Below are 72,089 nucleotides of genomic sequence, written 5' to 3' on the forward strand. Positions count from 1 at the left end.
ATATTATCAACAAGCAAATTGGTAAATTAATAGCTAAGGTGTGATAGCTGTTCATGCTTTCTTTGATTACAGATTGCACTTAGGATTAATTAAATCGAATTTTAATTTATTTCAGATTGGAGTTTTCAACTTTCAAACATAGAATATACAGCTAATTAATTACTCTAATAATCATGAAATTAACAACATGGCTTTTTTATACTTCTCTTGTAATTTAATAAGATTTCCACAGGGTTGAGGTTGGAGATTCAATTAATCACCTAATATAAGGGAGTAAATTGCATGAATAAGAGGAGAGAAGAAAGGATACATCATATTTTGAGTTACACAATTCTTTTTCTAAGAAAAGACAGATGTTGCAGCTGTTAGAACGGTGTGATAAATTACACCTAAGCATGGTTTACACACGTGCATTTGGCATGAAGAACTTGCTGCTACTGCAACAAATTAATTAATTGCAATTGCATTCCAGTAACTTTCCTATTGATTTTTGATAACGATTGTTGAATGCCAAATTTTCGCAGCGGGTGTTTAAATCAAAGCTGGTCAATTTGTTGGGAGAACAGTTTGATTTGGATTCTCTGATAGGTTTCTTTTTCCAATAGAAGCATGCTAAACACATTTTGAAGCCGAAATCAACACCCCCCAACATGTAGCAAATTGCTTAATCGAAAAGGAAAGAATAGAAAACATCAGAATGGAGTCGTTTTGGCCTAACCTTTTCCTCATATCTGACAAAACAAAGGGGAAGGGGGGGACCAGATGTAGTCTTCAGATTGAAAGTTACATGTATTGACATGGACATTAAATAAATTAGGGTTCAAACACAAATTTCACATACCCGAAAATAAAAATTTCATCAGCCACTATCTCGTTTTAATTAGGGTTGAGATCTCTCTATTACTTTTTAATACATTTTTATATATCATGGTTCACATATGTAAGATAATTCAATCATGATTATTCACATATAAATGATAATTGAAAAATAACAAACAAAAAAGTAACCGTCAAAAAATCATGATGTCTTGTTATTATATATTTGGATGTTGCAGTATAGTTGATATGAATTTCATAGATGAAATAAAAAGTAATTAAGATTCCTCCTAGGCCCTGAACCGGAATGTTTTCAGACTTCCCAATGCTATAAAAGTGGGGACCGTATTTCAATCTGATATGGGGAATTAAAATAGGGTTGAAACACAAATTGATGGAGCCGATAAGTTGGACTTGGTCTAGATGGGGCTGAATTTTACAGCAAACTTTTGTTTTGTTTGGACTTTCATTTGTATCCACACATCGACTGCCTGCCCAGGAGGTCGGTTTTTGATTCGAAAGAGTTTGTGGATAAAACAACTTGCTTTAGAGTAACATGCTGGCTAAGCCATTGGCTAGACGGTGTTATTTGGCATGGTTTGTACGAGGCACAGACCCATGCAAACAAAATTCGACTTACCTAGAGTTCAAAAATTTTGAATCCTTCTACCAAGATTTTTGCTTTTGTGTCTTAATTTCCTCTTCTAGTGTACACTTTTATATATCCAAGTGTTTCATCACTTGATATCCTTGTTCTTTAGTGTGGTCATTTGTTGTTTGGGGTACACACTTTCTTGTGCGTAAGTTTGGTGGGTAGAAAGATGTGGAATTGATACCTTCTTTTTCAAGATAAAAAATGCTAATTAAATTCCATCTACAATATTCCTTCTTTAATATGCACATTAAGTTATTAATGAAAGGTTATATGGTTAGTTTTTGCAAGGGTACTAATCTAGGATAAAACCCTTGACCATATGGAACCAACAATCCTAATGTTTCAGGTAATACATATATATACATATATATAGATGTATTGGATAGACGTTTCATTTTCAATAAAATTAGTAGAACTACGGATTGCTCTCAAGAACGATACAGCTCAATTAGTAACTCAAATTTAATCTTAATTGAGTTGAATGGGTTCTCTACGTGCGAGAATGCAAAAAAGAAATAATGTATTGTTGTTTCACCAATAATAATTGGCTTCTCCATCATCAGAAACATTATTGAAACTCGAAGTTGATGAAATTATACATTAAAAGCTTTAAGTTGTGAAATTCATGGAGTAGGGTTTAACTTGAACGTGGTAATTCCTTTGTCCAAAAATAAAAAGAACTTGACTATTCATTCATAATTGTGCGAATACTGAAATCATGAAACTATACAGGTGTAGATTCATTTGCTTCCTCAATGCACCAACCACCAAATTTCAGCTGACACCAACTAATTCCATCCAAAAGAATATTGTAATTAAATTGGATTAAAGAATTGTTTAAAATCTCAACTCATCACCCCCTCTGACCACTGCCCGATTACTCTATGCAGCATCTAAATGTTTAAATCAGGGCAACCCATCTACACCCTTTAAACGGAAAAAAGAAAAATGTAAATTAATCATTTAATCTATTGATAGCGAAAACGAACAAAAGACTACTAACAGTTTCCCGAGGCAATGCCAAATTGCCGACGTCTAATTGTCTATGACATGCTCAAAAGCAAACATCTCCTTTACACTCAGAATCAAAATCAGAGATAAGCATTCGCTAACACTTTTGATAATAAAATATTAATAAAAACTATATGCAAGATGCCACGTGCCTCTTTTTGCCTCTACCTGTCTGGCCTGCCCAGAAATGGTTCGTGAAATCAATTTCCCATTCATCAGAAGGCGTGCATGGGCTCTAATCAGATGGGTCCCATCAGATCAAAAAACTATAATGGTACCATATTTTTTTACTTCTTGGAAATGTACCCGACCAGATCAGTGACCTGACCTCAGTTTCGGCCCGAACCTTTATTATTGCTACCTGCTGCCATGCTTTCTTTTTACCTTGCTGTGGAGGAAACAAAATGAGAGGTGATGATGATGGTAGGAATGATGCAACTGCGTTAATGACACGTGGCATGAGAGGTGCACAAGAAGAGCTGGGAGTGTGAGTGAGGGACCAGATAGAGAAGGGCTAGTGGCATGGTCCCACGTGTATGGGCCCATCGACCAGCAATTTGTTAACAGAGTGGACAAAATTTCCCCTGGTTTCCGAAAGGATCCCATTGACTAGGCCCTTCCAGGCTCCAGGCTCTCTTTTGGCACATCGCCACTGTGACAGCACGCTTTAAGGAACTTTGTAAACATTTGTCACTTCTCTAGCAGCTTTTTAACGTAACTGAATTACTGATCCTACCCGAAGAAAAAAAATTTGTTTGTATGTGAGAAAACTTGAGTTAATTAAGCTTGGTGTGGAAGTGACTGTGATAATAACCCTTTTAAAGTTAAGTATTAAAAGTTAATAACTATTAGAATTTTTCATATTATGTGGGTTACTATTAATTAGTAATTTTAATATAATAAAATAGATTGATAATTTAATCTTATTATGAAATCAAACATGAGAGTCCAATTAATATTACCGTGATCTGTTAATTATAGGCTTTACATTTCTTATTCGATCAATGTGGTTTGACATTGTACAAGCCTTAACCTAGTAAACCTTTAATAAGAGGCTTCTATTATGGTATTATTTATATATTTGGTTAAGTCCCTGCATCAATTCTAACAAACTGCTCATTGTGTGTTGTAAAAAAGAAAAGAGCGAAAAGGAAGATCTATCCTCTACCAACAGTTCTCTAGACAACAAGAAATGACAACCTTAACAAATCAAATAAGTTCGCAATTATAATTATATGACTCTTGTTGTTCTAATCTTTACACATGGATTTAAGGATTAAAAACTTACATATGGTATCAGAGCTAGGGGTGAGCAAATAGAAATCGAACCGAACCGAAATGAGTTCGATTTTTCGGTTCAATTATTCAGTTATTTCAATTAAAATAGTTCAGTTAGTAAAATTATTTCGGTTCGATTTTGGTTAGGAAAAATTCTAACCAAACTAACTGAACCTAAATAATGGTGTTATAGACATTTTACATGAAAAAAAAATCTTAAACCTAGATGCCTAATTTCATCTCTTTGGTTCCTCTTTGGCTCTTTGGCTCTTTGCCTCTTTCTGCCGTCTCTCATCTCCAGCTTCCATACTCTCCCCTCTCCAAACTCTCCAATCTCTAATTCTCCATCGTATTCTCTTCCCCTTCTCTCATCCGACCCATCAGACCATCTCCATTCTCCATAGTCTCCTCTAGTGTTCGCCCTCTTCTCTTTCCCTTCTCTCATCTTTAGCAAGTTGTTGTCCTGTCATCCTTCACCCTTTGTCCCTTCCCATATCAAGTAAGTTTTTATGGGTTTTTTGTTCCTTTTCTCTTCCTTTTGTTCTATGTTCTCTTAGCTTGAAATTTTGTGGATTTGGTCAATGAATTTTTTATGTTGGTTTTTCACTTTTTACTGCTTAAATTTTTTTGGATGGTGGTTTGTTGCTGCTGCTATTATTTTGTGTAAATTTGGCTTATTTTTTTGGTTTGTTGTTGGCAGCAAATTGCTGCTTTATTTATTGCTACATAATCACTTTTCGGATAACTAATTTTTTAAGAAAACGGAGGAAAAAGAAACAGATGGGTGGGTTTTGAACCTTTAAAGCCTAATTTCCTACCAGCAACAAATGCCTATTGTCATTCATATGGTTTAGACACATCTTGACATAAGCTTGCAGCTAGAGAATGGTCATTGTCAGCTTGTCTCATTGCGCTTTCTTTTACTGTGACCTATACGAAAAAGCTACTGCTAGTATCTAACAATACGGAATATCTTACTTTTTGAGTATTTTAGTATTACTTCTATAGTATCCCATGGTCTTTTTCTTGTGTAAAATATGCAACCCTGGTTGGTTTGTATCCCTTATTTTTTCCAACTTAAGGGCTGAACTTAAGATATTTTGTATGAGGTCAGTAAAGTTTAGAAATCACCTGAAAACCCATGTTCTTAGATTATCTTGATATAAAGAGGAGACCGAGCAAAGTCAATGCACATCATTGACGGGCAATAAAGCTTTGGGTGTAATTAAAAGGGGTTTTAATATGTAATTTAAGATTTTGATTTCTGATAGACATGATTTATCTAGTTCTAGATAATTATTGATTTATGTCAATTGCTTGGTAATTTGCTACTTTAATCATCAAGCATGCCAATCCTTAAGAAATATTGTATATTATTTTGTTGAATTTTGACCGAAAGAGAAGGGATCGATGAGCTAAGATCAGTGCTCATATGCGTTTGATTTGTTCTCTAACTCAAGCTTTTATGGTTGAATTTAAAAATGGAAAAACAAAGAAGAAAGGAAGATAAAACTAGGCTTTCTAAAAGCATCCAAAACAATATTAATAAAGTAATGAGCAAGGCATCTTATTCAACACCAAAGGGAAGCTCAAACTCATACTGCTTAATAAGATTCTGTTTTGCATTTGTTTTTTCTTTTGGAAATTTATAGAAAAATGGGAAGCGAGAGAGAGAGCAAAAGACACGAACAGAACATGCGGATTTTTAATTTTATATTTTGTAATCTTTTTTGTAGACAATTAATTTTGATTCATACATGGGGAAGTCATTTATTTTATTTTATTTTCATAATTGAAATGATTAAGTCTTTTCAATTTTGAGACCATATTGATTTTTAGTCTTTGATATTTCAAAAGAGATAGTGACTAGTAGATGGATAAGAGGAAATGGAAGAATAGAGGCAAAGATGTCATTGATTATATTTACTCATTTTTTTTATATGTGCTATTAGTGATAGATTCTTTAATAGATTCTTCATTCTTGAATAATATATTTGCTAATTAATTAATTCTTTTTGAGTGATAGGTTGAAGATTTCAATGATAAGTGAAAGCGAGAATCCAGCTCTTGCTCCTAGTGATGCTACTACGCAGCCTACGCCTATTGGCATGCCGTCATCGTCACCAACACCAACTACACAACAAACCATAATTTTTACCAATGAAAGTGATGCTGTCAATTCTAAGAAACGGAAAGCACTTCCACCGAGGTCTGAAGTTTGAAAACATTTCACCAGATTCGTCAATATTAAGGTGAACAAAAAGGTAGATATAATAATTTTGATAGGGTACTTTCTGCTAATACTAAATATAATGGCACAACTTCATTAAAGAATCACATGAATTATTGAAAAAAGTTTCCTAGTTCTACTAATGATTCTACTCAAATTGAGTTAGCTTTTCAATCGGACGACGGGTCAATAGGAACTTGAAAATTTAGTCAAGAAGCCATTAGAAAGTCTCTAGCTAAAATGATCATCAGAGATGAGTTACCTTTCAGATTTGTAGAAGGGGAAGGATTTAAGGAATTTGTGTCAACTTCATGTCCTAGATTTATTGTGCTATCACGATAGACTATTGCTAGAGATTGCTATAACTTTTTTGTTGATGGAAAGAACCATTTCAATCATATATTGAGAACATCTTCTTTTAGAGTTTCTCTGACCACAAACACATGGACATCAATTCAAAGAGAGAATTATATGTGTCTTACGGCTCACTTTATAGACAATGATTGGAAATTGCACAAAAAAATTTTAAACTTTTGTCCCATTTATAGTCACAAAGGTAAAGCCATTGAGAAAATGATTGATAAATGTTTGTGTGATTGGGGGATTAGTAAGGTTTTCACTATTACTATTGATAATGCTAGCTCCAATGATGTTGCAATGGCATATATGAAGAAAAAATTGAACTTATCATGACAGTTTTTTAGAAAGCAAATTTCTACATATAAGATGCATTCCACATATCATTAATCTCATTGTCACTGATGGATTGAAGGAAATGAATGATTCAATTGCTTGTATTAGAGGGGCAATTAGATACATGAGACAGTTACGTACTAGGTTAGCAAAGTTTAAAGAATGTGTTGAGTCTGCAAATATACAATCAAAAAATTTATTGTGTTTGGATGTTAGTACTCGATGGAATTCTATTTACTTGATGTTAGAAACAGCTCAAAAGTTTAAAAAAGCCTTTAATTTATTAAAGGAAGCCAATTCTCAATATAGAACTGATTTGTTGATGGGAGATGGGATACCTGAGCATGAGGATTGGGAAAATGTTAAGAGGTTGAATCTTTTCTTGAAACATTTTTACACATTCACAGTAAAAGTTTCAGGTACCTCTTATGCCACTATTAATACTTTTCTAGATGATATTTGTGGTGTTTATTGCATTTTGAGAGATAGACAAAGAATCTTGATGTTGAGTTACAAATAATGGCAAAGAAAATAAAAGAGAAATTTAATAAGTATTGGGGAAATATAGAAAAAAATGAATAAGTTGCTTTATATTGCCTCTATTCTTGATCCAGGGAAGAAACTTGTATTTGTAGAGTTTTGTTTAAAGAAAATGTATTTGAATGAGCAGGCTTCATCAATTTGTGTGAGTTTGAAAAAAACAATGGAAGAGTTGCTTGTTGAATACCAAAATAACGTACAACCTCCTCTTGAGAAAGTTGGTGACAGTAGCCAATCCCAAGTGAGCCAAATTTCAGAATTTGATGATGATATTGACTTCAGTGCTAGTGTTGCACTTTTGAATGAATTTAAAAGATACAAGATTGCACTTGGTAGGGAAGAGGATAAATCAAAATTAGAAAAGTATTTGAGTTTAAATGAGCCTGATGCAACCGATAGCGATGACTTTGATGTTCTCATTTAGTGGAAACTCAATAGTCATAGATATCCTACTCTTGCCCTACTGGCGTGTGATGTATTAGCGATTCCTCCATCCACAGTTGCTTCGGAATCAGCTTTTAGCCCTGGTGGTCGTGTGCTTAATGCATATAGGAGTTTTTTAATGCCTAAGATGGTGCAAGCCCTTATTTGTGCTCAAGATTGGCTATATGGACCTTCCTATTATCTTCATGACATTGAGAATGATTTGACAGAGCTTGAGAAAGTTGATGAAGGTTAGTATTTTATTTATATCATCATTTCATTTTTGTTGTTTTAATTGTTACTATATTATTGCTTTATTTCTTACTTTCTTGTTTATGTATTTTAAAGTTGTCAAAGATTGCAGTGGACAATGTACTTGATAATCTTTAAGGTAATCAAGTAATGTACTATTGTTATCTATTGCCTGTTTGAATTTATAAAATATTAAACATGTTCTAACTTATTTTTTTTTAATCTATTTGAAACTAACGGTTTTTTATTTATTTTTTTCAACTTTTAAGGGTACAACCTATATTTATGCTAAGTTGTTCATAGCATCAAGAGGCATTTGGGGAAGAAGTAATCTTTAGAGGCACTTGGAAATGATTTACTGCTATTTGTTGAAGACTATTAGTTGTTGTTTTTATCTATTGTTAAATACTGTTAATGATTTGTTGTTATTTGCTGCACATTTTACTATTAGAAACCTAGAAGTGTCTATTTCGCATTAACTGGTTGTATATTTTGTCATAACACTCTTGTCTATGTCAGCATAAACTGTATTTGATTGTAATTGTCTAATTTATTTCCTTAATTATTGTTTACAGTTTGTTGGGTTGCTTAGGAATGGATTGTATATAATTAGTTTTATAAATACATTCCATATTTGAAACACTAAAAAATAAACTATGAAATTAATTTAACTCAAATTTATTACGAGCTCAAGTCAATTTCTATTAATTGGGTTTGACTCTTTTTTTTGAAAAATAAATTTTATTTGAACTAGAGTTTATGCCAACTGAAGTCTTTATACAAATACTTCTTTTAGCATATAATAACTGGTCCGTGTTTGATCATAAATCATACAATTATAAAATAACTACCGCTTTAATTCTTATGGTAATTTTTCAATCTTAAGTTGAGCTTAAAAACAAAAAAGAATTAGCTTCCTACCCTCTACCCCAAAGGAGCCCATATTTAATAAAAAAGAAACTCAGCACTACACCTCTGTCACTCCCCTATACTATTTTCCTCCAGCCATTAAAAGCCATTTTCATTCATTCCTTTTCATAGTATAACATTTAGACCAACATTTACTTGTATGTGATCTTGTGATTAAAAATATTATTGTAAAGCAATTGAAAGAAAAGAATTTATTTTATTATTATAATTTTTGAGGTTATTTTTAATATTTTATAATATTAATTTATTTAAAAAATACAACATAAATAAATATGTACAAACAAAAAAAAATTGTTGAGTTCAGTTTTTGGAAACCAAACCGAACTAACCAAATTAGTTTGGTTTCAGTTAGTTCGGTTAGTTATATATTTTGGTTCAGTTTCGGTTATTTTTAAATAAGAGTTCGGTTAGTTCGGTTATTAGATATCCAATAACTGAACTAACCATTTGCACACCCCTAATCAGAGCCTATTGTGTGAAATTATGACCCAAACAAGTTAGCGCTTTTGTTGCTTGCAATTAATAGATCATTTTGGTATAAAACTATTCTCTTAACTTGTACTGTAGAGATAGGAATTGAATAATGATATTTAGGGTTTGGACATAGAACTCAAAAATCTAGTTCTTGATGATTAATCTTGGTTTTGTAGTTTTTGGAGTATTTTGATGCATGGTTTTGTAAAATTAGGGTTTAATTAAGATTTGGTAATTTTGATTACATTAAAATGAGCTTAAAAATCATAAAAATAAAAAAAAATTCAAACTAGACCCAAACGAGTTGGACCTTGCTCTAGTCGGGTCGAGTCAACCTAATAGAAGGTAAGAGAAGCCTTAGTTTGTTCTTTGTATAAAGCCCATGCGCATAGGGCAACGTGTGTGGGAATAAAAAAGTATGAGTTTGGCCCCATTTTTCTAGTAATCATAGAATTTAATTTTAGATATTTTTAGATTTTTTTCAAAATTTTATGTCCTTAAAAATAATTATTATTTAATATTTATGCATTTTTATGCATGCTCATATTTTTTTAATTTATATGCATGCATTCTTTGAATTTATTTTATTAGGACATATTTTGACATGCCAAGAGCTTGTTCGCAATATGTTTTCTCCTTAGATTAACCTCCAAACATTTGTGCTCTTGGTTGCAATTATGTGCATAATTTTAGAGAATTATTTAAGTTCAAAACATTAAGTTTTAATGCAACTTATACTATTTAGGATCAAATGAGATACATCTAGACTTAGTATCTTAGTTGGAATAATCCATGGCATACATTGAGTTAAGTATGCAAATTAAGGATTTTGGGAAAATTGTAAATTCCCGGTTTGAGAAAATTTTTTGTTGATTGATTTAAGTGCTTGGCTGCAAAGTGGCTCTTTTACTAAAATTGATAGATTATTTTTTTGAGCAAAAGGTTACGAGATGGTCTTTAAAATGCTTTATACAATTGCCTGCCCAAAGGGATTATTACGTGAGGTAATTTAGAGTGGGACGCGAAGCATTATGGTTGAGAGTATACCGATCTACAAGGTCTGTCTGCCCACAAGGGATAGGTTTTTTGAAAAGTAAGATATTCTCATATTAGATTTATGTGAAGAATGCCTATCAACATATCATGCTCTCTGCCCAAAGGGGAATCTACGATGATGCACCTAGACTCTAGTTATTTTTTAGTACATCATGGACTGTTGCTAATTGTTTTGCCTATTAACTAATAGTTGCATTTCTTGTTTTCAACAATGACTTTTACTATGAACAACAATCAAGCTATTGTTGAGATTCTTAATGACCTTAATTATAAAACATGGAATGAAAATTTGTATTTTACCTTGGTCATGAGTAATATAGACATAGCGTTGTGTGTTGATATGCATACGGCCCTTACTGATGAGAGTACCAATGAACAAAAAGAGTTCTTTGCTAAGTGGGATAAAGTGAATCACATGTGTTTGCATGCCATTAAAAGAACTATTTCTGAGCCTTTGTTAAGTGGGTTGCAGCAGATTGAAATTGTTAAAGAACTTTATGAGGCTATAATTGAAATATACCAAAAATCCAATAATTCAGAGGTTGGGAATCTTATGAATGAGCTTTTGAGTATGAGATATGATAGTGTTAGAGAAGTTAGGAATTTTATCATGAAATGGTCCACATTTATACCAAATTGGCTTTCTATGAGATCACCTTTCCTAACAAATTCATTGTCCATCATGCCCTTAATTCCTTACCCATTGAGTTTACCCAAATCAAAACTACCTATAATGTTGTGAATAAGGTTTGGAGTGTCAATAACCTTATCTTCAAGTGCATGTCTGAGGAAGAAAAAGTCAAGAAAGAAAAGAGCAATAATGCTTTGCTTACCATTAATTCCAAACATTACTATTGGAAGAATTTTAAGAAACATATGACGATTGTGTCAAATTCTCCTAACTAGGTTTAGGACAATAAAAGGCAAGGTAATGGTCAGACTAAAAGGGTAGAAGGCCCTAAAGCTGTCACAAAGACAGATGTTAAGTGCTTTTTTCTGCAAGAAGAAAGATCACATGAAAAATGAATGCCCCAAATATAAGTTTTGGTTAGAGAAAAGGAGTAAACAATAAGGCAAGTCACTAACCCTAGTTTGTTTTGAATCCCATTTTGTAAGCGTACCACCAAATTTGTGGTGGCTTGATAATGGTGTAATTGTTCATGTTCTTGTTACTATTACTTTGCAAGGATTCACAAGCAAACAAAAGGCAAGTAAGAGAGAGGCCAAGCTTAGAGTTGGAAACAATACCAAAGTAAATGCCAGTCATGTAGGAACCATTGGTTTAAATTTAGAGTCTGGTTTTGAACTTGTTTTAGAAAATGTTTTTCATTTACTAACATTTAGATGAAATTTGATTTCAATTTCTGTTATGGATAAACTTAGTTATTATTTTCGCATTGATAATGGAAAAGTTGACTTGTTTTTAAATTATAAAATCATTGAAGAGTTTAAGCTTAGTTGATCATTTGTATAAATTATGCTTAGTCTCTAATAATGAATATATTTGCATGAATGTTGAAAATACTATGTCTAAAATATCTTTTATTAAATAAAACTCTTCTTCATTGTGGCATAAAAGATTGGGTCACATTTCTAATGAGAGAATTGAAAGATTAATAAAAGATGGCATTTTACCTTATCTTGATTTTCAAAAGTTAGACACTTGTGTCGATTTCAAAAGTTAGACACTCGTAGTAACAACATTTTGAAAATTGTGCACATTGATATTAATGGATTTCTTACGCCCACCTGTGTGGTAACAAGTACTTTGTTACCTTCATTGATGGCTTTTCTTAATTTGGTTATCTTTATTTGATTGATGAAAAATCTGATGCTCATATAAAATTCAAAATTTTGAAAACTGAGGTAGAGAAACAATTATGGAAAGTTATCAAAATTGTTAGGTCTGACTGAAAAGGTGAGTGTTATGGCAAACATGGTACAATTGGACAGCACATGGGACCATTTGCTAAACACTTACAAGAGTGTGGAATTTTTGCCCACTATTTCATGCTTAGTAATCTTGAAAAAAAATGGTGTGGCTGAAAGGCAAAATCGCACTTAAGGAAATGATAAGGAACATGATGAGTAGAATTAACCTTCTAGAGTCTCTTTGGGGTAATGCTATTAAAATTGCTTTGTACATTCTTAACAAAGTACCTAATAAATCTGTTCCTAAAACACTTTTGAGTTGCAGATAGGTAAAAAACCTAGTTTGTACCATTTTTGTGTTTAGGGATGTCATGTAAAAGTTAGAATTTATAATCCTTTTGAAAAAAAACTAAACCCAGAATTACTCGTTACAATTTCATAGGTTACCCAAACCATTATAAGGGATATGGGATCTTTTTTACTACACATGAAACTAAAGTTGTAGAATCACAAATAGCAAAATTTCTGGAATTGGATGTTACTGATGGGGATATGATTGACATTGTTGATGGTAATGAGCTTATCAGACATGTAATCATTCCTCAGCCATCTTTACAAGGTAGTGTAGTACTTGTTGCCATTGAAAAATAAGATCCTGGGCAACATGATGCAACTTTTCCTCCTCAAGATCTTATTCTTACTCCCATTGATGTTCATCTTGTTCAGAAAATTGAGGTTGAAGTGCCCTTGAGATCTTCTAGGTAAAGGAAATTTGTCATTTTTAATGATTACGTGGCTTTTCTTGGAGAGAGTGATTATGATATCAATCATTTAGTGAACCCTATGACTTTCAGTAGTGCCAGTAATTGTTTCCAATCTACTATATAGACAGATACAATGAAAGATAAGATTAGTTCTATGGGTTAGAATGGTGTTTGGAAACTAGTTGAACTCCTAAAGAGATGTTGGCTGATTGGTTGTGTATAAGACTAAGAAAGATATTAAAGGAAGACTTGAGAGGTTTAAGGTCAAGTTAGTGGCAAAAGGATTACCTCAAAAAGAGGGAGTAGATTATAATAAGACTTTTTCGCTGATGTTTTCCAAGATTTTTTTTCCAATCATAATGCCCTTGGTAGTACATTTTGACTTAGAACTTCATCAAATGGATGTGAAAATAGCTTTCTTGAATGGTAAGCTTGAAGAAGAGGTTTATATGGTACAACTTGAAAGACTTCAAGAATCAAAATGTGAAAGCTTGGTGTGCAGACTTCGACAATCCATTTATGGTCTGAAGCATGCTTCCAAACAATGGTATTTGAAGTTTGATGAGGTAATTACTTCAATAGGTTTTGAGGAAAACAAGATTGGTTAATGTATATACCTTAAGATTAATAGGAGTAAGTACATTTTTCCTGTACTATATGTGGATGATATCTTACTAACTAGTAATTATGTTGGATTGTTGCATGAAACTAAACAATTGTTCCCTAAGACTTTTACATGAAAGATCTTGGTGATGCCTCATTTGTATTCGAGATTGAAATAGGCAGAGATAGATCTCAAAATTATTGGGACTTTCCTAAAAGGCATATATTGATCATGTGCTCAGCATATTCAACATGTAAAACTACAAGGCTAGGAATGCACCTGTTGTGAAAGGTGATAAGCTGAAGCTTAGGCAATATCCAAAAAATTATTTGGAGAGAGAATCCATAAAAGTCATACCTTATTCTTATGTAATTGGGAGCTTAATGTATGTACAGGTTTGCATTAGGCCAGACATAGTTTTTGTAATGGGAGTTCTTAGTAGACATCTTTCAAACCCTGATTTAGATCATTAGGTTGCTACTAAGAAATTGATGAGATACTTACAAAATACTAAGGATTATATGTTGGTGTACAGGAAGGTGGATAATCTTGAGATTGTTGGCTATATCAATTTTGACTTCGTTAGTTATCAAGATGACATGAGGTCCACCTTAAGGTATATTTTTATGTTGGTTGAGGGAGTTGTTTCCTAGAAAAGTGTTAAGTAGACACTCTTAGCTTCCTCTACTATACAAGCTGAGTTTGTTGCTTGTTATGGGGTTGCTACATAGGCTATTTGGCTTAGAAATCTTATTTTTGGGTTGGGCGTTGTTGATTCCATCTCTAGACCTTTTAAGACCTATTGTTATAATAGGTTTACTGTATTGTTCATTATGAACGACAAAACCACTAGTGGGTCTAAACATTTGGTGATTAAATATCTAAAGGTTAGGGTTTTTGTTAAGAATGGTGGCATTGTTGTTGAACACATTGATAGTGATGACATGTTGGTTGATTTTTTAAATAAAGGGTTAAGACCTACAATGTTTAGTAGACATATTAAAAGAATAGGTATCTTAAGGTCTTTTGATGTGTTTGGTTAGGAGTATGTTATTTATGTTTTTTAAAACTCTGACATCATAGTTTATATTTATGTATAGACCCTTTCTGTGTGTTTAAACATCCATGAGTTATTTGATTTTATATTTATTGATGATCGCTGTTTATTGATAATCTATGTCGTTATTTGATATTATTTGTATATGTACATCTAAATTATTAAAATTGTGATATTGCATAAATGTTTTATGAAATCTTGAGATTGGTATCTATCTTGAGAAAGATTTTGGTGGTATGTCTCATTGATGACCAGCAAGGAACCTCAAGAATAAGTGGGAGACATACAGGCATATTGTAAATGCCATATAGATTTATCATCAAGTTTAGAGAAATTGGCAAAGGGACTAACAATGAAATTAGCACATTGATATCGCATTGTGGTGCTATTTTCTTGCTACACAACTACACTGAAAACCATTGTTCATAGGATCACTGATACTTGTAACTATGGATTGGTTTTATGTTAATAGGGGGCATAATGACTACCGTAATTTAGTATTACATGTTTTTGTTTGATAGGATCATTAAGACGTCGTCTCTATGGGCTAAATATTTTTAAATTGTGGCCACATCAAAATTAAGTAAATCAGTTTGGAGTCTTGTTTTCTAAAGTGTTTTCTTAAATTCAAAATAAACTCCAATTAATATCATCCAAGTGGGAGAATGTTAGAATTTTTTATTATGTAGGCTATTATTAATTGGTAATTTCGATTGAATAAAACAAACTGATAATTTTGTCTTATTTTAAGACAAAGCATGAGAGCCCAATTAATATTAAAATGATTTGTTGATGATGGACTTTACACGTTTTATTGAGTCAGTGTGGTTTGGCGATTGTGTAGGCTTTGACCCAATAAGCATTTAATAGGAAACTTTTTCTAAGGTTTATTGTTTTTATATTTAGTTAGATTCCCTTTTCACTTCAAGCGAACAGTCTCTGCCGATTGTGAGTTTCCAAAAAAAAGAAAAGTAAAGAGGAAGATGTAACCTCTACTAGTAGTTTTTTGGTATTCCTCAACAAGAAATGGCTACTTTAATGAATCAAACAAGTACACAATTATAATTATATGACTTTTGGTATTCTAATCTTCACACATTGATCTAGAGATTAAAAACTTAAAATAACATGTGTAATATGTGCTTTAAAATTCATCAACATATACTTTATATAACAAGACAAAATTGAAATAAAGAAAATACTTTGACATGTAATAAAGTCAGAGTCGATGCAACATAGAGCTCAAGCTCAATTTCTCACTCGAATTTCATTGTTTTTCAAATTTGAACCTTGACTTGAGAACTGAAACCAAAATATTTTATTTGAATTTGATTAGACTCAATTATTTTAAATATTATAGCATATGTTGTAAAAGAAATAATAAAAACAAGAAGAGAAGAAAGATATTGAGAGAATGCTTTTTATGTATTACTGAAGCCATACTTAGAATGAAAAATAACTATGCTACAAATAATAATGGGGTGACCCTATTTATAGTTGCAACCCTTTACACATCAATGGCTATCATAATCTCCTACTAAGATACATCTTTAAATTATATTATCTTCTTGACATATCCCACATTATCACCTAAATAATATCCACATGTAGATGAATCTTGAAATATCTAGAATGTGGATAATACATTTATCATTTATCAAATGTACTCTAATTTGAATTGGTCTAATGTTGTTGGATATGTCCATATTGCATAACATTCTTCCTTGGATGGAACATCATTGCGGTGGCTTAGTTGGACATGCTATTACTGCCTCATTAAAAACTTTAAGTTAGAAAAACTCAGTGAGACAAAAATTGAAAAAAAGAAGGGAAAAGAATACATTGCACTAAGTTTATAATTGCTCTCCTTCAATTGAGCTATATTGCCTCTTTTGGGGTCTACTGCTTTTAGGGTAATTGATATTTTGCCACTCAAAGGGCAAGTTAATCTTTCACTGCATTCCAATGTCTTATACTAATTTTTCTAATGTTGACGTTAGCAATAACTTGGCAAAAAGATCTACAAAATTATTGATGGAGTGAATCTGTTTAATGTCAACTTGTCAACTTTCCTAAAGTTTGTGAATATTGAAAAATTTCGATGAGATATGCTTTGTTCTATCACCTTGAATATATATTCCCTTAACTTATGCAACACAAGCAATATTATCTTTGCAAATTATGGTGGGAGAATTTGTAACCGGTGTTAAACAACAAGAATTATAAATATGCATTATAACGGATCTAAGCTAAACACACTCTCTTCCAGCTTCATATAGAGTGATAATTTCGGAGTGGTTGGAGGATATAGTTACTAACATTTGCTTAGTAAAGCGCCAAGACATGTTATGCTGTTGTAGCAAAATAAATAATCAGTTTGAGTGCGAACCTAATGCGGATCAGATTTATATCTCGCATCAACATATCTAACTAAACCAGAGTTAGTGGAATCCTTGGAATAATATAATCTCAAATCTTTGGTTCCTCGGAGATAACAAAAGATATATTTTATCCCATTCAAGTGTCTTCGGGTTGGCTTAAAACTAAAGCGTGCCAACAAATTTACCGCAAAAATGATATCTGATATCAAACATTGTGCCAAGTACATCAAAGCCCTAATTTCGTAGAGATATAGTATTTCAAGACCAAGTGTCTCCCCATCAGCTTCTCTAGGATGAAATAGGTCCTTTTAGGGATCAAAAAACCTCACAACCATAAGGGTGCCCAATGGGTGAGCTTTGTCCAAGTTAAAACATTTAAACAATCTCTTAATGTATTTTGACTGATGAACAAGTATTACATTTACTTTATGCTCAAGCTCTAGACCAAGACAAAGTTTGATTTTACCCAAATCTTTAACATTAAACTTCTTTTATAAATATTCAGTAGTTTTAGATAACTCTTTTGGAGTTCTAATCAAATTCATATAGTCGACATAAACTACTATCATAGTAAATCTGGTTTATGATTTCTTAATAAACAGACATGGGTAGATAGGATCATTTTTGTACACTTCTTTAATTAAGTACTTGCTTAAGTGTTGATACCACATGTGACCAGATTGCTTTAACCTGTATAAAAATCTTTGCAACTTTATTAAGAATAAGTTGTGAGAGTGAATGCTTCAAATTTTCATATAAATATCCAAGTTTAATGAATTATATAGATATGTCGTCACAACGTCCATAAGACACATTATTAGTTTTTCAAGAATAGCTAGGCTAATAAGGAAATGAAATGTAATCGTAACCATCACAAGTGAATAAATCTCGTCATAATCAATCCTAGGTATCTAAGAGAAGTCTTAGGCTACAAGTCAGGCTTTATTCCTCATGTCGTTGTTTTTCTCATTTCATTTATGAATAAAGACCAACTTATATCCAACAGACTTTATATTGTCAGGGTTTCAAACTACAGGAAACCTTAGGTATCCCAATGATGGAAACATTGTCTCATAGAAATGACAATCCGTAAATTTGGTAGTAAAAAGATCACTTGTTGTTGGTTTTAAGAACCTAATAATGGATAGTGAATCAAACCCAATGTAAATGTCCAAATGGCATTGAGGACCCATTTTAATCCATTTTTACGGTGCTACAGGTACTTGTACAGTGCAACTAAATGTGCGTGAATGTGAAATGTTTGGTTTATAGGCTAAAACCAACTACATGGGAGATTATAAGAGGCTAGCGGTGGGGCAAATTTTAATTAGTTATGTCGCATGTAAATAGCATGACCCCACATTAAATAGTTAAGTTGTGTCCTCAATGAAAGAGTATGAGCGATAATTTAGATGTGTTTAATCAGGGATTCTGCTAATCCATTCTAAGTATGAATATATGGAACCGAGTGCTCAACCTTAATTTCTAGTGAAGCACAATACGTATCAAAACTCTTTAATGTAAATTCACTAGCATTATCCATCATTATGCTCTTGATTGGATAATCAAGGAAATGTGCCTACAACTTTATAATCTATGCAAATAAACGTTCAAAGGCGATGTTGCACATAGATAACAGGCAAGCATGGGACCATCTGTAGGATGCATCCATTAATACCATAAAATATCGAAACGGCCCACTTATCGATTATATTGATCCATAAATATCATCTTGAATTCTTTGCAAGAATGAAAGAGATTCAAGATCAACCTTTGTCATATAAAGTTTAGTAATGAGCTTTCCCTGTGAACAAGTTTCACAAGTATAATCCTCGGACAACAAAATCGTTTTATCTTTTAAAAGGTGCCTTTTAATATTTTAGATTATCTTACATTTTATCGTAACTCCAAGGTGACCTAAGTGATCATGTTAAAGTCCAAACTCATCAAGATTTACCAGTCTCCAAAACATGATAACGTAAAATTCAACAGCTTTAATAGTGACATAATACAATCTTATAGTTGAAGCTTCCAACTTCTCATGGATGGTTTTTTGACCTATCTTATAAAAGGTGATGCACTTAAATGTCTTATTTTGCTTTTAAATTATCTCAAGATGGTACCCATTACGGCATAAATCTTTGAAGCAAAGTAGATTCCTCTTCAATCTAGTGCTTAGCAATGCATCCTCGATATGCAAGATCGTGCCATTTGGCAAAACAATTGTGGCATTCCTATAGCCATCAATAATCTCAATGGGATTTGATATTGTATGAATATTTGCCTTAGAAATGTCACACTTGACAAAAAGTGCTCGCCACAAAGTATGGTATGTGTCATTGCACTATCAAGCAAACAAACATCTTCCTTTTTTTCGGTGGTTCCGATTTACACTTGTATTGACAACCTTGAGTGTTAAGTATCATAAAAATTTACAAATTAGTCATGGGATTGAAAATTTCAAATAATAAATATGGAATCAATTTCATAATAATTTTATTAAATGACCATATTATTTTTCCTTGGGAATAATCAACCAAAGGTAAGAAAAAGAAAAAATGAAAAAAAATTAAAATCCTCAAATCCTAAGTTTGGGTTGTCCTTCACCATTCTAATACCTTATCTTAGCTATTAAGGTCCTCGAAGAAATTAGAGACTTCCAAGGATGTTCTTGCTTCTATAGGAGTAGGGGCAGTCATCTTAATAGAGGCATTGTTAGCTTTGACGTTGGCCATAGCAGTAGAATTCTCAATAATGTGAGTCTTAACATGCTTGGTCTTATCCTTTAGGGATGCTTAGTATAGATCAGCAAAGTGTTTTGGTGTACAACAAGTATGCGACTAGCGTCCAACCATGCCACAGTGCTGGTAGATACTTTCATCATACTTCTTCATGGGCCTCTTGCCCTTGCCATGATTCAGGCCAAGGTTGGATAGCCTAGGATGGTTAAGTCTTTCGCCACTCGCATGTGGGTTATACCCTTGCCTATGTTCACAGCTCTTAAATCAGCCTATACTTTTACTAGAGTTAGCATTTGCCTTAGGCAATGCTTTCAAGCCAGCAGATTTAAGATCATGGTTCTTGAACAGCAGTTCATTAGTTTGCTTTACAATCAAGAGGATAAAAATCAACTCCGAGTACCTCTTAAATTGACACCGTCAGTATTGCTGTTGCAATACAATATTTGAAGCATGGAATGTGGAAAAGGTTTTCTCTAATAGCTCTGATTCAATGAGCTTAACACTGCATAACTCTAATCGAGAAATAATATCAAATAAGGCTGAGTTGTAGTCGGACACTAATTTGAAGTCTTGCAGCCTAAGACGCTGTTTGTCATATTGTGTCTAAGGGATGATCACTATCTTAGTATAATCATACCTCTTTTTTAACCTCATCCACAGGACCTTAAGACCTCAAACGAATAAATATTGAGTCTTCAAACTCTCATGCAAATGACGACAAATGAAAATTAGTGCATTCACCTTATCTTTGTCATTTGCTTTCTTGTCTATAATAATTACATTATCAAGACCTTGCCTTTGGAGATGCATCTCCACATCAAGGCACTAGGATAGATAATTGCTTCCAATCACTTCCAAGATATGGAACTTGGGCTTTTTCGATATTTTCCATAATTCCATGCATAGAAAAATGGACTCATAAATTAATTATGACAATTACAGGGATTCTTGGTGACCCATCGACGCTTTAAGGGCTAAAGGGATGCTCTAAGTCTGTTGTCTACTTCAGGTCGACTGGACAGTATACAAAATCAAAATCTAATTAGTTGATGAAGAACCAAGAAAATTACCTCTTCTTTTAGTGATCGTGCTGATAACATGTTGTAGAAAAAAATAGATATAGAAAGAAAAGAGAAATATTAAGAGAATGCTCTTTATGCATCACTAAAGCAATGATTGGAATGAAAATAATTGTGATACAGATAAGGGTGGGGTGACCCTTACTGATCAATGGCTATCAAAATCTCTTATTAAGATATTATCTTCTTAATAAATGCCATATTATCACTTAGATAATATCCACATGTAGATGAATTTTAAAATATCTAAAATGTGGATAATACATTTATCATTTAGCAAATTTACTTTAATATAAATTAATCTAATGTTTGTGTGGTATGTCTATATTCAATAATAGTATAATATATTTATGTAAATAATTTAACATCGGACTTCAACAATGCAAAAGTTGCAGTTGTTGGGATTTTTTCAATTGAATCACCAGCTAATCTTAATAATGATGCTAAAGTTGAGTTGAATCTTAGGTTTTCAAAGATATTTTAGAAGTTGTGCACCCCATCTTCTATTTGCTTTAAATGCTGCAAGGCTAAATCTCTTTATTAGGCCTGATATAGGAAAAGGAAATCGAATGAACAATGAAATCAAAGTCTGATGAAAGGCATTTATCAAAATCATATATATGACTATGATACCTATTCCAAAGTTTTTTTTCTTTTATATATTTAAGAATAGATTGTTTCAATTTGGGATAAATTTTGTCACGATTCTTGCAAGATTAATGTTCGACTTCATTTTAGATAGCTATCGTTCTATAATAAATAGGGTTTTATTTTTGAGATAATTTTCTTTTGGACTGTTGTTTTTTCTTCTATAATTGTGGTTTTCACCTCAATAATAAAATAATTTTTTTGTTCATTTTCTTTGTTTTAATCACATAGATTTAAAATCCCACTTGAATGTAAAAGTTCAAAATGATGATGTGAATTCACCATGATACCTCACCATGTATAAACTCTTTTATTTGAGTGGTCTTCCTGAGATTTGGAGCATAACATTTTCCTGGAAAGTAAGTTGGTAGTGTTAGGCAATGTTAATGATGTCGAAATTGAGGAAAAAGGCAATGCCTAATTGAGATTGCATACTGGTATTCTTGAGTCAACTATATTTGTCCACTAAGTTGCACTATCAAAGTGCCTTAAAATGACAAAACCTTGCTTTTCAAAATTTTGAATAATGGACCGACCTGGTGTTTTTTTAGGCCTAACTTTGAAAGACAAGTTAACCTGAACAAGATAGCGTATCTTGTCTTGATTGTGTCCTTGTTAATAAGACACCCCTCCTTGTGTCACAACAATGTTTTGCTTGCATTTCTTCTTTCTAATCCATCAAGTCTTGGTTTGCAGGTATCTTTATTTGATTATCTTTAAATTATAATCAATTAAATTGGATAATTACTTTTTTTTTCCCTTTGACATGGTAAATATAGTTTGTCCATTCTGGTAATGATATCTACTTCCCACCTAAAACGTTAAAGATTGGTTCAAAAGGGGGAAAGGTCAGTCCAAAAACAGTACACTAATTCAAGCAGCGGGCGGGCCTCAATCAGGTCCAATTCTGTAACACGTTCCTGAACTTTGCTTTGGAATCATAGAAATCTTTGATCATGTCCTCTCTCTCTCGCCACTTTCTCCCAATTTGTTAAATACAAAAGTTCAAATCTTGTTAAATAGTACAGAAATATAACAGCAATAGTAACATAAAAAAGAAAAAAAAACAATAGTCCTAGTTAGGAATGATGGGCTAGGTCCTGATAATACTGAGAGATCCAGTTGGAAATGATCTTGACTTCCCTTTCTCGCACCTGTTGAAGCCATTTGGGGTCTTGGCTAGTTGCGAACCTCAAATCGACATGGTGAGCCCCTTTCGGAAACAATGGCCGCAGGCAAATCATGTTAGATTACAAATAATTGGCTCATATTCAACGTTTCTAAATATCATTGATGAAAAATAAAGATTATAATTTTACTTAAAGATTTTTCCTTTTAAATATGTTTCACAAACCTTGTTCAGCAACGATTGCAACTATGGTTTTGGATATATTCTTCAATACCCTGCCCAAAATCATCAAAAGAGCACAAACATTAGCCGATGAGTCCCAGACAGGTTGTTGAAAAATTAACATAGAAATTAAGGGGCGTTACCCTCCGCCACTCCAGGGATCTCTTAACCCATTATAGAAGATAATATTGCTCCCAAACCTCTTCAACACCCTGGAAATATCCTGTCTCCCAACAGGCAAGCTATCAGTAATCAAACGTGGGGAATGCAAAATCAAGTTGCTCATTATTGATTTTGAGGATTTTTGTTAATTATCGAGTAGTGCCCTACGGCCACTAATCTCACTGTTTCTTTTTATTCTAGTTTTAGTATCTAGGAGGAATTGATGTTTGAGATTGCGAAATATATATGATGATACTGACATGGCCACCAAACTCGGCAGTAATCCAGTTGGGTCTAGGATCAACGCCATAGAAACCTTTGCAGACAGCTGCTCTCTGAGAATAGCTCCATTGGGACTCTGGAAATATGCTGTCCTGGTTGTTTCCATCTGTCGGCATTATCATTTCTGTACATGCCTGCATGCGCAGAATTCAGAATTGTGAATTTGTCAAGGCAGCAAGCTTCCTTCTTATATTGCATCTGTTGAATTCATATCCCTCACCCTCTCGGTTGCCTCTTGGTGTTCTCTACTTCTCCTAGTTTGGGGGTGAGCCTCAGCCCAAATGTTTAAGAAGACTGGAAGGCTAGGTATTTTCGGATTCGCCCAACTCCATTTAATGAGCAAGCACTTGGGCAAAGTTGGGTGGATTTGAAAAGTTACCCAATCTTCCATTTTCCTTACTGCTTTAGTTTAAATAACCAGGCTCATGCAGAAACAAGACTTGCAAAGTACCTAAGCGTCTTTATAAATGCAATGATTACTGATAGTGAAATTCAATTCTCTAGACATGTAAAAGAAATGAATTAAAGGGTTCCTCCTAAGTTTGAAAATTTGAAATGGAACTTTACTATGAGAAACATTGCTGAAAACAATGACATAATTATAGTGTTTTTGGCCATGCCAAGGGAATTAAGGAGGGTAGAATCATTAATGGCAAGTATATATATATATATATATAGATGATAGATGATTTGGTCGAAATCTGTGAGGAAAATTGAAATTTACGCTATGAGGCGCCAAAGAGATTACTTATAATAATTGACAATGATTTTGAAGCTTCAACTTTTAGCATGTGAGGCACATGAATTTCTTGGATGCTCTCACATGCGCTCTTGTATACTGTCTAGATTTATTGATTCAAACCCAAGGAATGGAAGTGGTGAAATTATGATGATATTTTTCATTGGAAACATAATCATAAATATTTTAATTATGTCCACTAAAATATTTTGTTTCTACCAAAACATGACTCAATGTTAGGCTCATGATAATGAATACGGTTTTTGACCACAAATTTTAATTTTATGTCTTAGGGTTTCTCTATTCTCTTTGAGTTAAAAAACAAATGTAGTTCTGTATACTCTCTGCCAATTTAACAATATCTTTCCACAATATGGAAAATGAAAAACAGAAAGATTTGGGAAGTTATACTTGAGTTTTGCTTTGTACTATCACAATACTGCCTAACAAATAAACTCAAACTCAAGGATAAACATATGATGAACATCTCTCATTTTATTTATTTCTTTTTATGGAATTGTGAGTGTATTGTATATTGTAATATGCTTATTTAATTTACTTTCTATTTTCATTTTTTAAAATATTAAAATATTAACAAATTATAATAAACTTTAATTTGATTTTTTAATTTTTTTATAATTTATTTAAAAGTAATAATAATTTATAATTAAGACTTTAATATAATTTTTATTTTAATTACATTTTCTCTATTCTTTTTTCTTTTTTTTTTTTTTTGCTCTTTTGCTACTTGGTCATTGGAGCTGTGGCAAACGCAATGAACGTTGATCTCGTGGTCCTCGCTACTAGATTTGGTCACTGGAGGCACGAATCAACCATTACCACCGTCTTTCGATAGCATTGGAGGAAAGTTTAGGAAAAGAGTGAGGCGGATGAGGAAGAGAGGGAAAGAAAAAGAGGAAAATAAAATTTTTTATATTATATAATTGTATTATGTTCTGATATATATATATATATATATATATATATATAAAGGTGATAATTTTATAAAATAGTTAAAGGTATTTTTGCTTAAAGTTTTTTTAGCTCATCTTGACATGCATGAAATTCCTACAATTGAGAGGAGGGTGGAGTAGTTCATGACAACTATTCCGACCTTGGATGATCATTCCATGAACTAATCATCTAAGAGGTAAAAGAATAGACGCATTCCATTCATCCAAACATGTTTTAAAAGTTAAAACTCGAAGGAAAAGAATAGTTGAGAGAAAATGAAAGGGGGAATATTCTGCTACCTGCCAGCTCCACAAGTCGAGGCCATGAGGATCTGGGGAGTAAGCCAGATTGAAACACGTGGCAGTTCCAGTGTGGTTGTAGTAGACGTTAGCTGCACCGTACAACTTGGCAAATGTATCATTCCCAGCCGTCGGATCATCGATTGCCTTGCACATCTGCTCCCAACATCGTCCCAAATAAATACTTCAGATCTTAAAATTATTTGAAGCAAAACTATCATATATCATGCATGTTTCCATATATTTTTACAGCGAAATGAATTAAATATGGTTTAATGTATATAATTCAATCTTGAATTATGAATTTTATTAATGTTTATTAAAAACAATAAAGAAAAAAAAATAGATGAGAGCCAGATCCATATTAATATATATATATATATATATATGCAAACGATTTTAATTAAAAATGAAAAATATATAGTTGAATTAGAAAAAGATAATAAAATGCTGTTTCTTTTTTTTTTTTTTGCTTTGAATAGAAATTAGTGGCTAATGAGCAAAATAAGATTTTCTTAAGGTAGTGGATTAAATGAATCACTCATTTTTAAACGGGGTGTAATTTTGTCACTATATTTTTTAATTTAATTAAAAATTATCAAGAGTTAAAAAATTCCATAGAATGTTTCTTTTATTTCCTGAAGAGATATTTTTTGTGGTGAATTTTTTTACAACTTAATTAAATTAAGAAAGACGATGGTAAAATTACAACATTGAAAATCAATGATAAATTTGATCTGCCATTTTAAATAGAATAATAAACTCTCCAAGTTTTAGAGAACATATTTGAAGTCTGTCTTTAATTATATAACTGAGAATTAATGTGTCTAATATATATATATATATATATATATATATATCTTGATTAAGAGCAGTTTTACCTGTTTGACAGGATAAGCTGGCAAGGGATTTAAAAAGTTAGTAGGAGTTGGGTAATCTGTCATGGCTGTGTAAATAAATGCTGTTGTAAGCCAACTCTCCAAAGCGTCTGCATCAATATAGTTTCTGCAACCAAAGTATGAAGAAAAATGAAATCCGATGCATGTGATGTTGAAATTAATTCAAAGCTTTGGGCTAACTTGTGAGCTTAATTAATTACTTGCATATTCTGAATGATTTTCGAAGTAGCTCAAGTCCCCCAGATCTGCTTCCAGTGTCTTCAATTTGTTCCCATGATCCCTTGATCACCTTGTAACAATTTTCGCTTTCACTCTGATTTTTCACATGAAATACATGTACAAATCTTGAGATTTTAATTAAGCCACTAACCATATAAATATGCAATCAAAATATTCATCAAGTTTTTTCTTTTCATTGAAATAACACAGCAAGAGATGACTCTCTCATTCCATATTATGGTCCCCCATCTATTTTTTTTAACTATTCAAAACAAATTAAAACTGATATAACTCCAAATATATATATATATATATATATAATTTTTAACAAACAAAACACTTGTATGATCGTACATGCAAATATCCATATATGCATACATACATACACACACAAAAGGAAGATCAAGTTATACCAATGTAAAACTAATTAATTTTACACCTTTCTATAAGTTCATTTACAATTAATATTTTAACAAATTGATTGTTAGATTTAATAACTTATTAATATCCTATCATGCACGTAAAGTTTCAAATCATTTTGATATTTCATATAAATTGATAATACTGTGTTTTTCGATATATATTCAACTATTAAAACTTTATTATTAACAAACATATAATTAGGTATTTTCTTAAAATTTTGACATGCATGACCTATATAATCAGAATTTAAAATTTAATTGTTGAATTAATAAAATATTAATCATATAAAAAGATATGAAAATGTGTAAAACTAATCTACTTTTACACTAATGGTGTAAGTAGATTCTACATGTGTGTGTGTATATATATATATATATATATATATATATATATATATATTATAGACTAAATAACTAAATAAGTTTTCAAACTATATCAAGAAAGTCAATTTATGGTCCACATCTTTTTATTACATTTAAATAAATTTTTAAAATTTTTATTTTGAGTCAAATAATCTATTCTCATTAACTGTTGACTAACTTCTGTTAGTCAACGGTATAGTTATTAATTTTTTATGTCAAATCGTCTGTCATATGGCACATTAACGTGACATCTTGATATCTCAATGCCACATGGCAAATAAAGTGATATAAAAAATTGTTAATTCGAAATTGGGTTTTTTCTTTTTCAAATGTCCAAAAATTAATGGTTAGGGATTGAAAACAAAAATTAAAAAAAAAAACTTCAAACTTGTTGCTATTATTTCTTAATGGATTCTCATCTTCTTCATTGAAGCTATCATTCTTAACAAAAAAAAAATCTAATTCAACTTTTCTAGTTAGATTGAAACCGTTTTTGTTTAACTAAAAGTTAGTGTAGAGAAATTTGAGTATATCCAAAAACGATTTTAAGGAGAAAAAGAGTAAAGGTAAGACACATAATATTTATAATAATAAAATTAGCAAAGATACACAATGTTGTTCAACAATAAACAAAAGTTAAATCCTTCTATTCTCTTCCTTCCTCAAAATCTATAAAGCAAATCTGATGTTCTTTTCTTCCATAGCATTTGTAAAAGAAAGTCAAATCATTCTCTTCTCTTCTCTACAATTTGCAAGGGAAATCTGATATTCTTTTCTTCTTTAAAATTTATAAGGAAAATCCAATGATGTTTCCCGATTATCCAAAAACTGATTTTAAGAAGAGGACTAAATTGATTTTTAGAAGAGGACTAAGAATGGCAATCGGGGAGAAGATATTCGGTCTATAAAGTACAATGGGTTGGGGATTGTTGAAGAAAGGAAAGTTTTTTTTTCCTTTGTTAAGAAGGATGGTTTCAACCATGACATAGTAATTAGTATTTTTTTATTTTTTTTTCAAATCTCTAACCAAAATTTTTGGATAGTTGGATGGGTAAAACACAAAAACCCAATGCTTAATCAACTATTTTTTATGTCATGTCATTTACCACGTGACCTTAATGTCATCAAGATGACACGTTAACAATTCACGTGGAAGATGATGTGATATACAAAATTACTGTTTGTACAGTTGATTAATAAAAATTAGTTAATAGTAGTGTGAGGAGTTTATTTAATTTAAAATAAAAATTTAAAAATTTATTTGAATGTAATAAAAATATTAGTGTATGGTTGAATTTTTCAATATAATTCGGGAATTCATTTGCGTATTTAACTTATATTATATAATATTAATAAATTCATTGCATGTGCCTTCTATTCAATTTGAACACGAAAAAATGCAAATCACATACATCATTGTGATTATAATCGTATCACATAGTCAATGCATGTTACTTGAACCTAAACATTATTGCAATATTTTATTTGATTACAAATAAAAAAATATATGTTTTGTTTAAGAGAAATACTATATGATCTGTGGACAGCAGTGAGAGAGTTGAATTATCTGGTATCCTAAAATGTCAGCTTCTCCAAAGGTTTTTTAGCTTGTGGGACCAAAAGAAAACTACAAAGACAATAAAAGAGTTAGAGAAAGAACCCTGAAATCTTGAGTGATGATGTTGTTGAAGCTATACGGGGAAGTTATGTTCTCAAAGTTGAGGATTGGAGCAGAGGAAGCCAAAGCTCCAATGGCGATATGCGGATACTTCAATCTAAACCAAGCTGCCAGCACTACCAACCAGGAGGAAACAATGATTAAATATATTGGGCGGAAACTTTTATACATGATGCTTAGAGACCACGAAAAATCCAAGTAGCAAAAAAATATCAACTAGATTAAGAAAATAGTCATACTTCCTCCATAGGAGCCTCCAAAAACCACCACAGGGGAGTCAACCGCTGTCAAATTCTTCTTCAGATCAATTATCAGAGTGGCGTAATCCGCCAAGGCCTGCGTCGAGGTTAGATATCCAACAGTACTCGCGTTGCTGTAAGCAATGTCTTTGTCACCACCGAAAGGAATGGATTTCCCATAAAAACGATGCTGCAATTCACATTATAATTATATACCCTTTTGTTTGGTCAGCAAGAAATTCCTAAGAATATATCAAGGAAATGAAAAGCAGGGCCTATGTAGTTAAATCACCTCAACGAAAACGAGAAGGGCTTTGAAGTATGGTGCAACGTCGAACATGAATCCGGTGTTTTGAGCAAACCATTCGATGTCTCCTTCATTTCCTGTATAAACAAAGATTGGGGAATTCTTCTTCGGGCCACCCCAATAGGTGTCATTGATTAGATATCTGTGCTGAAACGTTTGATAGCTCTTAGGATTGAAGTTGAAATGGTCTAGTATTTGGGTGAAATACTTCGCTTTGTAAAGCTTAGTACCACGTTTTGTAGCAAGGGAGAGCTGCACTGGTCTAACGACAGAAGAAGGAAATCTTGGAGGCAATTTGGCGTAAGAGACAGTAGAAGACAAAGAAGAGAAGATAGAGAAGCAGAGAAATAAGATCCCAACTGCTATTATCCTCATGCTTCTGAGTTCTGGATTCAATCCTATGCAGGGAAATAGTGGAGAGACAGAGACTAGAGAGGACCTTCAAAAGTCTGAAATTGCAGTGGAATAAGCAAAAGGAGGTGGTTGGGTTGCTGTAGAAATGGTTTAGAAATGAGAATTTAGATAACTTGTTTCTAGAAGTAGAACCATTAACCATACTTAGTTGTAACAAAGGACTGGAAAAAAGGAAGTGATGGGTTGGCAATTATTATCTCCCTCCTATTGTTTTAATTATAAGTTTAGTGACATTTTTAGTCAAATTAATTTAAATTTTATTTTTTTATAAAATCATAAAGGTATAAAGTTTTTTTTTTAAATAAAATTTACAAATTTTGAATATCAAAACTTTCATAACATATATTTTCAAAATTTTAATTCTATATGATTTAATAATCAAATCAAAACCAAGAAAATAGATAAGAGAGAATTCTTTTGTCTTTATCAAAGTTGTTGTCTAGCAATTTCATCCATTAATTTCAACATAATATAGAGAGTTAAATTGACATTTTGACGCCCTCCTAATTTGTATAAAAGCATTAAAAAAATGCTACAATTTTGATGTTAACATGGTAGATCATATGATCCCTAAAAAGAAGAAGAAATAAATGTGACTCATAGATTATCCATTTCGTATATATTTTTTCTGGAGTAGATTTTTCCGAGGTCAATTTTTTACTTATCCTTTTTAGTGATTTGTTGATAAATAAAGATGAACAATTAGATGGTCCAATTCGTCATATTTAAGAATTAAATTTACTCTAAAATTTTTAGAAAAATCAATTAGAATTAATCGAACATGAAGTAGAATTGAACTGATCAAACATCGAATTGGTTTGATCAGTTTCATTCGTCATATATAAGATCAAATGGGTCAAATATTTTAAAAATATTGAGTAGATTGATCAAATATAAAAAAGAATTGAAACAATCAAATATCGAATTGGTTTGATCGGTTCGATTTTGGACTTCATCTATAATTATAAAATATAAAATAAAAATTAATAATGAAAATATATTTTATATAAGTTAAAAATAATATATATCAATTTAGTCTTTTAATCGATTCAGTCTAAAAGTTTTAAAACCGAGAACTCATCAAATAAATCAATTGAACCAAACTTTTTAGAGCAATAGATTCAATGAAACAATTAAACTAAACTATTTTACTTAAATAGTATTTAATTTAATTAGATCATTAGTGCGGTTCAATTTTACTCATCCTTACTGATAAGGATGCGTATGTAACTAACATGATTGAGATTTTGATTGTGTATATATATAATTGTGCATATTCATTTATAATCTAAATAGACTGGTGAATTTTTAAGATGACCCAACATTAAGGCTGGTGTTAGGGATTGCATGGCTGAGACCCTTCTTATAAATGTTCATTGGTACCATGAAAAGTGTATATATATCATGTATAAAGAGGGATAGCATCTCCGGCGGGGGACCTACATCTAAGTCTTAAGGTCTGCTAATTATTGCCTTTCAGTCTCATCCCTGTGTTTTTCGGTACTAAGCAGTCCAAAAATGATGAGGATTGGTGGGATCAGTATGCCAGCAGAATTAGCTAATAATGTCTCTGGCCTAATCTGTGCATAATGTCATTTCTTCAGCCAATTGAGGGATCACTTTCAAGGTTCAACCATTTCATAATTTCTGAAATGAACAAAATGACAAGAAAAACAAGATGCTGTACAACTAGTTTTAACACATTGCTGGGGCTGTTTATAATAATAAAGTCCTGGGCTTAAAGAATATATAACAAATCAAATCATGATCAAAGACCCATTATTCATTAATGCAATATTCCATAACATGCCCCAATCCAACCATCCGAGTAAAAGTGTTGTTTAGTCTCTTCAGGTTTCGCTTAGAGCAAATGGGCCTAAACGTGATTAGAGTAATCAATGTAACAAATTACCTCCATTATCCATGTATACCCCATCATGGTAAAAGAAATTTATACAAGGCATTACGTGAACGAACCAATGTCCTAGTCGAATTAGATTTATCCTCTTAGTAGTGACTCGTCGTGTCATGAGGATATCTAATTACCTTAGGGCTGGCTAATTTATTGTAACTAAATTTAAAAATAAAAAATGTTAAAAGATTTAAATTCTCAACTTAGTTTTTTTATCATATTATTTCAAACCAAAGCATAATTAGACATTTTTCTAAAGTAAGAGAGGAATTACCTCTAGTTGATCAAAACACCATCCAAAAGTTATGGTTTCTTGCACCTTTTCCAACGATTACAAGCATTCTTCCATTCTCTTTTGAAATGACTTGTGTTTGGGCAGTGCATAGAACAAAAGACAACAGCCAACGCCTCTCTAGTCAACAACCCAGTGTTAAGATTTCAGAGAAGGCCATCTACTGTCAATAGCCAGACAGCCCAAGGAAGCAGGTTGGCCATAGCTGAGTCACAACCCAATTCCTAACTTCATTTACACTTTTTCTGATGACTTTCATTTGCTCTTTGATGTCCGCAAAAATAGGATTCTCCAACCAAGGGCCTCCGCTCTTTCCTTGGATTGCATTATAAACCTCTTCAACATCAGTTTCCATAACAAGCTTCTAGAATCCTCCCTTTTTAGCCAAAATCAGAGCCTTTCAGATCAACTTCGCTCTGAGAGAGAGAGAATTGTCTTTCCTTTCACACAAATTAGTTGATCATTACTGTCCCTACCCACCACTCCGATGGTTGCGAAACTCGCCTCAAGGTTAAAAGCATCGTCGCAGTAGAGCTTAATTTCTCCCTCTGGCAGATAACACTCCTTCAAAGCTTCCTGTTTTTGCAGAGAGGGGATTAAGTCCAAGCACCTAGAGCCCCTACACCCATAGAACTCCTCTGCTGCTGTCATAGCTTTAATAACAGTAGCCAGTGGATATGGGAGAGTTTTCCGAATGAAGAAATTATTCCTAGCTTTCCAGATTTCCTATCAGAGATAAACTATAGTAGATTTAAGTCTTTCTTGGCTCCCTTCATAATAGATATTACTTGCAACAACCGCACAACCATGCACCCAAAAGTAGAGAGACTCTGCTTATTAACTTCATATCTCAAGCTATTACCAAACCATACAAGGACCACTCAGTGACAGGGTAAGCGGGTGTGCTTTGCTATCTCTAATAGATTGTGGCAGATAGGGCACAGAGGATCTTTAGCAACCTCTCTTCTAGACAAACTTATTGTAACCATGCAAGGTCCACTTAGTCTTGATGGAATCGACCTAGTGCAAACCTTCCATGGAAGGCCTTCACTTCGGGCATAGCTTTGACATCCCAAAATAGATGTCCACAATTCTTTGTCTTGATGGTTGGAATAGTTGGCCCTGCTTTGTTGTAAATTGGGTTTAGATGCTTTCGCTGCTGCATATCTTGATTTAGCAGAATAAACATCTTCCTTGTCATAGCTCCATATCAGCTTGTCTGCCCTGTTGATTTCATTGAATCTTACCTTTTCAATTTCCTCGGCCTTCGTTTTGGAGATGACATCCTTAATTTTATAGAGATGTCACCAATTAATCTCCTGGTCAGTGGCCAATTAATTCAAAGACTTTTAAGGGTTAGATCTTCCTCTCGTCCAGGTTCCTAATTCAATTACTGCTTAGGTAGATCAAGAAATCTATTTTGTGCACCATATATCAATTTTCTTTACCCCCTTGAATTTAAGCGAAAAGTCCTTTATGCAGGAGGTCTCTTCCTTAAGCAAGCACTCCATGCCCATGTATTGAAGTTGAGACTTGCAGTGAAGACCATGGCAGCTCACATGTACGTGCAAGTTCCTTGTTATTCTGGTTACGTATTGAATCATCAGCTTGCATGTTGTGTCCTGTCAGAGCATGCAGCCAAGGCATGCAAGGATATGATGTCTGCCTTCTGTATTGGGTTAGTGTAATGTAGAAGGGAAATGATGTTTAGCAAGTGTTATATTCTCATATTAGTTGTAATTAAAATTGAGAAATGTTAATGCAATTTGCAGCTTTCTCTTAAAAAATTTTCAGTTTCAGTTCTTAGATTTTTTGGCATTTTCAGTTCTCATTAATGCCATTATGTGTTGCAGCAATTCTCTATTAAAGAGACCATATTAATAAACCTAATCACTACCAATCTCCACTTATAAACATCAACTAATTAATTAAAGAATTGATAAATAAATGCAAAAGGATTCGATTCATATAATGCTTGTTTTTCTTAAATTATAGCATATATTTATTGTTAACATATTAAAGTATCTAATGAGTTACACACATTGAGAATGTTCTTTGAGAATGTAAAAGGGATTAGTTAAGTTAGACTTAATTGAATGAAGTTAGGAATTTTAATTGACTTAATTGAAACTTTTAACTAATTAAAAGGTAATTTTAAAAAGAGACGCAAGGGGTTGTGCGCATCCTACTAGGATTGGGAAAGTCTTGGTGATTCTTCTTCCTACTAATTGAGGTTGAGGCAATTATTGACCAAGACCTTACATGTCCACAAAGAAGAACAAACCTTGCAAGTCGAATTACCAAGCTTAGAGAATGAGTTCTCTTGTCGTCCATTGGTATTCTTGTGGGTCTTGGTGGTGCTTTGAGTTCTTATGGTGAAAAAAACGACCTAGTTGTCTCTCTCCTGGTTAGAGCTTGGTTTTGCAAGCATAATTAATCCCAATCTTGATTGAAGCTGTTCTTTAGTTAACTCAACTTGGTGCATTAGGACATTATTGAGGTCAAAATCGTCGCGACTCCAACAATTAGAGTTGTAATGCTCTTTTATATTGTAATTAGGGTTAATCCATACCAAATAACTAATTAAAGTATAATTTTACTGAAGGAAAAAAATTAAAGTTTCTGTACATTTATAATTTGATTGCATATTTTTCCCCAACAATATCCATACTCGACCCACCATTGAGTACATATAGTGTGTGATTACTGATAAATCATCTTTCTCACACCTAACATAAGTATTTTCTTTTATTTTTTTTTTTTAAAAGGGGGTTGCCCTCCACTAAGTCCAGTAACATGAATGCATGATGAAAAGCATGGACCTTTTTGTTCAAGGTGCACAAAGTTATAAACCACCAATCCTCTCATCCCCTTTTCCTTTGTGTGATTGGGAAAATTGGATTATACTTCAGTTTAGGCTTTATCTTCTTTGTTTTTCCCTATTTTATGACAACTCAAAAGATACAACAAACTCGGAGGATCATAATCATTTTGGTCAGTAAGAAATCACACAAACTGAGTTTACGGAAATAGAAATACGTTTTTATTCAGCCCAAAATATGAAGAATTTGCTTGTCCTAAGCCCAAACTCATATCCGAATTTTCGCTAATATTTGAAATTGCGGCTCATCTATACTCCCACCCACGTCATCTCACGATGACCCGAGGTCAAACCAACACAAAATCTTCCATCCCAATCATAGTTCGCCACGTACGTTTTGAAATTTATTTTGACCGTACGAGATCTCTCCTTTCTCTTTCTCGATTCAGCCCCTCTGTACAGTCTGTATTCATCAGGAATACTTGACACTTCCTCTTCCTAGTGCTGCGAAAGCCATCCCGAAAAGGTCTCTCTTTTTTCTTCTAGGGTTTGCTTCTGAATCTGAAATCTCAATCTTTCCCTTTTATTTCTCTCTCTCTCTCTCTCTCTCTCTCGTTGTACCTTTTGTTTCTCAGCTTCCAAACAGTTCCAGGTACAACTCTGGAGCGAGCCATGAACCTGACGGTAAGTTCCAGGAACACGAAATCTTCTTCCAGTCAAGTAATTTTCCTTCGTTTTCAATGCAGTAAAACAAAAAAAAAAAAGGTCTTTTCTTTTTTTTATTCGCCCTCAATTTTCAACATTTTGATTTGTTTCTCCCTCGTCTGAATAGCAAACAGACAACGTCACAGTCGAATCTGTCTTTTTCATAGCTTTAGTTTCATCTGTCATTTTAATTTCCTTTCTTATTCCTGCGTTTTCTTAGCCGCCAAACACATGTTTATGAGATCTGGAACTAACACATTAAATTTATAAATAACTCATAGAAAAAAAAATAGGAGAGTCCAGTTTTGGAAAAAGGTTTGAATTTCTTTCTTCTTTTTGACATTATGGTTCTAATCTTCATTGTTTTGTTGACAGGCTTGTAAGATCTAATAACCAAAATTAAGACTGAAAAAGAAGGGCCGAGCTAACTCAGCGAGTCAAAGAAAAAGGTGATGATGCCGATGCAAAACCTGGACAACATTGACATGGAAAGTTTTCTCCCTGGCAAAATCAGGAAACGAGGGTGTTCATCTTCAGCTTCCTCGTCATCATCCGTAATCCAAAACTACAGATTCAAGAGAGCTATTTTAGTTGGTAGCAAAAGGGGTGGATCCAGTACGCCCGTGCCCACGTGGAAGCTGATGATGAGATCACCATCAACGGTGTCAATGTTGAGAGCTACGAGTCTCCCAAGTATGCCGGATCACAAAGTGGGAGTAAAGTGAAAGGGCAAGGGCAGGGCAGCAGCAGCCGATTTCGGCGAGGAAGCTGGCGGCGACGCTGTGGGAAATGAATGAGATACCGTCACCGAGAAGAAAGGAAGGCAATGACGAGAGGAGGAGGAGGAAAGAAGGGAGAGAAAGGGGGGTGGCTAGGTCGGTTCATTCTGGTTCTTTGCCTCCTCACTTGTCTGATCCTTCTCATAGCCCTGTTTCTGAGGTGGGATTTTCTTCTTTTAATTTCTTTGAAAAGAAGAATTGTTTTTTAATTGTTTTTTCTTGTTAGTTTTTGGTATGGGAAGGGAAATATTAAGAAACAATGTCATTATCAGGAAAGTGGCCGTTCTCAGGGGATGTTTTTATTGTAATATTATGGTTTATTGTTTTTAATGAATGAGCATATAGTTGGGAATGTTTGGTTAAAAGGGTGCTTGCTTTTGTTGTCTATTCTAGATTTGATCAGTTGAAACTAATCCATTGAATTTTGTCACTTGTGAGTATTGTTTGCAATTTTTATTTATCTTTTAAAAGACTCATAAAATCTCTACGTGCATCGTCTTCTTGGAAAAGCACTAAAAACTCTGCTCTAGGTGAAAAGTGCTTTTAGATCAGAAACTTATATAACTAAAACTAGTTTGGGATATGCTCATCGAAACAGTGAATTTCTATGAAATATTAGGTTAATGGCAATGCTGGATCAAACCAGTTTAAGTATTATTTTTAAATGATAAATTTCTCAATGAGCGAATGGTGTTTAGATTGTAATTTTAGATTATGATTTCAGTCAGAATTTCCTGTGGGTTATTAGGTTGTATGTAATTTTATTTCAATTCTTTGATATTAGACTTGTTGATTTATTGCCTAGTTGCTTTCTGAATGAAGCAGTTTTGAGATGAGAAAGAAATTCTCAATCAAAAAAGTCATCACTTGGTTAGTGGGATTTTGGGGAGGATGAACTAGATGTGATCTTATATTTTAGAATTTTGTGTAAGGTGAGGTTTTTGGGACATAATATTGGAATATTGTTGTTGGGGTTTTCTGAAACAAGTAACAGTTGAGGTAGGCTTACTTAAATGGGTACTCTTGTGGTCTATTTTGAGACTTGCTTAGTTGATAACTAAAGTTGAATTGTATTTTCTTAGAACCCTAAAACCAATCAGATTCAGTAGCTTGATGGTATTGGGCCTAGTTTGATTTTGAAATTGATTGGAGCTAAATCTTTTACACTATGAATCTCAATTTGTGTAATTTGCAACTGTTGGTTTATGTGTGAATTGCTATGGATCAGAGTACATGGAACTCGATTTTAACTTGATCATAAACTGCCTATAAAGTGATCAAGGAGTGGAATTTGTGTTTTGAGCATTCAACTGAAAAGCCTCAAATACATGCAGCGAAATTTTACTATTTTTTCATTGTCAGTAGGTTATTGATAAATTAATCTATTGATTTTGCACATTATACCTCTTGCTTGGATAAATGATTACCATGTTATATTTATTCTTCTTCAGAGAATGGATCGATCTGGAACAGGTAGCCGCCAGAGAAGAGCGTCATCTGTTTCCCACAAGCTAAGGCTTACAGACCATAATGTTGGGGTACTGGATTCTATTAGCAATGCCAGCTTAATGGAGGTATTCCTTATGATTCGTGGAAAGGATCAAATTGGTTTTCTTTCCCAAGCTGTTCTTAAATTTTGTTAGTGTTAAATACAAGATAAAAGTGAAATCTTTTAGTATATGTTGAATATTTTATGCATGCTTTGAGTGTTTTAATCTTCTTGAGCTTGTCATTATTTCAGGTCAGAATTTGTAACTTTTGTTGGGCCTCTCTCTCTCTCTTTCTTTCTCTCGTATTGTTAAACAATCCACAATATAACATTTTTTTGTATCAAATTCTGAGGTCAAAGTTTCAAATATCTGAAATCTCGAAACCTTTGAGAACTTTTACAGTGTGCAAAGCTGCATGGCACTTGAGTATTTGGTGAAATGTGAAAGATTTTAACAAACTTTCTTTTATGATGCAGATTGAAACTAAATCTCTTGCCCAGACTCCCACAGGATCCACGGTTGGAGTTAAGACTCGTTTGAAGGATGTTAGTAATGCCTTGACAACATCCAAAGAGCTATTAAAAATTATCCACCGCATGTGGGGTCATGAAGATCGTCCTTCATCAAGCATGTCCCTTATTTCAGCCTTACATGCTGAGTTAGAAAGGGCTCGTCTGCAAGTCAATCAACTTATCCAAGAGCAGCGCTCAGACCAACATGACATCAACTATTTGATGAAGTGCTTTGCTGAAGAAAAGGCAGCATGGAAAAGCAAGGAGCAGAAAGCTGTTAAGGCTGCTATTGAGTCCATTGCTGGTGAGCTTGAAGTGGAGAGAAAGCTGAGGAAACGTTTTGAAGGCTTAAACAAGAAGCTTGGGAAAGAACTAGCTGAGACAAAGACATCTCTTCTGAAATCAGTGAAAGAGCTTGAAAGTGAGAAGAGGACAAGGGTGGTGATTGAGCAAGTATGTGATGAACTAGCCAGGGATATCAGTGAAGATAAAGCTGAAAAGGAAGAGCTGAAGCGAGAGTCTGTAAAGGTTCGTGAAGAGGTTGAAAAGGAAAGGGAGATGATGCAGTTAGCTGATGTGTTGCGTGAACAGAGAGTTCAAATGAAACTCTCAGAGGCCAAATATCACCTTGAGGAGAAAAATGCAGCTGTTGATAAACTGAGAAGTCAACTTGAAACTTTTTTAGGTACAAAAAGAGTTAAAGAAAAAGGTCGTGTTTCTCTAAATGAACAAAATACTGACTGTGAGGAGATTGCTGCCTATCTAAACAGAGCCCATTTTGGTCCTCATCCTAGTGAGGAAAATGAAGAGGATGGAGAAGTTGAAGATGTGGTAGAATGTGAAGAAGACTCAGCTGAAAGTGATCTTCACTCCATTGAATTAAATATGGACAACAACAACAAGAACTACAAGTGGGCTTATGCTCCTGGTGCCACTCGTGATTCAAGAGATCCTCTAATAAATGAAGAAGACATCACAGGTAGAAAATCTACCTCCACCAGATTGCCAAGGAAAAGTACTTCTCTACAAAGGAGCATATCAGATGGAGTTGATTGGGGCATCCAAAATGAAAGGCTTCAAAATTCAGGTGATGATTTAGAGTGGGGTAGATTTGCTGAACTGGAGAAGCAAGTAGAATCGAAAGGTTATGGAGATGAAATGCATGGATATAAAGCAGTGAAGGGTCTTAGGGAACATCTTTTATCTGGTTCTAGAACAGGCAGAGTTTATGCTAGTCCAACACGCGCGTCAAGAGATGTTGGCAATGTAGTTCAAGACAGGCCACCTTTGGTGCCTGGTAGTGTTTTGAAGTCAAGGCTGGCAGAATCCAGGGGTGAAGCCCATAATGCTAGAAAATCAAGATGGTGAGAAATACGATTTTGTTGAGTATGCTTCGATCTCTACTTCTAGCTCCGCTCGACTAGCAAAAGTTAACTCTGGATGTGGAAGTTGTTTTAGGTCAAGCTTGTTAGATGCCTGCTACAGGAAGATTTGGATGGAGATGAGTTTCTTTCTTTGTTGCTTAGTGCTTTGTGTGATGTCTGTAGAGGTGCTCAAATTGCAACGATCGCTGCTTGATATGCACCAGTATCTGGACCATACGTAGGATTGAGCATCTTTGTAGAGCTTTTCCCTTTCTTTTTAAGGAAGCTGTGCTAATTGATCTAAATTTACTTTGTACAAAACCTTCTAGTATAACACAAATGTAAACTATGCTAGAAGTGTTCAAAATTTGCTTGCCCTATGTGCTTTTCCTCGTGTTTTAGTTTATCAGTTATCCCTTGTGTCATTTAAGTACATGAATGATCTGATAATTAGCCGAGGCCGTGGGAACTTGGAATTGTCTCTCTTGATATTGAATCTTGACTACATACAAATCTAACCCCTCAAACACACCAACAATACAGTTAAAGCTCACGATTCATGTATTTTCCCTTCTTTTGACTACCAATCTGGTATGTTTTATGGTTTTAATTTTTCTTAAATACTACCAAAATATTGAACCAAAAATGATTTACAAATAAAGATGTATAGATCTCTCCGACCACCTCACACTACAAAGTAAAAACAAATATGTGATGCAATCAGCTTAAAGCACAAAGTTGCACCTGTAAGTGTAAAACAGGCTACGTGGCGCGGTGCCACGATCCAATTTGACATGGTTAGTGATTTAAGTTTAGTGTTTTGGTCTTAGAAGGATTTATGAATTTTACATCTATCATATATTAATTTGAGATCGAGTATTTAAATGTTCATATCATTTTTAACTTATAAGGAAATAAAATTATGAGAAACAGTAAAATTAAAACGAATAATATTTTATAAATTGACGTGGACGGTAATAGTTAGCGTGATTTATATGTTTGTGGCGTGCTAGGTTAGGGGTTTCAAGCCCATTTACTGCACATTAAATGCCATCGCACAAACACATGCTCAATGGACCTCAGTTATATTTCATGTTATTTTTATAGTACAAGGAAAAATAAGTTGTTGTTGGTATTATATTAATAATTAATAGAAATAGAATTGTAACATATATATCTACATATGAAATATTCAGATAATTGATGGATGAAACTAGGATATATTTATTTTGGTTCGCCACTTTTTAGAAAAAGGAAACTTTTCTTGAAATTTAAACTATTAATAGAAGGGTAATAAAGCCATCACCTAACAAATTACTTATTTTTTGCTTAATTTTCAAAAGAATTCTCAAGAGAATTGATAGTGTTGTGTTTTAAAATTTTAGCGTATTCTTCCTTTTTTTTAAAAAAAAAAAATTTAGAGATGAATTATTTGTAAATTTCAAAAATTTTCCTTAGAGATTCTTTTACCCTCTCATGAAAGTATCATATTGAATCACATAAATTATGTGTCTGTTCTGTTTATTATATTTTTAACTGTTAATGACTTCAAAATTTAAAAAATAATCAACAGAGAAAAAGGTGTTGAACAAAAATTTTTTGAAAACTAATAATGGATTGTACTTAACCCACCTTATAAGAGAAGTCGTGCTGTGCATGGCATTATGGGTCATATGTCACGTTGGAAAATGCCCTTAATCTTTAGGACAATACCTATATATGTCTTCACTGTATCAGCACCATTAAAATATAAAATAAATTATGTGGAATACAAGTTCGCTTAATTTGATATTGTATCGTATTGAAATTGTTACACTCGCATCACCTGACTCGTTAAATAACGTGGGCTGGACCGATCCGGTCTATTAACACATGGGCTGATCATTTCAACACGTTCTGACCCGGTCCATCTCTCCATACAATTCTCGGAAAGGAAAGGAAAGGAAAGGCATGCGAGAAAATCCTGTTCCCTCTCATGCCAATTCCCCTCCCTCACTTCCTCAACGCTCTCCCTTCCCTCCCAACCCTTCTCCGGTCCTGCAAAACCCAAAACCAGCTCCACCAAATCCACGCCCACATAATAAAAAAAGGCCTTCAACAAGACCATTTTCTCATAACCCTTTTCCTTTCCCTTTCCACTTCCCTCTCTTACTCCACCTCCGTTTTCAATTACCTTTTTCATCCCAGCACTTGCGTTTGGAACTCTCTCCTCAAAGGCTACTCTCGAAATTCCTCCTTTCTTCAAACTCTCTCTCTTTTTATCCGTATGAAGAGAGATGGTGGGCTTCCTGATAAATACACTTACTCTTTGGTGATCAAAGGTTGTTCGTGTCAGTTCAAGGCATGGGAAGGGAAAATGCTTCATGGGTTAGCTTTAAAAGGTGGAGTTAAAGAAGATGTTTTTGTTGGGACAAGTTTGGTTGACTTCTATGGGAAGATTAAGGAAATTTTCAATGCCAGGAAAGTGTTTGATGAAATGTCGGAAAGGAATGTCGTGTCTTGGACAGCTTTGGTTGCTGGGTGTATAAATGTTGGTGATTTTGTGGAAGCTAAGAGAGTGTTTGATTTGATGCCGGAGAGGAATGTGGCTACGTGGAATGCTTTGATTGGTGGGGTGGTGAGAACAGGGGATTTGACGAATGCTAGGAAAGTGTTTGATGAGATGCCTGAAAGGAATGTGGTTTCTTATACGACGATGATTGATGGGTATGCCAAAGCAGGGGATATGGCATCTGCGAGGTTTTTGTTTGAGCAGGCTCCGGAGAGAGATATCGTTGCTTGGTCGGCATTGATATCAGGATATGAACAAAATGGTCAACCTAATGAAGCTGTGAAGATTTTCATTAGAATGGGGCAAATAAATGTTAAACCGGATGAATTTATATTGGTGAGCTTGATGTCGGCCTGTTCTCAGGTGGGTAGTTTGGAATTGGCGAAGTGGGTAGATTGTTATTTAAGCCGGAGTGAAATTGATATTAGGCAAGCATATGTTATGACTGCTCTTATAGATATGAATGCAAAGTGTGGGAACATGGATAGAGCAGCGAAGTTGTTTGAGGAGATCCCTAAACGGGATGTAATTCAATATTGCTCTGTGATACAAGGATTGGCTATTCATGGCCAAGAGGCTCAGGCTGTTGAGCTTTTCAATAGAATGATCAGTGAAGGGCTGATTCCAGACGAAATTGCCTTCACTATTATTCTGAATGCTTGTAGCTCTGCTGGGCTTGTTGAGGAAGGTTGGCATTATTTTGAAACCATGAAAAATGAGTACTCTGTAGTTCCTACACCGGATCATTATGCTTGCATGGTTGATCTTTTAAGTCGGAAAGGACGGCTAAAAGCAGCCTATGAGCTTATAAAATCTATGCCTGTGGAGCCTCATGCTGGTGCCTGGGGTGCACTTCTTGGGGCCTGTAAGTTGCATTGTGATGTTGAGTTAGGGGAGATGGTTGCTGCTAGGCTCTTTGACCTTGAGCCTCTAAATGCTGGTAATTATGTGCTGTTGTCCAACATTTATGCTGCTGCAGAGCAGTGGTTGAATGTTTCTCTTGTGAGGAATAAAATGAAGGAGCGAGGAGTCAGAAAAATACCTGGTTGCAGTTGGATTTATTTCAATATGTGAGTATTTTAGTGTCCAATGTGGCTGCATTATCTTCAAATTGTGGGCAGTGAGATTTTTCCTCTACTTTGGATGCAGACCTGCTAAAGTCGAAATGTAACTTTGATTTCTTAGTGCACTGAGGAAACAAAGCTGTTGGCCGGCCCCTCTGTTCCTAGTCAACTACAAATTGTCCTGCAATTTGACCCAGCCTAACAGCATTTTAATTGCAGCATAGAGTTTGAAGGAATTTATACTCTCCCCCTTTCAAAGAAATGACCAAAGAATTTGGAAATTACATTTGAACTAAAGGGTTTGATTTTGTATGTTCCATCATTAAAGGGTTCATTCATTCAATCGAGACTCTCATGGGTGGTGCTGGCAGCAAGTACTAAATGTGGTCTTGGCAAAGTGCAGCTACAAATTCAGTAAGGCCCCGGTACAGAGTCTCAAGTCTTTTCCACTCCCTCAATGGAAGATGCATAAATCTGAAATAGAAAGAACTTTGTTATTCCATAAGTTGTCACTTTCAATGGCCTGTTCTTGCTCTCTGAACTTTCCAATTGGCTTTATATACTACCATGCTACTTGCAAGATACCTGTGGCTGCAATATGAGGATTTTTACCATACCCAGTTCCATCGTCTATCAGATTTTTGAAGTGGATGATATATGCAAGTATTAAGACAGTGACGATATGCAATCCACTAAGATAAAGGAAAGGTTGCCGGCTTTAGCAGCACTTAATTTTGTAGGGATGCACAGTGCTGAGGGTACGAAGCCGATTATGAAATTATGGTGTACAGAGCTTCATTTTGATTCATTACTGGCTAGTTTTTCTTGGAGAGGAGGGTTTTCCCATAAGTCCTTGTGGCATGCCTCTGTTTGAATCAGCTCATATTTGAATAGTTTCCTTTCAACTTTTGAATGCTGTATTACCTTCTTTCTTTCTTTCTTTTTTCCTTCCTATTTTGGCTAATCACTTCTGGAATTGCACCACACTCTTGCTAGTAGATTTGAATATCTATAGTTTGTAGAAAGCTGAGCTAGTTTCTTCTACACAAAAATTTCTCATTTATAATTTGAAACTCAATGCTTGCAAGTTCCCAAAAGTTACACAAATCATTTAAGAATTTGCATCACATGATTACAGGACCAGGGGCCTATGGATTGTAGGAACTTTCGGGATAGTTAGGTAAACACGAGCACACGAGTTAGGTGGCGTCATTAGGGAGTCAATGAGTGATGGGGGACGAATGCAAGAGCGAGCTAAAGAAGAGTTGAAAGAAATGGCACTGGGAGCTGTGACTAACGGTGGAGGCTCTGCCAAGGACTTAGTTAGGCTTGTTAAAGAATTGCGTAATGTCCAAGTGAGATGAATACTTTTGAATATAAGTTTCTTGAAAATTTTACTTGTAAACTTTGTATTATTTATTTAATAACACTAATTATATTTTGGTTAAAATTTTTTTATCTTAAAATATAAAATGTTTATGGAAATAATTTTTTAGATAATTTTAATTATTTTTAGTTAAGAGAAGAGATTTTGGAACAAAAATGCCTTTAATAAGATATCTTCATTGACGCACACCCTTATACACGCGCATAAAGAGGGAAATAAATCTACACGGAATCTGTTTCCTTTAATTTTGTGCAAAACATCTATTTTTTTTTTTTCGAGAAGCTTATGCAAAACAAAATCTTGTTGCAAGAGATGATTTTTCATATATTTCGGACATCGCGTTTCCGATAGTACAAGAAGGGTAATATTAAATCGAACGAGGAATTGATTGTGATAAATCCAAAGCTTCAAAAATGATGTGAAACTAAAAATCTCTGATACGGTGGTGAATCAAAAAGAGGAAGATGTGAATCCAAAGCACGAACTAGTTGTGCTACAATATGCCATATGTGATACGGTAAGGTTTAGAGTATGTGAAATGCCACGGTGGGAATGTATGACATGGCATGGTGGGATTGTGTGACACGTCATGGTGAGAATATGTGACAAAACATGGTTTAGAGTTTATGACATGCTATTGAGGGAATATGTGACACGGAAAGATGAGAATATATAACATGACTTAGAAGGAATATGTAAGATGACATGGTGAGAATATGTGACACATCAGTGTGAGAATGTGACACGCCATGGTGAGAATATGTGAGACAACATGGTGAGCATATATACATGACTGTGACATGGTAAGGTTTAGAGTTTGTGACACGCCATGGAGGGAATCTATGACATAGTAGGGTGAGAATGTGTGAGATGGTATGGTAAAAATATGTGACACGACTATGACACGGCAGGGTTCAGAGTTTGTGACATGCCATGGTGGGAATGTGTGACATAGCATGGTGAGAATCTGTGACACAACATGTTGAAATCGTGTGAGATGGCATGGTGAGTACCTGTGACACGGCATGGTGAGCATATATGTGACACGCCATGGTTTGAAATAAAAAAAATGTAGACAAATAATAAGAAAACCATTTAAACTTCCATTGCATGCATATTATAAGGCCATCGCATTTTATTATATTTTCATAATTCGTAAAAGTCAGTGTGAAGGAACAAAGAGAGTTTGATTCATTCCTCATTCCCAAAGTGACCAAAGTGTTTGACTTCGTTTTTTGCAAGTTTAATGATATCATAGCAACAATTTCAGTTATGAGTGAAAAGGTCAATCAGTCTCAAATTAAAAGTTTCTTTTGTTAGTTCATTTTTTGCTGGGTTGCTGTGATATGTTCGTGTTTTTGCATTTATTATGTTTTAATTGTTTTTTTCCTAGTTTTATGGTTGTTGGGTAAATTGTGGATAGAGAAAACTACAACAGTTTTTTACTAACATGGTTTATCGTCATATCAAAGTTTTGAAGGGATGGTTTAAGGTCATATCAAAGTTTTGAAGGGGGTCTGTGTTTGCATATCGTGTAACATGAACGAAAACATTTGATCAGCGTGTAGTGGTTTAACTAGTTTTTGGGATTTTTAGCTTTTTTTGCGATTTTTAATATGTCACCACATTGGATATTTTAAGTCAGTTTGCATAATGAGTCAGTAATTATAATGATTGATGTGTAACAGTATTTGACTTGGTATGCTTAGCGTGTAACAATATTTGACTTAGCATGTAACAACATTTGACTTGGCATACTTAATGTGTAACAACATTTGACTTGGCATACTTAACGTGTAACAACATTTTACCTGGTATGCATAGCATGCAATAACATTTTACTTGGTATGCATAGCGTGTAACAATATTTATATCTTTCTTTAGTATATTGTATTGCACATTATGGGTTAACTTACACATGTATGTGTGTTATGCTTTGCAGATTCAATTCAGAGAGTATGATGATCTTGATAGTTTGCTTGTTGTGCTGAGGGAGAAGTGGGCATTCAAGGTCTCCATTAACACCCACTGTAAGGGGTCACAATTGCAGTACATTAACAAGACTCTCTGAAAAAAGGGGAGTACAATGCAGTCAAGCGTACATGCTTCGGAATGCTGCTAGACGTATATCCATAAGACTACTTTTGCATTAATCTCTTGTAAAACATCATGGCTCGTCGAATCATTAAGACAAAGTTAATGGACCATGAGTTATGGTTTGTCATTGGCAAGAGTAAGGCGTGTATAGCAAAGTAGGTTTTGCTTTATCACTTGACTCAAGGTTGGCCTAATGCATGATGTATTCACACGATTGTATGAGGTTGTTCCCGACGAAATTCATATGAGATACTTGAATGAGCAGTAGAGCATTAAGTTGCAGGCGTTGCTTGATGCATTTTGAGGAGGCAACTTTCAACAACTAGGAGACGCGACCAAGATAACACACATTCTGATCTCGAATAACATTTTATTTGGTCAGGACTACCGTAGACGAGTGATGCCTTGGCTCTTGTCATTGGTGGAAGACATCGACGTTTGGAATGTCTTCCCTTAGGGTCATTATGTTTGGAGGCTAACCAAGGACTACCTATTGAAGGGATTCAAATGGGTGACACAGGTACTGTCACATAACATTTTTCAATTTCTTTTTGATATAATAATTTATGGTTGCACTCCTTTATAATTTACGGTCTAATAATGGTAAAATTTGACTTGCAGTTCTAGGCAATGAAGGTGATTCTTGCCTTCTGAAAAATAACTACCCCTTCTACTTCGAAGGACAACGTCTATCCACATATGTGCAAATGGCAATGCAATCAGAAGCCAAAAGACTTCTGCAAGGCAATTGAGAAATAGGAGTCATCTCAGCAAGTGAGTGAATAAGTACTAATTTGTGCTATGGATTTGTATAATAATTATCATAAAATTTATCAAAATATTTATTTTACAATTGTGGACACACAAAACCTTGAAGCCCATCCCGGATGAGGCCACATGGGAGTATTTGGTGGACATCAATATCCCATTATCTGAGGGCACTAGTATGTACCAATATGGCACATGGAAGATCGAGTGGATTGGGGTTTAGGTGCAAGGGAAAAGAGAAGAAACTTGAAAGAGAAAAGAGCCACTGGTTCCGTTAAGTAGGAGCGCATCGTCGCTTCTAAAGATGATGAGTTGTCAGGCTCCCAGTTGGAGGAAAAATGATGACCATGGTAATATCAGTGAACAGCTAGTAAGGATGGTTCTAACAGTTTGTGTTCAATAATTCCATATGTGATTATTAAATAACATAGTAATATCTGTGTTTGCAATTGACCTATGTAATGAAAGCTCCTTAACCATTAAAAAGTCTTGTTCAATAGCATAGTGCCAATGAGTTACCAGTAAGAGCAATTTTAATGGTTTGTGTTTAACATTTCCACATATGTTTATCAAATAACACAATAATTTTTGTTATTACAGTTGACAGAGGTGACGATAGCTCCTCAACCATTGACCGGTCTGACTCAGCCTCATAGTGTTAATGAGCTACCGATAATAACAGTTCTAACGATTTATGTTGAACATTTTTACATATGTTTATCGAATTACATAGTAATTTATGTTATTACAGTTGATAGAGGAGAAGATAGCTCTTTAGCCACCGATCAGTCCTGCTCAATTGCATAATGCTAACGAGCAGTCCGTAAGGATATTAAAGTTCTAACGGTTTATGTTCAACAATTCCATATATGATTATTGAATAACACAGTAATATTTGTTATTACAGTTGACCCATTCGATGAGAGTTAATGATGATGTAGTCACCAAACATTAATTGCAACGGATCATGCTCAAGCATTAAAAAGATATGTTGGAGTTGAAGGCTTCAATTTGGTCATTGACTCTCGCAATTCAGATATTTGAGGATCTTATTGTTGGTTAGATTCTAGATGGCCTGAAATTAGAAGTATGTTATTCTATCTTCGCTCATATATTAGTAGTTTATATTTAGTAGTGTAGTCTTATTTTTTATTTTTGATTTATGGTTTATGGTCTTTTATGAGTTAACGAATTTTTCCATTTGTCTCATTTTGTAAGACGGTGTTTCATCTCACCATGATGGTGAGCATTACGATGATGTTGATAATGGGTAGCATAATGAACCTGGTGTTCACATTCACCATGACGTTGTTGGTGCTATCAAGACAATGTAACTCATGTCGATGACGTTCTCGATGATGTTGTGGCAGGGGATGTAACCTTTCAATCAGTTGATGCCGAAAGAGACCATGTTCCTGAGGCCGATGTAGTTGTTGATTCAACTGTAGGAAGAAAGGACCTTCATTCAGTTGAGGCTAAAGGAGACCATGTTCCTGAGGCTGATGCGATTGTCGAGGCAATTACGAGAGAAGGTGGGAACCTTGCATCAGTTGAGGTTGAAAGAGACCACGTTCCTCAAGCTAATGCGGTAGTCGAGGTAACCGTGGGAGAGGATGGGTACCTTGTATTAGTTCAAGTTGAAGGGAACCATGTTCCTTAGCACTCTTGAAGGCAGAGCATCACAAGTGTTGTCATAAGAGTTTTTTGATGTCCATCATCTTGATTCATTCATTTCAAACCCAATTGAATGGGCATAGGTCAAAATGGCCAGCAAATACATGGCAAGCCCATATGTCGACTCGTTGGTGAGCCGACGAGATCTAAAGAACTCAATGGTGGAAACGTATAAAGCTTTCAAGAAAGATAAGCATGCGAGGTAAGCTTATAAAAAATATTGCAAATGCCGTTTTTGAATGAAAGATTAATCCATCAAGCCTTTTGAAATTCATTTTGTTACATGAGTAAACGTAACATTAGGATCTTCAGGGATCAAGGGCTTGACTTTTTCACATCATTGGAGGATCCCAAAGAGGTAATGACAAGTGAATAGCTTGACGCATGCCTTAGTGTACTATGTAAGCAAAATGACAGGGTTGAAGTACAAGTTGTACAAGACTCATGCATGCGTGGTTGATATGATATTCTTCGTAAGTTTATTTGCATATTTTTCAATTATGAAAATAGTAAAGTTTTGGATTGCATGGTGTGCAACCTAATGTACACATATTTCATAGGACACCATTCGTATGCTTTACACTGCATATCCAATTGAAGCTGAATGGTTGGCTATGAAAATTTCAAATGAGTTACAAGGATACATGAAGGGTGATAGACTAACATATGGGAAAAAATGGAAAGGTGTTGATTTTATCCTCACATCTTGCAATGTGGGTGGGCACTGAGTGGTTGAGAAGATTAACTTAGTCAAGTGGATGATCTAGGTGGTGGACTCCGCACGAACTTCGGCTGCTAAGGATAATGGAGTGCGCACGACATAGATGACATCCCTTACTATGATGATGCCAATTATCTGCCATCAATCTGGTTATTTCAACAAAATGCACCACAAGAAATGAGTTTCCACGTCGATGGCATTGGAAATTCATTTGCCACAATCACTAGTGCATCGCTAGAATGATAGCGTCAGCTATGGTATGTTTACCATAGGGTACATTGACGATATTTTGCAATCAGAATTGATCAAAGTTCAGCAGAAGATGATTGCTAATTTGCGTAGCTAATACGCTCTAGAAATTTTTAGCAACAGTTGTGAGAGCGAGCCTTAAACCCTGTAGCATGAACATATTGAGAGTTGTATGTAGATTTTTTTTAGATATAATTAATTTTAATGTTTTTACATTTGATACAATAATTTTTCAATTCAGACACAATGCCTATAATAATTAGAAGTTGTTGTAAATTAAATTAATTAGTTGTTTTACCTTCAACCTATGGGCTTTTTACTAATGGCATGTTACAACAAGCTCTAAATGACATCTAACAAGCATGGCGTGTCACCATAATACTGCAATGACTCAACGTGTCACCGTAAGATGTCAATGATATCTAACAATTGGAGTGTGGCTTGTCACCTCATAATACTGCAACCACTCAGCGTGTCATCACAAGATGTCAACAACATTTAACAATTGTAGCATGTCATGTCACTCCATAGTACTGCAACCACTCAACGTGTCACCATAAGATGTCAACGACATCTAACAATTGAAGCATGGCATGCCACCCCACAATATTGCAACGACTCAACGTGTTACCACAAGATGTCAACATCTAACAATTGGAGCGTGGCGTGTCACCCTATAATATTGCAACTATTTAATGTGTCACCAAAAAATGTCAACAACATCTAACATTTGGAGCGTGGCATGTCACCTCATCATATTGCAACGACTTAGCATGTCACCACAAGATGTCAACAACATCTAACAATTGGAGCATGGCATGTCACCCCATCATACTGCAATGACTCAACGTGTCACCACAAGATGTCAATGACATTTGACAATTATAGCGTGGTGTGTCACCCTATAATATTGCAACCACTCAATGTGTCACCACAAGATGTCAACATCATCTAATAATTGGAGCATGGCGTGTCACCTCATAATATGACAACGACTTAGCGTGTCACCACAATATATTGACGATATCTAATAATTGGAGTGTGGCGTGTCACCCTATAATATTTCAACCACTCAACATGTCACCACAAGAAGTCAATGGCATCTAACAATTGGAGTGCAACATGTCGCTCTATAAAACCAGTCATCATCTAAAATGTTATTATGCTATTCATCAGGCCCATCATTTAATCTATCTTCACCGGTAGGGAACCGATCCTTATTTCTCTCATCAGATGCAGTATTATCGTCCAGCATCATAGTGTCATCCTTCAACATCTTAGTGTTGTCCTTAAGTGTCATAGTCTTATTTGAAATGGCATTACACCCTCTACAGTTTCACTTGATCGTTGCATTTGTTGGACAGAAGCAAGTAATTGATTCGATGCACATGCTGATCGAAATTGTACAGTCAACTGTTCAGTGAATGTCATGTGTTTATTGGGTTGAACAAACTCTTGCGCATACGTCAATTGCCATTGTTGAGGGTTAGGGATCGAATGTTGTAGTACATGTAAAACACCGTAAATCTCATTTTGATTGAGGTGATTACCATGTTGTACAGCTTTGTCATGTGACATAATATTTGCATGGTGTTCTTTAATGGTGACGTACATTGCTGGAACATTTCTTTGTTTTAATAGAATTAATGCAACATCCTGATTGTCCTTGATAATTAGGCATGATAGCTCTCCGGGTGTACTGATCAATGCATGTAACTTAATCTCATGAATTTATGAATTTACCCTAACAACATCTTCAACTTGCTTCATTAATCTCGCAAATGACAAATCACTCTTAACCCTCGCATTCGTGACTCACTACTCTTATAAATGCCATCCACCCACTGACTACTATGTTTTATCTCAAGTCACAAAATTGAAATGCCATTGAAATTTTGAAAACAGAAAATTTGTCAAGTCATTTTACATGTTATATGCCGTGTTCTAAAATTTGTCAATTATGTTGTTACATGCCATGTTCAAACAATGTTACACATCATGTGCTAATACAACTTATTTCAATATATTTTTTACACGCCATGTGCATTAGAGATACATGGTGAGTAACAACTTTAGGCAATGTTCTAATGATTTTGCTACACCTACTATATAGACAAATTTTACTACAAGCCCTATCCTAAAACTTGTAATTTTTTTTCTTTTAATATAATTTTTACAAGCATACCGTGTAGCAACTCAGGCAATATTCTAATTTACACAAAAAGTTTCAAAAATTAATGTGCTATAACAATAAACTTAATAGCATACTTTAATGTTATCTCTACTTTAGGGTTTATTTATTTATAACGATATAACCAGATGCCGAGAGATAGACCACAACTCGATAACGATGGTGCTCAACAGAGAATTGATGGAGCCAATATAGTTTAGAGAGCTGAGAGAGTTGAAATAGTCGAGCATTTATTTTCTCTATAGTAAGAGCGAGATATAAAAAGATTAATTAATTTATCAAGATATTTTTAAGGACATTTTGGTCTATTCATGTTTGTTTTTTGATAAAAACAGATAACTTTGTATGGATGACTATTTTTGAAATCACTTTATCATAAGAGTTATTTTTTACAATTTTTTTTATATTTTTTTCTAACATATTGAAGAAAGCCTTGTGGAAGTCCCATTGAAATTTTATTGCTACATAGGAAAATGTGAGGGCATTTGTGGAATTTACTTGGATGACGGTTGTTATTCCAACAAGTAAAAATTATGATTCAGCGTCGCTAAGCCAGTTGAGCTCGAAATGGGTAGTTTTGCCAAATTTTTCAGGCCGCAGGCACAAAAATTAATTACAGTAGTGAAAAAGTTGCACTGAGTTTGAAACTGTCAGTCAAAGCAAAGGGTTGGCAGCACGTATCAGTCAGGAGGAGAGAACGACCAAAAACTACTCTTCAGAATTCCCTTCAATATACACAACACTCCAAGTCTATGACTAGGACCTACAAGCAAACTTTCTCGTTAATTAGTATAAAATTTCTGGTGAATCAAAATAGCACTGTTCTTTGGCTTTGCAAACCATGATTCTAATGGAGTTTCTCTCGTGCTTCGTGGTTTCAACAATTATATGCCAAGCTATGGCCTTGGAAACTCGTCCTGGATCAGAACTTGAAGTGCTTAGTCAAGAATTGTTGGAATCTGCAAGACAGCCTGAGTTTTTTGAATGGATGAGAGGGATTAGGAGGAGAATTCACGAGCACCCAGAGCTGGGATTTGAAGAGCACAAGACCAATGAACTAATCAGGAATGAGTTAGACTCACTTGGGATCAGCTACAAATGGCCTGTTGCTAAGACTGGCGTGGTTGGTTCTATTGGGTCTGGTGCAAATCCAGTTTTCGCCCTCAGAGCAGACATGGATGCCCTTCCTTTGCAGGTCATCTCTCTTTCTCTCTCTTGGGGGTTTGTCTCATTGACCATTTGCTAAGGTCTATGTTAATGGCACCATAAAAGAGTACTGCCCATTGCAGTTTTTAGGCTGTTGTCGTCAACTCCCTCATAGATTGCTGCAATTTATAATATAATTTCTTTTTTGAGGCTATTGGATGATTCCCTGGAGCCTTGTTATTTTCTTTACTTAGTGTGCTGTATATGACAAATGTCTAATACCTTGTAATCGACCTTACAATTTTGAAGGAATTAGTGGAGTGGAAGCACAAGAGCAAAGTTGATGGGAAGATGCACGCCTGTGGTCATGATTCCCATGTAGCAATGCTACTTGGAGCAGCCAAGTTACTTCAGAGCAGAAGAGATTTATTGAAGGTATATTTATACTCTTTCCAATTACCTGCAAAATATCAGCATCCTTTTTCCCTCTTGTTGGGCTAATTTTGTATTGCTACAACATTTTCTTGAAGGGAACGGTGAAGCTAGTTTTTCAACCTGGTGAAGAGGGTTATTCAGGTGCTTACCATATGTTGCAAGATGAAGTCCTAGATGATATTAACGCGATCCTCAGTATACATGTTTTGCCATCAGTGCCCACCGGTGCTATTGCTTCAAGGCCTGGTCCAATGCTTGCCGGTGTTGGGCAGTTTTCAGCTACGATTCAGGGAAAAGGAGCACATGCATCAAGCCCCCATTTGAGTAAGGACCCAATTGTTGCAGCTTGTTCTGCTGTCATTGCTCTCCAACAGATTGTCTCTAGAGAGACAGATCCCCTCAAGGGCATGGTAATTTTCTATCCTCCATGTTAAAAATATTTTCAAGATGGTAATCTTGTAGGCTTTGCTCACGAAAGTATCAGTTTGCCATGCCATGATTGATTTAGTCAACATCAGTATGCAGCAATGGAGAGTTATATATCACCTAGAATACTAAATGTTGAACAAATGCTATTGCTGGATCTTTGGATTGGAAATTGAATTGACCAGGCCTGAAAGCTAGCACATTTTGCAGTGTCGAATTCCACCCATCTGTAAGGAGATTTACCAAAAATCTGGAAATTGCCATAGCAGTAGAAAATTGATTTGATCCAAAATCAATTTAGGATTCACATCCTAGACCAATCCGCTGACTGCATCAGCCCGTACCGCCTAGTTCCTGATCAGCATAGTAAACCTTCTAGCAACAATTAAGACCCAAAAGTCCAAATTTCATTTTGAATGATGTAGGTGGTAACAGTTGGTTCAATAGAGGGAGGTCGAGCTGGCAATGTAATCCCCGAATCTGTGAGATTCACTGGAACATATAGGAGCTTGTCCACTGAAGGTCTTTCCTACCTCCAAAAAAGGATAAAGGAGGTAAGGCATGCAAACTTCTCATCTTCTGAACTCCAAATTTTCTAGCACTACCCAATGTCAAGTACGACAATTTTTTAAGCAAGACTATGCTCCTCTCACAGGTCATAGAAATGCAAGCAGCTGTGCATCAGTGCGGTGGTACGGTGGACTTTATGGAAGACAAACCTATGCCTCATCCAGTAATGGTCAATGACGAAACATTGTTCGAACATGCGAAAAAGGTGGGCAAGACTCTTGTTGGAGAAAACAACGTTCATCTCCTCCCCATATCCATGGCAGCAGAAGACTTCAGTTTCTTTGCACAGAAGACTGCAGCTGCAATTTATGTGATTGGGATAAAGAATGAGACCCTGAAATCAGATCAGCCATTGCACTCACCTTACTTTTTTATTGATGAAGAGGCTCTTCCTATTGGAGCGGCTCTCAATGCTGCCGTGGCAGTATCATATCTGGATAGCCATGTTGCAACTAATTGAGAGCTCTGACAACAATGTGAACATTGCAATACATAATAAGAAGCATTATGGTTAGCATTGTGATGCAGATTCAAGGAAAAGGGCGAGTTATCTATTTATCTTTCTAATAGTTACTATATGGTCTTGATACTTTTTGTTCGAGGAAATCCTAACAAATTAGTTAGCGAAAGTAACGATAGTCTCCTCTAAATGAACTGATACATGTGCTAATTGAGATGAAAGGTTTAAAAACTAAGTAACAACTTCTGTAGTTTTTGCGAGTGATAAAAGGGTTGACTAGAAATGACGCATGAATCACCCGTACAATTAAGATTTTATATATATATATATATACATATATTTCAAATAGAAAGGGATTCTGGGCTTCTAGCAATTCAATTTTTTTTTTTGGTACAAGGGTTGTTAGCAGAACACAAAAGAAAAAAGAAAACGAAGAATAACAAATTCCGAAAACTAATTGAGGATGACCTCCCTCCCCGCACACAGACAGACAGATACTAATTCTCCGGTTTGACAAGAGCTAGGCCCACTCCAAGCTACAGAATCTTCACCATTTATAATTTTACACGGTTACCCATCGAAGCAGAACCAAACCCAAGTGAAAAGAGTAAAACAAGACCCAAGAAACCCAAAAATGGTGCTGTGGTCCTACCCACCAACGGTAAAGCAACTGGCAGTAACAATCGGGTTTTGCCTCACCGGGACTTCCCTCATGGCCGTCGGAGCTTACCTCTCCGTTGTCAACATAGCTCCTCAACAAGAACGCGCCAAAGACCGTAGCCAATACGTTAAAGACCGACTTCGAAAGATGCTTGACGATTAGCCACCACCCCGCCCCAAACAACAGAAGAAGAAGAAGACCAAAGTAAGGAAAAAACAGGCAACCCTTTTTAGATTTTCGGTATTGATTGGTTTGGTTCTGAATTTTGCTTGACATGTAAAAGAAATTAACCTTTGGAAGTTTTTTCAATATTGGGTCCTTGTGTTTGCAGACTGTGGTGATCAATTTATATTTTCGAGTAATTTGACTCTTTTTTTTTTATAACATTCTTAATTTGGTGTTCAATTTTCTTGTTTAGTGTTTATTTATAAGCAATGATCGTGGCAACGTACAGACGATTTTCGAGTTAGAAAAGGAGGCGTAATTGATTGATTAATAAAATCTATCATTTTTATGAAATTTTAATCTAAGAAATATAATTGAATTCCAAATTGAGATCACCCGCTATTACTATCTCTAGGACACTCTTTCAAATCATGGAATCAATTACTAATGTGTTATTATTATTATTATTATTATTTTTTGGATTTCGCCTTTGATTAAGGTTGAAGATGGGACTTTTTTTTTATGCTGAAAATTCCTGTAGAGCTCAGTTACCTTGTTAAATTTTATTAATTAATAAAAATAAAGATATAATAAAAAAAGATTTAAATCGTACTTCCAAGATTTTTTGAATTATAAAGGTACAATGAATTATAAGGATCAAAATTTTCTGAAAAGCCAAAATTCCTAGTACCTGTTTGGTCTTGAAGAATTCCTCCATCGGTAGCATTCTGAAAGGCATGTTTGGAGCTACCATCTACATTTAACTTTAACTCACCTCTCAATGGTCGAGACCAGTAAATAATTTTTGGTGGATCATGGCTCGTCCATTCAAATCGGAAACCCCAGTGTGTAGCAATATTTAGATCCCCTCTCCATTGCCATGGTCGTAATAAATTACCCTAAAAAAGCTATCGTAACATTTTTATAACTCGCTAGATAACTCTATAAGGATACATTCCGAGTCCTCTTATGTTTTGCATCATTTTCTTCCACCTAAAGAAACCAAAAAATCAACAAAGGCAGTAATACTTTAATATGACCAAGTTTAGTGTAATCTCCAGAGTAATACTAAGAGTGGAAGATATGCATAATATTGCGAGGATTGCTAACATAGATTTGAAAGAATTTTGCAAAATAATTTCAAACTTGTTGTGCAACCGGACCCTCCCATAGGACATGCAATACCATTTCCTTTGATCGGCAACATAAGAACTTCGATGCTAACTGGAAGCCTTTTGATTTCATTCGTAACTCCACAGGAATCCAATTATGCACTAGGCGCCATAAGAAAAAAGAAATATTAAGTGGGATGCTCGTGTGCCAAATAAACTTACCTAATGGATGTATAGGTTGTCTTTGGTGAAGTAGCTCCCATGCACTCTTGGTAGTGAATTCTCCATTTGGTGTAAGGGCCTAGTATGCCAAATCCTCCTGGTTACAGCTAATAGGAATCTTCGAAATCTCATTGACAATTATGTTTGGTAAAATAGCTCTAAGCTTATCTACATCCCACTCCTTTTCATGAAAAAAATAATTAACATTAATCATGGAATGAAAAAGTGTAGGGAAAGAGTTTACGAGTGGCTTATCACCCATCCAAGCATCATGCCAGAAAAAAAATCTCCCTTACCAATTCTCCATCTCATCTGCTGCCTAGTTTTGTCTCTACCAGCAATCATTCGCTTCCATGTGGATGAGTCATGTGTTTTAATATGGATTGTGTCAGGAATTTGGCTAGTACAATATTTAGCTTTCATATATTGTGTCCACAAGCTGTTGCAAGTTTGAAATCGCCACCAAAGCTTTGCAGTGCAAGCCTCAAAAAATTATTCAGGCTACGAATGTCTAATCCACCTTCGGAACCTAGAAAGGTCAGTTTTGCCCAAAGTGACCAATGAATCTTTTTGCTGTTCGAGGAACCTTCCCATAGTAAACCATTAAAAAGTGTCTATTTTCTCAACAACACTCACCAGGGGGTTAAGCACCTGCAAAAGATATATTGGCAAAGCAGAGAGTACACTTCGTAATAAAGTGATACGACCTCCAAGAGAGAGAATTTTATTTCCCAACCGGAGATGCGTTCTCAGATTTTGGAGATGAGTGAATCAAATAACATAACCTTTATAGGGTCTTTATAGAGTGGTGCACCCAAATAGATAATTGGCAGGGTCTTGTGAAGGAATCCCATGGTCTAAGAGATAATGTGCCTTCTTGAACTAGCCATATTGCGAGCTATGACAAAGCAACTCTTCTGATGATTAATGTTTTGTCCCGAAATCTACTCATAATCTTGTAAAAATTCAAGAATTTTCTCCAAGGTTGACTTGCTCCCATTAGTAAAGATCATAATATCAACTGTGAAGGCTAAGTGACTAATATTCATGGAACAACTGGAATAGAAATGTAATGAACCATATTAACAAAATAGATAATTAAGGCCTCCAGATAAATACTCAGCTGCCAAAATAAATAAAAGGGGCGAGATGGAATCACCTTATCTTAACCCTTTCTCCAATTTGAAGTAGACAACTGAGTGTCCATTAATCAATAAAGAAATCAACAATTAGAAATGCATCTCTGAATCATATCAATCCAATGAGAGTTGAAACCAAATGCCTCCAAAATAAGGTACAGAAAATCCCAATTCAATCTATCATAAGCCTTCATCATATCATGCTTCAAAATCACATTACCAACTCTAGCTTTGTAATCAAGTTTGCCAACTAATTCTTGAGCTAATAGAATATTATCACTAATCAATCTACCACTCACAAAGCCACTTTGGTTATCCGAAATTAAGGAAGGTAAAACTTTAGCTAACCGGTTCGCCAACAGTTTAGTAATTATTTTATTCTAAATCGCACATAAACTGATTGGGTGAAAAACACCCCAAGAATTTGCACCCGGCTTCTTAGATAAAAGAACTAGAGTTGTAGAAGTTACCCCCTTGAAAGCCTAGCACCATTGAAGAAATCCCTAACTGCTGTAAAGAAATCATCTGCAATTATGTGCCAACAGTGTTGATAAGAAAAGGATGAGAAACCATCTGGCCCTGCTACACTATCCTTATCAATGTCAAAAACTGCTGCCTTCTCTTCTGCCATTATGGGTTCTGCACACAAGACATGATTGTCATGTTCAGAAATCAAATGAGGAATTAAATTAGCATTAAACCTAGTAAGGTCTGTATCTTCAGCCTTCAAGAGTTTAGCAAAGTAGTCTACTGCTGAAGACTCAATCTGTGTCGGCTCCTCAATAATATTCCTTTCACTATCCTTTATTCTGAAAATAGAGGTTTTCACACGTTTCTTTTGCACTCTCATGTGAAAAAACTTTGTATTCCTTTCTCCCTCTGTCAACCATTGAACTCCTGATTTTGGTTGCCAATACATTTCTTCTATACTGAGCTGATGATTAAGCTTAGCATAAGAAAGCTGAAGCTGTTGCCGATTTGCAGGTGACTGATCTTGTTGAAATAATTGGTCACTCTCCTCTGCATGTTTTTCTGCTGCCTTGAGGTTGAAAAAAATTATCGCCAAACACATGCTTATTCCACCATTTCAAGCTCTTTTTGAGGCGTAGCTGTTTTAGCCAAAATGCCAATGACCCTATTCCCTGCACTGGCTCTCTCCAGTTCCTTTCTACAAAGTCAAGAAAATCATGATGCGTCACCCAGGCATGAAGAAAACAAAAGGATGAAGGCTTTTGGAGATAAGAATTTGAACAAAAAACTGATAAAGGGTAATGATCTGATTCATCTCTGTTTAGATGTTGAATTCTAGTAATAGAAAAATGGTTCCCCACTGTATGTTATATACAACCCGATCAAGCCTTTGGAACATATGAGAGTTGGTCCAGGTGTACTTATCCCCTTCAAACCCTGCATCTATCAGTTCACAGTCAAGAAGAGTAAGGGCAAAATCCTCTATAGAGCCAACATGAGGTTCTGCTGCAAAAAGGCTTTCATCCCTGTCTAGAATAACATTGAAATCGCCTTCTACCAACCATGGTTCTTGTGTTCTTGCAGCTATATTCCTCAGAAAATCCCATAAGTCTTCCCTTTCAAGCCTAGTACACTTAGCATAAATAAAGGAAGTTTGAAAAGAAAATGATAGCCAAAGGTGAGAAATTTGGGCATGCATGCATTGAGGATGATTAAACTTGACTGAACATGAAACCTCATGTGTATAGAAGTGCCAAATTTTTTGAGAGCAATTACAAGTTGCACCTTTAAAACCAAGCTTCCTTTAAAAAAACTCCAACTGAGAACCGTGCACCAGTGGTTCTAGGATAACCAATATTTTAATCTGGTGCATCAATTGTAATTTGTTCTTCTTTGGATGACTTTACCAGCAACTCCCCTCACATTCCAAATCATAGCATTGATCATGGATTTGTTTTTGTAGTGAATTGCATGGAGACATAATCTTCACAAGTTCTATCCGTTATCGAATGAGATTCATTCTCTGAGGAAACATCTTCTGATGGGTTATATGACACTTCACAATCTCATTTCCTTCTTCTGGAAGTCGTAGGGTGATATTCAATGGGTTGGCTATCCGATGCTAGTTGTGGTTCCATATCTAGGGGTGCACTGTTGCTATCATCATCCTGCATTTGTTCTGCCTTTCCCCGGCTTATACTTCCTTGTTGCTTGTGGTCTTTTCCTTGTTGGTCCCTCATCGGTTGCCCTGTACTTCCCGCATAGGGAGCAGATGCAAAGGAAGGGATGGAACTATTTGTTTTGTTAAAACCACAGTACCCTTGCCCATGCATTATGGGGCTAAGTTCATTATTGTCCATCCTTTCATGTGTGCATGTAGCCATTGAGATGACAAGGTCATTTTCTGTCTGTCGTTTGCCATTTTCTGGCATATTGAGGTCATCTTGTTTGTTGCATCATGGTGAATAGTGTCGAGTTGAAAAAAGCCATCTAAACTCAGTTCCTTTTCATTGTTGAGTTGACTCAGTACCATACCTTCTGCAAGAGTAATTTTGCCGTAGCCTTCCACCATTTCAATGCATGGGCTTTGGCTTTTCGACTGTTGCTGTCCCTCCTAATACCTTCCAACCTTCGTTAACGGCAGGCGGCCACCATCATTTGTTATAGATTCCGACGCATGGTCCGGTAAAGATTTGCATATTTTTTTTCTTTTCATTTTTTCGAATTGTAACATTCATCGCATTTTCCACTGCTTATTGAACATAGTCATGTTCCCTAGTATCTTCCACACTATCACTTGAACCAAGGTTGGCATTATTGGATTCCCCGAACCTTACCTGGGAAGATTCTGAATGCTGTCCATCATATGCGACCGATTGTGGCTTCAACTGCGTTGCCGTATCTACATTCTTGGATCTTAGCTAGTTAGTGCTAGCCAACCCATCATCACTTTGTAGTTGAGAAGTCATCTCCACTGGCTCTAATTGAGTCTTACCAATGTTTTTTTGGTTTGAAGATGATACTGTTCATATGCTCTGTTCTCCCCTGTTTGACATGATCATTTTCCTTTATCTCACAAATCGCGCCGAACCTGTTTGAGACCTTCATTGACTCTTCCCCTCGGTCTTGGGAAATTATTTCCACCCCCTTTGAGTCCTTGGCTCCACTATTTCCTACTTTCGTAACCTTTTTCCATTGCATACCCTCTTTTCGAGGTTTTGCCTGAATCAAATTCTTACCTCTATCTGCCTTGAGCGTCAAATCTAGTTCTTCTTGTTCTTTTCTCTTTTTTTCTTCATCAGTTGATCGCTTTTCACTCCTCTTAGGCTTCTGCGGCATTGGATCTATATACTTTGGCCTATGCCCCAACACAATGCACTCCAACACGTCGTGTCCCACATGACAGCAATGGAAGCAATAATCTGGTAGTTTAGAAAACTCCACTTTCTGTGTAAATCCAGTAGTTATTGTCCCGGTTGCTCTATCCTTAATCACAATCCAAACTTGATCCAGTGGAGGCTTTTGACAATTATACTCAATGCAGACCCGTGCAAAGCTGGGTCTCGATCCATTTGCTGTGGCTTCACCTACAAACAATGGGCACCCCACTATCTTAGCAATCATTAGTAAGGTTGATTTCTTAAATAAATGAGCCCTCAGACTAGGACATGAGATCCACACCGGGACTAAAGAGGATTCTTTTTTTGATTGAAAATCTGAGGACCATTTAAAAGTACGCATCTTTTGGTTAGCAAGAAACCATACCTGTCGCATCCAAAGCCAGTTAAGATCTTGTTCTTTTGTGAGCTAAGTAATGGTTGTGAGCTTTTGATGAAATCAAGTTTGAAAATAATTCTAATCCAATTAAGTTTATAATTTTGTTTGAAAATGTAATTGGTTTTGTTTTAGTTCTATTAATTGTTGTGAGATATTTATATAAAAAAATTATTATAGGGGTAAAATTATAAAAGTTCAAAAAAAATGTTAGAAAACTTTTAAACTTTTTGTATGAGCAAAATTATAACATTTTTAAAAAGCAAACACAAGATTTAAAAATTTCTAAATTATTAGAAGGGTAAAATTATAAAATTTTTAAAAAATACAAATAAGTTATAAAATTTTAAAAATTGTTAGGGGGCAAGGGCCCCCACTAACCCCTCTCACATCTGCCTCAGGTTTTAAGAGTTAGGTTGCTATACATAACAGGTAGCTAGTCAATTTTTCAAACATAATAGCTAGTCACTTAATTACTGTACTTAATTCTTTTCCTTTTATTGAAAATGGTGTTGTTTTGTTTGCTGGTTTCCATAATACCTTAAACCCTAACCTATAATTCAACGAAAATCAATTAAACCTATTTTTAGTTGTAAGTTCAACCCCTAAAACTCGAACCCTCTTGCATTGTCTTAAGCAATGACTGCATCTTTTCGTATACCTAATGTCGGTGACAATGGTGACAAAATTATGGGTGATGATGAGTACTCTATTCTACACTCAAAGAAGAAATGGAAACTAGCTATTGAATTGCCTATCGCATTAATTGGTTTTTCCATTGAACTAGGTAACACATTGTCCTCGTCCTCATAGTTTAGGAACAAAAAGCATACTGCTAGGTATAAGGTAATAAACAATGCCATCATATCGTGAGGGAAAGTGGTAGATTGGGAAAGCTTTAATGAATACGTAGACCTTGAGCATGACTTAAATATATTTTTTCACATGGGTATTCTTAAGCAACCAAGTACCTCTTCAAATATGGATTATAGCCCGACTATTGTTAGGGAATTTTACTCCAGCATACACTGAAGTGAAAATGAATTTGAAAATCTTAGGGATTTTAATCCATATGTTTTGAACGTGTTTTTGGAAGGAATAGAGTTTATAGTGACTAACTTTGATATTGGGAAGCTCTGAAAATAAAGTACAAAGAGGGACAATACAGATTTCCCCCATTTTATGAGCCGTCCAGCATGTGGGCCAACGTGATAGGAAGAACAGAACCATACATGACAAATTCATGTTCTGCTTGTCATTTGCATTGTGCAATAGCTAGGCTGGTAAATAATTTTTAGCATCCATATTATAGGTAAAGATCAGTCGATTAAGACATGTTAACACTAAGGACCTATGGATGATGGAATAAATTAGAAGTTTGGTATGAATATCGCACAATATATGATCATCAGAATGAGAAGAGTTGCCCTATTGGATGAGACGATCCTACCATACGGAAACATCATATCGACTATAGTTAAAAAGAAAGGGATCTAGAGCAATAGATATCTAGCTAATTAGACCAGTCGCAGGCCTTGTAATCTCTCTATTGGATGGCTCCTGAAAAGGGGATATGAGATGAGTGTTGATGAGTCATTCAACTTTGTCGAAGGCATCCTAGTTCATTTTACCCATGATACTCCATCCAGTGGTCCATCTAGAGTTATTCCAGATCTTGTTTCAAATGATGTGATGTATAATATGCTTGTGGGGATTGATGAGAAACTTAGTAACCAAACTGATAGAATGCAGCTATTGGAAATAAGGATACAAAATGTTGAGAATCTTTTAATGCAAATAGCAAATATAGTTAATTGGGCAGGAAAAGTACGATGGAAAGAAACAGACAGAGATGGGTTTCTTCGACATGAACCTAAAAAAGGAAGTCAGTTGTCATTGGTTCTAGTTGAGTCAACCATAGCATATGAAGATTCATATTTTGTGAGTTGGGATGAACAAATAGGTAATTGGATTAGGGATACTGTAATTTGTTTGCTAAATAATTTATGGTATATTGGTTTTGTTTTTATTTGCTCAACATGTGGTTTAACTTTCATGTGTTTACTTGTACTTCTAGTTGAGGGTTTAGGGTATTCAACTAGATATTATTTTATGATGGTGCTTGAGGTTAGGTTATGAGTTGATATTGTCCATCATAATTGGCTTACCCTACTTCAAAGAATATGACATACAATAAGTGAGTCACGCAATCCCATATAAAAGAATCACGCGATTCCAAATCAACTAGTCATGTGATTCCATAACAACTAGTAACGCAATTCCATGTTTACTACTCACACGATTCCATATCAACTAGTCACGATATTCCATAATAACTAGTAACGCAAGTCCATGTTTACTACTCATGCGATTCAATATCAACTAATCACACGATTCTAAATCACATAGTCACGCGATTCCATTTTAACGGTTCACGCAATTCCATATTTACTACTCACGCGATTCAATATCAACTAGTAACATGATTCCAATTCGATTAGTCATGTAATTCCATATTAACTAGTCATGTGATTCTAAATTTGCTAGTCACGCTATTCCATATCAAATACTCACGGGATTCAATATAAACTGCTCATGCGATTCCATACACACCATTCATGTAATTCATATGTCATGCTATGACTATACCCCATGCACGCAATGGCCCCACGGTATCGACTAGTGCAGGCATTGCTTTACATGCCCATGTCACGCAATGCAATTCAACATGTCATATAGGCTATCAAGTCACGGGGTTGGCATATGCAAACTCATGAACTTTGACATGTAAATTATGTAAAATACTAACAGAATTTAAGATATGAATAAGAAAAAAATAATAGTATTATTGGACCTTTATGCTTATCACATCAATGAATACCGAGCTGTTCTTTTTGCACTTCTCTTTGTTAAATGGTACAAAAAGGAAAAATTTGTAAATGATACAACAAAGAATAATTTAGAGATAATATAACAAAGAACAATTTAGAGATGATACAGAACAATGTTATTTTACATATTAGAAAAAAAAATAAACAAATTAAAAATATTAACAAGTCACGTTATTTGCAAAAATCTTAAGGGTAAAACTTTTTCGAAATTCGTCTATGGAATTTGTGATCAAGGTATGATCCTCCTAACCGATCAATCACTGTAATGAAACGATAACCCAATCCTCGTAACTGTGCAAATCTTCCTATATCTAGGTTTTTACATTTAACTTAAACCTCAACTGCATCAAAGATTGCTTTTGGTGACACAAGCTGACAAAGTACCTGGCCTACTGGCATATAATGGGAAACAATGTTGTTAGTGGACTTATTTGCTTATCACGTAAGCTGGACTTCATTGCATCTGTTCGATTGTACGATGAGTCGATTAACGTCATACTCCATTTTAATAAGTTGATGTGCACTACCACCTAGTGGCCTTTGAAAAAATACAATACGAGAATTGAGTCAATCTCATGCCATGGCAAACCACACGGAGGACTCCCACCCCTCGCATACTCAAGCACATAGTCTGGCAATACTACCTTAGTCTCCTTGAATGTCTTATCGATCGGGGGAGGCTTCATTTCTTTGCTCAGACCCATCAAAATAAGCTATCAATTACGGTACGCACAATAATTAGATGCCATTAACTAATACACACCCATACATTTGAATAATTGCAACTCATTAAAATATACTTACATTGAAGTAGTTAGCAACAATGCATATTCTCTGCTTGCAGAGTTGTGGATGGTGCTTGTGCGCCCGCTTATACATGATGCTGATGTATGCGTCAATGTGTTGGTTGTCCAACAACTCAGTCGGCATCTCTAATCATCAAAAAAAAAAATTAAGGCCTTCTTGCCCTTCAATGCCCAGAATGTTAACCCTGCACATATATAATACCCACGTCAAAAGGTCTATGGAATCAATACCCTAGAATCGTTAGCCCTAATATCGTGTAGTGTTATCATTTTATCTGGCTTGCTCATTTTTCATGAAGAACTCATATTTGTCCTTCAAATCATCTTTCGCTCTGCACTAGACTAATAGTGAGTTAACGTATGGGTTTCAAGGGTATTTGCTAGTTAAGCTCACATGTGCATCTTCGACTTGAGGTGGAGGTAGACGCTTAAGAAAAGGTGTGATCTCACCATGCTAGTGGGCCTCTGGTGAAGTTAGGACATGAGCAAGACATGGAGAAGTTATAGTTGGACTACTCGTAAGATGAGGTGCCTCTTCGACTTAAGGTGAAGGTGAAGCGTCAAGAGAAGGTGTGCGCCAACAATGTTGAGGAGCCTTTGGTGCAGATGTGATAGGAGCAAGATGTGGAGAAGTTGTAATTGGACTATTGGAAAGATGATCTTCAATCGGGGTAGTGGGAGGTGAGCTTGGTGTTGATGCAATTGGCTGATTTATTCTACCTACATCGTCAAGATCAATCGCAATATCATGTCCTCTATGTTGCATGCACCATCCTCTTCACCCATTGATCGACTTTAAATGATGAAAAAAATCAAGCACATTAGAACAATGTATACATCGTACATGTTATAACTCACATAATGAAAAAAAATAAAAGCTAATACCTCATAACAGTTGATCAGTCGACTTATAATATGATTTTTTAACCCTTGCAGTGACTACTGGATATCCAATTGCAATGACTGCATCTACAGCTACATCGCCTGTTATATCTCCAACTACATTGCTCGTTGGATCTCCAACTGCATTGCATGCATATACATCTGCATGTCTTGGTCAACCTTTGTCCGCAATGACTGCATCTGCATTTCCATGTCCATCTGCATCTCTGTCCGCATTGACTGTAGGTTTTTTTTCCACTATGTCCACATCTATTGTATCTCTCGCTTAAAGCTCGTAGTCATTTGAGGATGCAACGACGAGTTACGCACTTAAGCATGAAAGGCAACGGCAGAAGCAGGAGGAGGAGCAGCATGAGGAGTCACGGCAATTGCAATTGGAGTAGTAGCATGAGGAGTACCAGGAAAAGCAGTATGAGGAGCCACAAGAGGAGAATCAGGTGCCTCAGTAGCACCCAAGGCCTTAGCAACAGCAAACTGTGAATGGACCTCCTCTTCCATGGTGCATCTCTACTTAACACCTCGTTTTATAGTACATTATCTTTCTCTTTTGTTGGGGATCGAATTTTGACTAACCCTCTAACTTCCATAATGGAATGTATTGTTGTCTCTCGGAGATATTGACTTCATTGTTGACCCAATATACGATCAACATCTCTTTCGCAGTTGGCTCCAACGTCCCAACTACTAGCAACTGCACCAAAACATACATTTCCAATAGGTTTAACCCTCGCTACCCTATGACAAAAAAAATAAAAATGGTTTTTTTACTCACTTTGCTTCTCTCTCCAAACTTGCAATATTGACGTTGAAGCTTATAAGCCTATCATCACACTACCATTTCAGCATTCTTGGGCAAACCCATCCCAATTGTCGCTGCCTTCCAAAGAAGCTTCGAATATTAGGAATTGCTTCTAATGCCTATAATTGCACGGCAATTGTGAAACATTTTTTACTCACTTCATAAAATTTTATGCAAAAAGAATAATGATAAACATTAAGGTATGGCACATTACCTAAAATGCCCATATAAATATGTAAAGGTGGTAACATTTTTTCTCTACTACTCTCACCATTAGGGGTTCAAAACTTTTCATCAAGTAATCGACGGTCAGACTCCAAATGTATGTGACCCATGGGAACGCATTATAGTTGTCGATGTTCTCAACTAGTGACAACAACCATGGAATCACTGATCGTTTGTAGTCTTGACCGAATAAAACATTGTTCGCGATCAAGATGAAGGCCATCTTGGCCGTATCTCCCTATTGCTGAAACTACCCCCCCTTGAACATCTCTAAAACTTCTTGTATCTTCACCTTGTTCCTCGGCACACAAAACAAAGATTCCACATTATCTTGTTTTGTGCCTGTACTGGCCATCTACAACATAAAATAGATAACATTCCCATTTTAGTTAATACAATCATTGAAGATTAAAAAAAAACAGGAAGAATTTTTAAGAAATAGCCTTCCTCAGAAGCTCACTCCAAAAATGGCTTATAATAATTTTAATTATTTCTAGGCAACCTTGAAATAGAATAATTAATGCACGTGTCAAGCATGGATTGTTAAGTAAATCAACAAATACATATTAAAGTATTACAGTTGATCCAAAATAATGCAGAATGAATGCAATGTTGGTCATGCAATGCCATATAGATAAATTTCCTGCAGTTATAACACTCGCGCAATTTCATACAAGAAATAGTCACGTAATGCCTTATCAATAAGTCATGCAATTACTAAAATTAAATCACGTAATGATCTATGAACAAGTTACGCAATGCTAAGAACAACTAAACGAATTACACACACATTAAGTGACGCCATGCATGAACCATATTCACGCAATGACCTATCAACCACTCATGTAATGTTAAACCCTAATGCAATCACGCACACCTTAAGTGGCACCATGCCTGAACAATTTTCACGCAATGACTTATCTACCACTTGCGTAATGACCTATCAACCAGTCACGCAATGTTAAACCTTAATGCAATCACACACACCCTAAGTGATGCCATGCCTGAACAATATTTACGCGATGACCTATCAACTATTCACGTACTGACCTATCAACCAGTCACACAATGTTAAACCCTAATGCAATCACGCACACCCTCAGTGACTCCATGCTTGAACAATATTCACAAAATAACCTATCAATCACTCACACAATTACTTATCAACCAGTCATGCAATAACCTATCAATCAGTCACCTAATGACACATCAGCTAGTTACGCAATGTTGAACCCTAATGCAATCATGCACACCTTAAGTGATGCCATGCCAAAATTCAGTCATTCATAAGATGCCAACTACGTAAGCAAGCCCTCAGTCATGCAATAGCTAAACCCTAAACCCAATTCCTATCAAAGGGTGATAATGCATACATATCAACCAATCATGCATGCCCTGCTACCTTTCAACCCCAACAACACCAACAATACCATTTTGATGTTTATATTCAACAATTTCAAACAACAAAAATATCAATATGAACAAGTAATATGCATACGTTTATGCTCAAAAACTATAAATGAAAAACATAAGGAATAACAATAGCCCTAAAAACATTTCTCCACATGGTTCAAAATAAAATAAAAATATATTATACCTCTCTCCATGTAATGTGAACTTCCTCTCCCTACTTAATATGTGAACTACCTTTATGCAAATAATAATCACTCCGAAATGCTTCTACCATTGCGAAAAATGCTCAAAAGTTGAATTGACGAGAAATGTTTTCGATAGAATTCTTTGTTTGGAGATGCATAGTCTATTGATAAGATTTAAAGACTTACACACCTTGTAAACATACTTGACCAGTTCATAGGTTTCGAGTTGAGGTGCAGAGCCAAACAAATGGGTCGGTTTCATTAAGGGTAATTTTATCTAAATTTTAATTCTCTTGGCTAAAAATAGTTAAAATTATGGGGAGACCTATTTTCAGAAACACCTTATACATGAGGCCCATTTATAAAAAGAACGCAATGATAAATCTAAGCTTAAAGAGGTACATTAAGGATAAAATTTGACTAGGTTAGCTTGAAAGGCTCAATTGATCCAAAGATGGCCTAAGTCATTTCTTAGCTAAATGTAGCTTAGGATTTCACCTCAAGAACGGATCAAACAAATTGTAAAACTCCAAACATAGTCTAAAAAGTTGCATTCACATAATCATTCTCTAAATGTACACAATGACTCAATATAAAAGCCAAAGTGCTCAATTGTGGAACTTTCATCCTACAATAATACCACGTTTCAAAATTCAACATACTACTTCAACTATATTCATGTTTTACTAAAAGTAATAAGAATAACAAGACAACTAAGTTTTATCATTGCATAGGTAAATTAATTTCATGGTGAATTAACTCTAACTTCAATTCTTCAAAACATGTTGAGAATCTAACTAAGATTGAAACTTAAAGGCAAAAATGCAAAAAAAAAAAAAAGAAAATTAATGTTGAAAAGCTTAAACTCCCCCCTAAACTTAAGATTAACATTGTCCCTAATATTATAAAAGAAAAAAAGAAAAGCGAAGCATACTCCCTTGGATAGCGGAGATCCTCTAGCCTTTTTCTTATCCTCATCATTGTAGTAAAAGTTGTTAGGAGAGTGAGGCCAACCCACAAGAAATAAATGGAAAACAAATTAATAGAGAAAATATAAATAATAACAAAAGTAAATAAAAATTAAATTTAAGGAAAAGATTAAGAGTTTAGAAACTTAAATTGCCTCCTAAGAAATGCTTCTTTATATTCACTAGCTTGACTAATTCACCCATTCTTTCACTTTTTCACCCTCAAAGTAAGGTTTGAAGTTTTGTCTATTGACCATGCTTGCTCCAGTATTCTCATTAATAATCCCCAATATATCACAGGGATGGGCATTAGTCACTCCTCAATATACCACTTTAATTTATGTTTTCATGGAAAAAGATTGAGGAGTGAGTTGTGAAGGGAAAGTAGTAGAATATGTTCCTCATGCCACTATTTCATTGTAAGATGTGGAGGCGATAGCTATGACTTTAAAGTTGGTGGTTGCTTTATTAGAGGTAATGGAGTGGGCTTTCTTTTATCTACATCAACTGCTTCTGCTCTATAGTCAGTATCTATAGAGGAAGGATATTTGGTTGAATTGAGTAGATTAGACATTCCTTCTTCCTTTTGCTCAACTACATAAACTTGAGCTTGCATTTTAGCTTTTTCAACCACTATTGCCAGTTAAGGAAAGGGTAGTGGTAGTGGGTTTTCCTTTGCCTCCTTCTCTTAAGTTTGTTTATCAAGCTTCTCAACCACTGTTACTTTCTTAACAAGCTTCACTTAAGTTTCTATTTGTTTGCTACTAGTTGCTACCTTTTTTCCACTGGAAAAGGTGATTGCCAAAAAAGATTCCATACCTTTTCTCTTGTGATTTGCTTCAATTTCACTAGGCAAGATTCCTTGAGGCATATTGTTGATAGAATTCGCAAGTTGACCCACTTGAGTCTCAAGGTTTTTCAATGAAGCTGTTTGGTTATGAACAAGAGAATCAGTCCTTGCCATGGATTGAATGAACATCTCTTCCACAAATGGCCTTTTCTCAGTCGTGGGAGCTTTGTCCTGAGGGGAAAATCTAGTAAGCATATTAGACTTTGGAGTTGATGAAGATCTCTGATTGTTGCTCCAAGAAAAGTTCGAATGATTCCACCATCCACCATTATAAGTGTTGGCATATAGGTTGTTCTATTGCCAATTGAGATTCCCCATAAATTGAACTGGTTTATAAAAAATGGTTACTTGAATGCCTTTTTCCACAAAACTCATATATCACAAATGGTCTTTGAATGGCCTAAACTCCCAAAGTTTCAAACTTTTTGGACAAAGCAACCACTTGAGTAGTTAAAGTAGTCAAAGCATCCATTATGTGGAGGTATCAAAATAAAAATAAAGAAAAACAATAACTTAAACTAAGACAATTGTGTTTAATTTAATATCAGCAAATATAAATA

General features: G+C 34.9%; 6 protein-coding genes and 1 long non-coding RNA gene across 9 annotated transcripts; 5 read left to right on the forward strand and 2 right to left on the reverse strand.

Moving 5' to 3' along the window:
* Positions 1-4,008: 4,008 nt before the first annotated feature.
* Positions 4,009-8,156, forward strand: LOC110420589 (uncharacterized). Of its 2 annotated transcripts, none has more exons than XR_002445555.2 (3): positions 4,009-4,259; positions 5,787-6,012; positions 7,354-8,156. It is a non-coding gene; the product is annotated as an uncharacterized LOC110420589 (long non-coding RNA). The 2 variants fall into 2 exon arrangements; XR_002445556.1 differs by having other exon boundaries at positions 7,724-8,152.
* A 14,261-nt stretch (positions 8,157-22,417) lies between these two features.
* LOC110420474 (uncharacterized) lies at positions 22,418-29,927 on the reverse strand. Its single transcript, XM_021433796.1, has 10 exons — positions 29,404-29,927; positions 29,112-29,301; positions 28,855-28,988; positions 26,391-26,503; positions 26,173-26,296; positions 25,292-25,447; positions 23,278-23,433; positions 22,999-23,078; positions 22,859-22,908; positions 22,418-22,717 (listed from the first exon to the last, which is right to left on the reverse strand). The coding sequence occupies exons 1-10, from the start codon at positions 29,791-29,793 to the stop codon at positions 22,584-22,586; spliced, it is 1,527 nt and encodes a 508-aa protein (XP_021289471.1). The 5' UTR covers positions 29,794-29,927; the 3' UTR covers positions 22,418-22,583.
* A 5,384-nt stretch (positions 29,928-35,311) lies between these two features.
* LOC110420831 (golgin family A protein) lies at positions 35,312-40,165 on the forward strand. Of its 2 annotated transcripts, XM_089784329.1 has the most exons (5): positions 35,312-35,541; positions 35,938-36,272; positions 36,307-36,501; positions 37,793-37,915; positions 38,308-40,165. In XM_089784329.1, exons 2-5 carry the CDS (start codon positions 36,015-36,017, stop codon positions 39,709-39,711), a joined length of 1,980 nt encoding a protein of 659 aa, XP_089640455.1. In that variant the 5' UTR covers positions 35,312-35,541; positions 35,938-36,014; the 3' UTR covers positions 39,712-40,165. The 2 variants fall into 2 exon arrangements, with proteins under 2 accessions (XP_089640455.1, XP_089640454.1); XM_089784328.1 differs by lacking the exon at positions 35,312-35,541 and having other exon boundaries at positions 36,211-36,501.
* Positions 40,166-41,640: 1,475 nt separating this feature from the next.
* On the forward strand, positions 41,641-44,698 carry LOC110420258 (Pentatricopeptide repeat (PPR-like) superfamily protein). The gene is made up of 2 exons (XM_021433508.2): positions 41,641-44,239; positions 44,461-44,698. Exon 1 carries the CDS (start codon positions 41,683-41,685, stop codon positions 43,330-43,332), a length of 1,650 nt encoding a protein of 549 aa, XP_021289183.1. The 5' UTR covers positions 41,641-41,682; the 3' UTR covers positions 43,333-44,239; positions 44,461-44,698.
* Positions 44,699-53,126: 8,428 nt separating this feature from the next.
* Positions 53,127-55,595, forward strand: ILR1 (Peptidase M20/M25/M40 family protein). The gene is made up of 5 exons (XM_021434394.2): positions 53,127-53,604; positions 53,865-53,990; positions 54,086-54,400; positions 54,842-54,970; positions 55,072-55,595. The coding sequence occupies exons 1-5, from the start codon at positions 53,251-53,253 to the stop codon at positions 55,444-55,446; spliced, it is 1,299 nt and encodes a 432-aa protein (XP_021290069.1). The 5' UTR covers positions 53,127-53,250; the 3' UTR covers positions 55,447-55,595.
* Positions 55,596-55,684: 89 nt separating this feature from the next.
* LOC110420961 (uncharacterized) lies at positions 55,685-56,425 on the forward strand. Its single transcript, XM_021434395.2, has one exon. It carries the CDS (start codon positions 56,081-56,083, stop codon positions 56,267-56,269), a length of 189 nt encoding a protein of 62 aa, XP_021290070.1. The 5' UTR covers positions 55,685-56,080; the 3' UTR covers positions 56,270-56,425.
* Positions 56,426-59,211: 2,786 nt separating this feature from the next.
* LOC149526936 (uncharacterized) lies at positions 59,212-60,455 on the reverse strand. Its single transcript, XM_089784300.1, has 3 exons — positions 60,451-60,455; positions 60,094-60,340; positions 59,212-59,784 (listed from the first exon to the last, which is right to left on the reverse strand). Exons 1-3 carry the CDS (start codon positions 60,453-60,455, stop codon positions 59,212-59,214), a joined length of 825 nt encoding a protein of 274 aa, XP_089640426.1.
* Between the last annotated feature and the right edge of the window lie 11,634 nt (positions 60,456-72,089).

The sequence above is a fragment of the Theobroma umbraticum genome, unplaced genomic scaffold, assembly GCF_002168275.2.
Source record: "Theobroma umbraticum cultivar Fairchild unplaced genomic scaffold, ASM216827v3 scaffold_86.0, whole genome shotgun sequence".
NCBI lineage: Eukaryota > Viridiplantae > Streptophyta > Magnoliopsida > Malvales > Malvaceae > Theobroma > Theobroma umbraticum.

Bases quoted from the DNA above. Each gene is read 5' to 3' on its own strand.
- LOC149526936 (XM_089784300.1), bottom strand. The intron at 59,785-60,093 runs GTTGTATATAAC...TTCAACCTCAAG, and splicing joins TGTTCCAAAGGCTTGATCGG to GCAGCAGAAAAACATGCAGA.
- LOC110420831 (XM_089784329.1), top strand. From the start codon at position 36,015: ATGATGCCGATGCAAAACCTGGACAACATTGACATGGAAAGTTTTCTC. The intron at 36,273-36,306 runs GTGGGAGTAAAG...AGGGCAGGGCAG, and splicing joins CAAGTATGCCGGATCACAAA to CAGCAGCCGATTTCGGCGAG. The intron at 37,916-38,307 runs GTATTCCTTATG...TTTATGATGCAG, and splicing joins GCAATGCCAGCTTAATGGAG to ATTGAAACTAAATCTCTTGC.
- LOC110420258 (XM_021433508.2), top strand. From the start codon at position 41,683: ATGCCAATTCCCCTCCCTCACTTCCTCAACGCTCTCCCTTCCCTCCCA.
- LOC110420474 (XM_021433796.1), bottom strand. From the start codon at position 29,793: ATGAGGATAATAGCAGTTGGGATCTTATTTCTCTGCTTCTCTATCTTC. The intron at 28,989-29,111 runs GTATGACTATTT...CCTGGTTGGTAG, and splicing joins TGGAGGCTCCTATGGAGGAA to TGCTGGCAGCTTGGTTTAGA. The intron at 26,297-26,390 runs GTAATTAATTAA...CTTTGGTTGCAG, and splicing joins AAATCATTCAGAATATGCAA to AAACTATATTGATGCAGACG.
- LOC110420961 (XM_021434395.2), top strand. From the start codon at position 56,081: ATGGTGCTGTGGTCCTACCCACCAACGGTAAAGCAACTGGCAGTAACA.
- ILR1 (XM_021434394.2), top strand. From the start codon at position 53,251: ATGATTCTAATGGAGTTTCTCTCGTGCTTCGTGGTTTCAACAATTATA. The intron at 53,991-54,085 runs GTATATTTATAC...ATTTTCTTGAAG, and splicing joins GCAGAAGAGATTTATTGAAG to GGAACGGTGAAGCTAGTTTT. The intron at 54,971-55,071 runs GTAAGGCATGCA...CTCCTCTCACAG, and splicing joins TCCAAAAAAGGATAAAGGAG to GTCATAGAAATGCAAGCAGC.